Genomic DNA, 70,960 nt, shown 5'->3' on the forward strand with positions numbered 1-70,960 from the left:
AATACAACTGAGGCTCAGATGTTATCTCCAGGGAGGAAAAGCAGGGGAGGAAAGGTTACCCTAGGGGTGAAGTCCTTGTTTCCCCAATTTTGCCCCCGGCCAGGCACAGGGGGCTTTCCTCACTGGTGACCATCTGCAGCTGGCTATAAATTGCTCGACCATTTTTCTCAGTTTTCCTATTCCACTTGCCAAGGAATTTTCCCAGTTTCTCATTATCCCGTCTCACTATCACTAACTAGCTATGTGTCCTTAGGCAAATTACTCAACATCCCTAAAATTCAGGTTCCTAATTTGCAAAATGGAGATTATAGTTCCTGTCTCACATATTCATTGTGAGGATTTATTGATGTTTTAGAGAAAGAGAGGAAGGTGGGAGGAGACACAGAGAGAAACATTGATTTTGTTGTTCCACTTATTGATGCATTCATTGGTTGATCCTTTCATGTGCCCTGACCAGGGATCAAACCTGCAACCCTGGCGTATCTGGACAATGCTCTAACCAACTGATCTATCTGGCCAGGACCTAGTGTGAGGATTAATTCATGTTTGTGACACATTAAATACTGTTGGGGAGGAAAAATTATCCTTGACTCCTCAAGGTTCTTCTGGCTGGATTAAGAATCAAACTAACACAAGACAGATTAGCAGAAGAAAAACTGAGACAGTAGAGGGGTAATATCTGGACTTCATCTTGACGAAAAGATCTCCATCTTAAGAGGCCAGACTATGACTCCTTGCTTTCAGCAAAATTCTGTAGTTGAACTTAACCTAAACACATACTTAAAGGAAAGAATGTATGACGATAACATTTTTCTCAACACCATGTTCTGCAAAATAGTCGTTTTATCAACTAATGGTATCCAGAATGTTTGCACAAGTATTATTTTATAGGCCCTTTGGGTGGTCCACTGACCATGGAAAACATCTTGTGACTATGCCAGGATCAACTGCCAGCAGACCTCAATCGCGGGACAACTGACTTCATCCTCAGCCATCCACAAGAGCCCCTTGGGAGCTTGACTTCTCTCTTCTGGTTGACTCTCTTGTGCATAGACTCTTTTCGACAAACTGTCTGCTTGACTTGTACTGAGTTCTGTTCTTATTTCTATGATGTTGAGTCTCAAGAAACTGACATTTAGGTCTGGTGACACTGCTATGTGATAATTGAAGCCTAGAAGGCAAAAGTGGAGTGTGTTTGTTGGGAGAAACTGCTGAGTAAAGAAAACACTGGGGCTATGGTAGAGTCTCATTGTAAAATCCATTCCTATTTTTGGAATTCCTAACCTAAAATAGGGCTTTTCCCTCCAACTCTTTCATCTAACTTCTTTCCTGTGAAGAGGGACAAATTGGTGGTCAATCCAGTTTTGCCTTAGGGAATTTGTCTGAACAGGGACAAAAAGATCAAGTGGCAATGATAGGACTTTTAGTGCTTACAAGTACCCTTGACCAAAGAGATCTTAATCTGGGGTCCTGGGTAGAAGATTCCAGCCTAGTTTCTTCTACTGACTCCATGGCTGTTTTTTTTAGGAACCAGGGCTACTTGCTGGAAGCCAACCTTGATTAATATGAATTATTTATTCCTGTTCTTTTCCATCCTAAGCTATTTATTTCTATCACATTTATCTAGATATATTTCTATGGCACTAAGCAGATACCCTCTTTCCTGTTAAGACCACCCCAAAATGCATCAGGTAAAGTTATGGGGTCACATACTTTAAAAATCTGATTAAGGGGTGGAAAAAAGAATACCAGACATTTCTTCAATGGATCTCAAAGTGAGACCTGCTTGTGCTCTAGTCTCTAGAAACAGTTAAACCTGAGGTGTTCTGATTATCCTTAGGTTAGATGTTTTTTGGTCTCAAGCTCATTTGTGTCCACAAATTGGTTAAAAAAACAAAACCCATTAAATTTGCCATCTCTCATTCCTCCAGGCCTTGGAAGTGCCCTCAAAAGCTTCAGACAAGATGCTTGAGAAAATAAGCCTTCAAAAGAGAAATGTACACCACCCCAAAATCGGGTTACATTCCATAATAAAGCCCTCACCGTTTAGGTAGCAACTCTCCCATTACCACCGGGACAGGGCTGAACTCCCAGACTTTTACGACACCACTGGCTGCCTGCAAGCGGCCTTACACACTGAGATGCTGCTCTAGGCTCTTCAATCTATCCTCCACACTTAAGCAGATTTTCTTTACAACTACCAGGGAGCTTTCTGAAGGCAGCACCTCCTTCCAGTAGCCCACCCCACTCCAACGCTTCTCCTTTCCAGCTTTGCCTCCAGCTGGCCTACCAAGCTGTTTATTTGCTGGAGGCAGCTTTTCCTCATTCTTTCAGTTCCACTTCTCCCAGATTGAGAAATTCTGGGCTTGCTCTGCATTCGTTGTTTTTTTTCTTCAGTCTCAAGGTTTTCTTGTTTTTTATTTTTTTTCTTTGTCATCAGGCACCTCGTCCTGGGTTTGTGTGGCTTTGTTCTCTGCCTGTGGATCACTGATTGACAGGGCTAATGCCAGCGGGTCCTTAAGATCCCAAGGGATAGACCAGGTGGCCTTTTCACCCACACCCTGAGACTCCTCCTAATTGCATCAGTGCTCACGTACCTATGTGGAAAATACTTGTGGACCGTCAGGCTTGGGGTTAATTGGTTTCAGTTTACGTCGTAGGGGAGCAGAGTCCTGTTGCACATGCAGCCCTGGTACAAGTGCCCGAACCAGCTTTACTCCAAGAGGAGTGGTGTCCTGAAGGAAAGCAATGCCTTTTACTCCACCCTTTCATACGCCGCCTCCAGCTCCTTTCAAATGGAACAGATGAAGTCTTAGATTACAAATTTTCAAACTCAATTAATTGTTCATTAATATCCAGGAGTGGCAGATACACGCTGCTTCCCTTTTCATGGCAGGTCAAAGATGAAATTTGATTATGATTTGAAGGATGTGGTTTGCCTCTTAGTCCCCTGCTGTATCTTTATCAGTGTTCTGTGGCCCAGAGCAGCCTAAAGTGCCCTTATTTAACCAAGGGAGGCGCACTTGCCTGCATATATAGAGACAGGAGCAAGCACTGGGAGAAGTCAAACCCGTTCTGCACAATGAAGAAGCAACGTAAGACCGAGGCAGCACCACACTGTGAGCTAAGTAAGTAACTAGTAAGTATGCAAGAGTCCAGGGAAGGTGCCTGGCTGAGCTGGGTTCCCACGGGAAAGGTTCTGATCTGGAGGGACTTTCTGAAACTTCCCAGATCTGTTATAGAGAGGTTCTCCGAACTAATTTGTGCATTTTCTTTTCTCTCCAGGAGAAAGTCTGTATGCAAGTCAGCCTGTACCATTACAATGCTCAGCCCAGTTTTTTGGTCCCCAAGTTTTTTACTTTGTACTTCAGTTTGGATTTTCCTTTTTGCAATTTACTCTCCTTTTCTAATCTCTTGAACTCTTTTACCAACTAGGAAAATTTTCTCCTAGCAGTTTTTACATGAAGAAAGAAGTTGGAAGGGTTTATGCTTTTCCTCTCTAGGCCTACGACTTGGTTAAACAAGCTTGGTTGTCTTTAATATAAGTGTGGGGGATGTGTCTAGGAATGTTTCTATAGCTCTAAACGACATTGTAGAAAATTAGGGTGGTTGGTCAGACCATTTACTTTCTCTCCTCTACAGCACCGCTAGTCTGGCTGCCATCTTCAGAGAAAGTCTCTAGGCTGTGAGGCTGAGGCTGGGGATGGAGTGGGATTCCTTTGGGGTAGGTGGAGATAAAGCCTGGGGGAGGAAGTGAGGTAGATGGGTAGGATGGAGGAAAATGACTCATTACCAAGGCTTGGGAGTAGGGCATCTGATGAGGTCCAGCTGGCTGCAGTTGCTGATGTTTCGCGGTTCTTCTCAAGTGTGGGGTGCTCTTGGTGGGGCACAGATACTATGATATGGCTCTGGGGGCAAGAGGAAAAAGTCCTGCAGGTGGCTGTACTTTACAGGATGGAGATGTACTTCGGGGAGCCACGTCCCTAAAAGAAACGAGGTGGATTGCCACTAACTAACGTGAGGGCGAGACGAACTATTTCACGAAACTTATCTGTCCGCGGGGTGCGAGCCTCCAAATGCACACTTCGTGGGCTGAACCAGCCTAAGCACCTGCTCTGCGGGTTGTAGCTCTCTGCCCAGGCCGCTGGGGCCTCGCCCCTTGCCCGATCTCGGGGTGGGCGGAGCCTCGGGACAAGCCGTAGAGTTGCCACGCGCGCTGGCAGCTACCGGGAATTCGGAGAATCCGGCCAATAGGAGTGCACGGCTGCTGTCCTTTCGGCCAATGGCGGGGCGTATAGGGGTTGGAAGGCTTGGCGCTGGCTCCAGGACTATGGAGCCGCTGGCGCTGGAACGGCTAGTCTGGTGACTGCGGAGGTGGTAAGGCCAAAAGCGGGCGACGTCAGAGGTGAAGCGGCAACTCCGTCTTCCATAGAGTGGCCGGAACGGCGCGGGGTGGCTTGAGGGTCGGCCCGGGAGTAGGCGCCGGGGCGCGCGGGGCTCCGTGCGGGGCTCCGTGCGGGACTGTGGGGGTGGTACGGGTAGCGAGGGCCAGAGGCGCGGGGTCTAGACGGAGCCGTGTTATTAGACGGGAGAAGAGGGCGCCGGGAGTGGTGTATGGGGGTGGGCGCGGGAGGAACGACAGAGTTCGCGGGGCCTCACCCCTTCTTTCCGCGGCCTAGGGGAAATGGCCAACCCTTGGCTGGACCTGCCACTGCCCAGGCACCCGTGATCGAGGGTTTGGTGGGTGACCCGCTTCACTCCGCAGAATAGGCCGAAAGGCACAGAGCAAGGTCTTGGTGGCCACCTTCTTACCTGCGGAGCTCTGGGGCCCGGTTCGCTCCCTGGGCTCCCCACTTCAACAAAAAGTTCAGTTTTGTGCAGCAAATAGAGCGGCTTCCAGTGAAAGGGCCGGGGCGGTCCTCCGCGTACTTGTGTGTAGGTTGGGTTTAGGCCTGTTTGTGCAGTTATCCCATATGTGAGTGGGGTGGACGTTCCTGAACTGTTCGGTTTCATATGTATCTAATTTTAAAGCCGTCGCTTTTACGCCTATCACCTTTGGATTCCTTTTCACTTTTGTTTTTCCCAAATTCTCTACCTCATTTATCAGACTACTTCAAAGATCATCATTAGGGGAGAAGTTGAGGAACGTGGGCTTGAGTTTCCCGTGTGTGAAATGAAGATATTTTCATATTGTCCACTGCTTTCAAAGAAGTGTTATGAAATTAAAGGAATATGACATCTCTTTAAAGTGGAAAGTAAAAGCAAAAATTATATGGAAGGAGAGTCAGGGGAACATAGGTTTCTAGAAACTTTTGCTGCCCTAATTTTAGTGAGTATTCCTGTAACAAGGCGGGGGACACTCTGTCTGTCCTGACTCCTGTGGAATCTGAAGCCCTACAAGTTGGCACCACGTGTTCCGCTGTGTAAACTTTTGCATAAGTTGATTAGCCTTTTTGTTTTCACGTACTTAAGATAGGGATTGATAGTATTATAAATTTTATAGTGTTTTTGGTAACTATTAAATGAGTTAATACACAGGAAATGTTTCTGGCATGTGGGAGACTTTGTTTTTGTTTTTGTTTTCCCACTATTCCCTGTATGTGCCTTCTTTCTCCTTGAATATTCTAAACTTAACCTTTGATCAGAATCCTGGAAGACTATTGCCAATGAACCCTTGTCATTAACAGTGATCTGAGTATATAATATAAGTTACCCATGACTGGATGCTTTCTGCTGGGTGTTTATTTTTTATCATTAAGTAAGGTTGTTTTGAAACTATCACTATAGGAGGTTTGTCTGTGATATCTGTTTTGGGAACATGAAACCTGAAAACTTCTGCTGTTTAATTTCTCATTGGATAATATTGCATTTACAGCCTTGGGGCCTAGGCACAGTTTATTTTGTACACAGTACCAAAAAGGCCATGATTGCAGCATACTTGATTTCTCATGTTTCCGGAAAGGCCAAGTTGGGATTGGGAGGGGAATTTCTTGGTAGCTTGGCAGCACTTTTTGTTAAAGAATGGGGAAGCGTGGTATGAATCTACTCCTACTCTGCTGTTAGGAAATCAGCTATGTTCCTTGGATCACTCTACGGAGCTACCAAGCAGCTTTGGTTCAGTTTTGACTCAGTAGAAGTGCAGGTCAGAGGTTAGAGGTTAGAGGTTAGAGGATGGTATCCACAAAGTTATAGCTTGTCCATTTGACTTTTAGTGCTAAAAGCTTTGGTGGGTGCTGTGGAATCAAAGACATTTTTATTCCCTGCCTCCTCATCATGTACCTAAATACAAATGTGTGATGAAAGATTCATGCCCTTTTTATGGGCTTCAGAGTCTCTCTCAAGTTCTCTCTGGAAAACTCTGATCGAAGACTGTCATGTCTTCTAGTTCTCCTCCTTCGAGGAAGCTGCTCTTTATTCCTGTATCCTTATTGGGAACTAATCGCAAGATGAGAAACTTTGAATTTACAAAAAAGAACATTGCGCCCTGGTCAGTGTGGCTCAGCTAGTTGGAGTGCCTTCCTGCAACTGAAAGGTTGTGGGTTCGATTCCTGGTCAGGGCACATACCTAGGTTGCAGTTTTCATCCCCATGTGGATCCCTGGTCCGGGTGCGTTTGGGAGGCAACTGATCCATGTTTCCCTCTCACATGATGTTTCTCTCTTTTCCTTACTCTCTTTCTAAAAGCAATGAGAATATGTCCTCTGGAGAGGAAAAAGTTTTTTTAAAAATTAAAAAAAAAAGAACATTGCTTACTTTAGCAGTATGCTGGTCCCATTTGGCTGAAATGCAGATGGTATAAGTTTAGTTACTTAGCTTCGCAATAAGACAATTTAGTACTACTCCTGTAAGGTTGAAAATTGGATGTTGGCATGGTGAGAGTAGAGGACAGTGTCTTTGTGAAACCTCTTTATTCGTACTTGAATAAGGACAAAAAGGAGTGACATCTTTAAAGAGTTGAGTGTTTGCCCTGACCAGTGTGGCTCGCTCAGTTGGGTGGGCATTGTTCTGCAAAGCGAGGGGTCACTGGTTTGAATTCCTGTCAGTGCACATGCCTGGGTTGCAGGTTCAGTCCCTGGTCAGGGTGCATATAAGAGGCAACTGATCGATGTTCCTCTCTCACATTGATGTTTCTCTCCCTCTTTTCCCTTCTCCCTAAAAATAAATAAATAAAATCTTTAAACAAAAATAAAGTGTTTGAGGTACAAAGGGAAACATTTTGCCCTAATATTCTCATCTTTATCATCTGAGTCTCTGTGTTTTGAATAAAATATTTTGGAAAAGAAGGCTGGTAGCATTTGAATGTGTAGAATATCAGGAGTTAGAAGACCTAGACTTTTGTCTCACTCATTGGATGCCATTTGTTTTTTTGATAATTTAACACAAATATATTGAACAATTAACTTTTTTAGAAAAGATTTTATTTTATTTTTAAAGATTTTACTTATTTACTTTTAGAGAGAGGGGAATGGAGGGAGAAAGAGAGGAAGAGAAACATCAGTGTGTCAGAGATACATCACTGGGTTGCCTCTTGCACGCCCCCGCTACCACCCAGGCATGTTCCCTGACTGGGAATCAAACCAGTGACCCCTTGGTTCTCAGGCTGGCACTCAATCCACTGAGCCACACCAGCCAGGGTGAACAATTAATTTTGTTTTGTTCACCCTGGAGACACAAAGAAGAACCCTACAGGTATCATCCAGAATATCATTGATAAAGTAAAACATATATTTCTGGTTAGGAGGAAATCAGAGGAAGCTCACACTGTGCGAGTTGGGAGAGACAAAGACCATATATGTATTATAGGCTATATTTTAATAAAATCAGAATAGACTATAAAAGACTTGGCTAGGAATGGTAAAAATATATTTATTGTCCAATTGCTCTTTTAATTTAAGGTCAGAGTAACTTACATTTTTTAGTGTAAGAGTCATTTTTAATGAAGACTTAAAATGGGAAGTTAGGGTTTTCAGTGTTTGTGCCTAGTGCTAGTAGGTCATCTTATATGGGTTATTTTTGTTTTGGTCCCATTTATTGCTAATAATCACGTGTCTATTAAACCTTCAAGGTAATGAAAGGAGAAGTTAAAGTTCTAACAGGTTCCAAAGATCAGAAGAGAGGCATGAATGAGGTTGCAGAATCTTGTAGTATGTATTGCCTGTCTTTACACATAATTTGTTTCTTGCTTTAAGAAAAGACATTGAGGTAAATATGTACTTAAGCTGTTAAGGCCAGTCTACATTGAGGGGTGGGGGGACAATACTGTCATTAGAATGAATGAGTTGAATATAGCCTAATGATAATCATTTTTTATATTTACCAGAGCAAAAAACTACTTAACCAGGTGTGAGGGCAAGCACATTTTTTTTTTCCTGAGGCCAGAAGTAGGTAATAGATTGATTAATGGACTTTTTTATTTCCCTCTAAAGGGGTCTTTGAAATTGTTTGCAGAGTTGCAGTTGTGTTCCAGGATAGATGTGTCAGGCTGGGAGGCCGGGTTGGTCTCCTAAAGGGAAATGCACTGCTGTAAATTTCTGGTTAGGAGGAAATCAGAGGAAGCTCACGCTGTGCAAGTTGGGAGGAACAAAGACCAAGCTGTGGCCTCTAGAAGTAAGACTTCAATGAGCAGTGAAGGTTTGGAAGCTGGTTAAGCCTCAGCACTGAGCAGAGAAAGTGAAAAATTCTATTTAGGAGGTATGGGGCCCCTCTGATTCCGACGTCTCTGGTTGATGAGTGGCATTTTTGTTTCAAAGACCTGTGCTTCTTGACAGCCTGACCACATTTCTTCCAACTGTTATCAGCGTTCACACCCAAGCAGCCAGTTTCATTATCTGCTGTACTCTTTCTCCCAGTATCTTACTTCGTCTTTCCTTTTGCTAATTAAATTTTCTTTTTTTTTTGTGAGTAGATGTTCTCAATGTCAGGTTTTTCTTTCAACTATAACACGGAGTCTCAAAAGTCCAACTTAGATGAGAAGTGGCAGACTAGATATTGAGTTGAAATCGTGATCCTCTGGTAGACCAAGCAAGACTGCTGCTGTGGCGCACAAAGTCAGTGACGGGAAGAGCAGTCTAAGCTGACATTTCAGTGGCCGTTGTGCCAGAGAGAGAGAGTTACTTACACACATACAGATGCCTAGATACTTATAAAGCACATTGCACAATAGCAGCATTGTTTGTACTTTATGAACTGGGCGTGTTTGTGTGGCTTTCAGTTGAAGACATTCTAATATTACCCACTTAGGCAGAGAGGAATTAGAGTTTCTAGGCCTTTTTCTTAAGCGAACACCAGAAGGACTTTTTACTTTGCTCTTTCTGTCAGGAAGTAGATGTAATCAGTCTTCCACCAGTCTTTAAAATTTTATGTTGAATTGATTTTCATAAGAGAAAAAATAGGATACACTTATCGAAATTAAAAAAATATATATATATAATTCCATTGGCCCTGAATTAAGGCTAGCAGTTTGCTGAAATTGCTGGTTTCAAGCAGGAGCCTAAAGAAATGTCTTTCTACGGTCTGTTGGCCATTTCAGAACTTAGGAAATGTAATGGTCAATTCATTACAAAGAAACATCAGAGTCGTTGGCAGTAGATGTGGGCTAATATTTATTTGTAGACAGTTAATACTGGGATTCCAAAATACAGAGATCCCTGATTTAACCTGTTTATTGGAATTATAACACTGTTAAATTCAATTATTAAAAAAATTACTGTGAGTTTTCTACCAATAACAATAGGACAATTCTGAACTGTGGAAAAAAAAAAATCCAAACTTCACATCCTCAAGAATAATTTAGAAATTCGCATGGCTTTTCTAAGCTTTTTCCCCTCATCCGCAGTGGGGGCACATTTTTTGGGGGGAACTAATTAGGTAGATGGATGTCCTACATGGAAAAGATTTAGAAAATGGTGTATCTTTGCTGACCTGGAAGGGAAAAACAGAGGAAGTAATAATTTTTTTTTATCTCCACTTGAGGATATGTTTGTTTATTTGAGAGAGAGAGAGAGAGAGAGAAAGAGAGAGAGAGAGAGAACATCGATCAGTTGCTTCCTGTACATACCCTAACCGTGGATGGAAACTGCAACCTTTTTTGGTGTATGGGACAACGCTCCAGCCAACTGACCCATCTAGCCAGGGCTAATCTTTCATTTTTTAAAAAGTGACTAGTAATCTTCCTTATTATAAAACACGTAGGGTTCAGAAAACAATGAACTCTGTTTGAACCTTTTGAATACTTCAGTTTTGTTGACTCCCAGTCATCGAGGGGTAGAAGCTCACCTTCCTAAAGAACACCTTGTGCAACATAGGTGTTAGGTTAGCAGTAATGGTTTTGTAAGAATATCAAGTGCCATACCCTAAAGTAGACCTTTATGAAAAAGGAAATTTTAGGATTTGGAAATCTTTTATGTTTTATTTAGGACACAACATGAATGTTAAAAGGTTGTAACTCCTTGTTACTCTCTAAAACACTTGTGTATCACTTTTTAAAACCTTGATCTGTGCCTCTGGCAGTTTCTACTTTGTTACCAGCATGTCACTGGCACTGAAAGATGTCTAAGGGAGGCATCAAGAGAGTGCCAACTTCAGACATTCCTGTTCATATTTATTTAATCAGCTGCTTGCGTGTGAACACCTTTCTGTTTGCTTCTGTGAAAGTTCTTTTCCTGTATCAGCAATTTTCAACCCTTTTTCATCTCATAGCACACATAAACTAATTACTAAAATACTGTGGCACACCAAAAAATATATTTTTTGCCAATCTGACACAAAAAAAATCAAGGCGTAATTTTGATTCGTTCACACCAGCTATTGTTGTGTTGACTGTTGTCATTTTTTTATTTGACAGAGGGGAAAGAGGCCAGTGACTCTGACTAAATAGCCAGGAATTGCGTGTTTTAAAAATTCTTGTGGTGCACCGTTTGAAAATTACTGTCTGATGTAATGCTGTCTTTGTTTACATAAAGGAGGAGAGGAAAAAAGAGGGAAAGAATGAGGGGACTGTTTAAAAACATTCCTCTCTAAACCGTACTATTTTAGGGACACCTTTTCAACACTGAATACAGCTTTAAAATTAGTGAAGTAGTTTTGAGTGCCTTTGCTCTCTACAGGGGAATTTTACAAGAAAAAATATTTCAAATTCAAACTTTTTTTAACTATAGGGGAAAATGTTGAAGTTAATGTTATATTTATTTTAACGTTCATTTCTTGGGGCAATTTTTGAAACAGGTTTGAGTTATTCAAATTGTTCCTCCGTAGTTCTTATAAATGCTAAGAAACACACAGAATTATTAAGTAGATGTTTGGAATTTATTATAGCTCATATGTGCCTTGAGAGTACAACTCTTTATTTTGATATAATTTTAAACTTACAGAAAAGTTTTCAAATAGTATCAGGGAATAAATGATTTTGAGATTACAGGGTAAGAGTAATGATAGTGGTACGCAGCTGGTGCCTTGGGAGAACATGGAGGAAGGCCATTTACCCCACATGAGGAGCCAGGAAGTGCTTTCCTGAGGATTTGGCTTTTAATTCTTTGCATTCAGATGAAGCTCCCAAATCATAATTTCACAGGATGACTACTTGGGCACCAAGACAGAGCAGTAGTAAATTAAGCTGAGGGCAGTATATGCCTGCCAGTGGGAGACTGCAGATATCCGATTATCCGTTATAGAAGCTTTATCAGTGAGAGTCCCTAAAATGTTTGTTAAGAAGCAAATCCAGAGAGCAGTGGGTGGTTGAGAGCATCAGGACTTGACTGAACCTAGATTCAGCACAGGCTCTGCAGACCTGCCCTGGGACATCATGACAGATAAGAATGAAAATAAGGTAGGAGTTTGATCAAAGGAGGAATCCAAGACCCAGAGAAGTTAAGTGACGTAGTTGAAGTCACTTGACTTAGCAAGTGTGATTCCAAAGCCATGATTTTCCTCTTTCCCCGCCTTGGGAACAAGGAGACAATTATTCCCTTCAAGTCTCAGAGTGGAGAGAGTAGGATTTGGGTTGGGTCATCTGGATTACACTGATGGGAGGAAAGTATGTAATGAACTCTTAAAATGTTTCAAGAAAATCATTTGCAATCAGGATACTGGAGAATGCCTTTTTTTTTCTTTAAAGATTTTTTTAATTTTAGAGAGAGGGGAAGGGAGGGAGAAAGAGGGAGAAAAACATCAATGTATGGTTGCTTCTCAAGTGACCCCAATTGGGGACCTGGCCTGCAACCCAGGCACGTGCCCTGACGGGGAATCAAACCAGCGACCATTTGATTCACAGGCTGGCACTCAGTCCACTGAACCATACCAGCCAGGGCTCACTTTTTAAAAGTTTATTCTTTGTTTTCTTAAGATTCTTTAATATATGTTTAGTAATTTTTCTTTAAAATGTGTTTCTCTTAGAACTATATTATTAGAAAAACTTGAAATTATGGTTTTATGTTTATTATTCATTTGTACAAGTTTGAAATGTTTTATACATATTTTTGGCTAATTAAAAATCTGTTACTTCTACTTGTAAAAAATAAAAAGACGCCAATCCAGCCATTTGCAGCCGCATGGATGGACCAAGAAGGTATTTTGCTCAGTGAAACAAGTCAGGGAAAGACAAATACCACATGATTTCACTTATATGTGGAATCTAAAGGATAAACTAAACAAAATTGAAACAGGCTCATAGATTCAGAGAACAGAGATAGCCATCAGAGGGGAGGGGGGTTGGGGGGCTAGAAAAAGGTGAAAGGATCAAGGAATAAAAATTGGTAGTTACAAAATAGTCACAGGGATGTAAAGTACAGCTTAGGGAATGTAGTCAATAATACTGCAATAACTGTGTGCGGTGCCAGGTGGGTATTGGAAATATCAGGGCACTTGGTAAAGTATATGATTACCTCACCATTATGCTGTATACCTGAAACCAATACAAAATAATTAGAAAGTATACTGTAATTGAAAAAAAAGCAGGGAATGCATATCACCCTCATACATTTAAAAAATACACACGGTAAAAGAATTTTTTTAAAGAACAGAATGGTATGTCGTATATGATCAGTGAGAAGTCCTCATTTTACTCACCTCATTTGTGCTCCTCTGCTTCGTTGTTGTCCTTTGGAGATTGTGTGTATGTGTACGTGGATAGTATGTACATGTATGTATGTATATTCTCTCTCTCTTTTTCTCTACATAAATGATAGCATACTGTCTTATCAATTGGGTTTTCTACTTGACAACATATCTTGGATATTTTTCATATTATTTCCTACTAATATCTATAGACCTCCCTTATTTATAGTAGCTGCATGGTATTCCATCATATGAATATTATAGTTTATTTTACCAGTCCACTGCTAATATCTGGGTTGTTTTTTGATGCTACAGTCTTTTGATACTACAAACAATGCTATGGGAAATATCCTTGCACATACCTCCTTATGTGAGTGTTTCTTTAGGATGCATTCTTAGACGTGGAACTGCTGGGTCAAAGGATATGTGGATTTTTGCCATTTTAGATAGAAAATATAATTTTATTAGCATTTTTTTACTGTAAAACAGTCATACAACTTTTGATGAGGAATAGGATAAAGTAGTTATATTACATTTAACCATGAGTGCCATTTTTTCCGTTGATTGCTGTTTGATATTATGAAACTTAGTGGCTGTAAGAGAAGGTGATACTTTATGGTTGAGGGGATCTAGAATATCAAAACAGTATTCATCATGATTATCTGAAGTATTGCTGAGTTGATTCTGGTTGCTTATATCTCAACTTCATTTTTTCATTGATGTAATTAAATGACTGAAATGGCCTGGTGGTACAGCCTTAGAGAGCAAAACTGTCTTAATATTAACTGAGGTACTCTCTCCCCTGGGAGCACACCTGCACCTTTACCCTCCCCGCCCCCCCCCCCAGCATTAACCTTTGCCTTTCTCCTGAGCTCCAAGGGCCCATCTTCTGCCCCTGTAACGTGTTTCCTGAGCCTGCTCAGCCCCGCGGGCTTGCTTCTACTACCTCTGTAACTTTCTAAATAAACTTTCTCTTAAAAATTTTTAACTTACTGCTTCCATATGTGTTTGAAATTTTCATGGAGACATAAATACTGTGCAGCAAGCACACCAGGCATAACAGACCCTCTCTGCTCGCTACCCCAGTTGTGTTCTGTGTACAATGCGGACAATGGAGCACATAGTTTGTTGATGAAAAGTATGAATGAGAAAGTTGGAATCTAGAAACCATATTTTTCTGTTGGAATAATACATTCCTGAGATTTCAGAGAGAAGACCAGGCTTTATATTACTGGCCCTCTATGTAATTAGTATAGGAATAATCAGAATACTAATAATAATTATTAAATATTTAAAAAAATTGATTCTAGAGAGAAGGGAAGGGAGGGAGAAAGAGAGGGAGAAAAACATCAGTGTGAAAGAGAAACAGCGATCTGTTGCTTTTCATATGCGTCCTGACAGGGACCCCGCCCGCAACCCAGGCTTGTGCCAGCTGGGAATCGAACCGGTGACCTTTCGGTTTGTGTGATGATGCCCAACCAATGAAGCCACACCAGCCCGGGCTCATTGTTACAATTTTTATCATGAAATATTTCTGGCCCTGACCGGGTAGCTCAGTTGGCTAGAGCATTGTACCCATAGGCCAAAGTTGCTGGTTCGATTCCCAGTCAGGGCACATACAATGAATGTATAAATAAGTGGGACAACAAATCGATGTCTGTCTTTCTCTTTCTTATTCCCCTTCCTCTCTCTCTAAAAAATTTAAGAAGAAATATTTATGTCTAAAGTTATTATTCGGTTGGCCAAAAAGTCCATTATGTTTTTTCCATAAAAGACACATTTTTCATTTCCACCAGTAACTTTATTGATTTGGATACTTTGAGTATGTCGGCGCTCTCCTGCTATTTGTTTCTAGTGGGTAGAGGCCAGGGGTGCTGCTAAACATCTTCCAATGCATAAGACAGTCCTGCAAGCAAAGAGTTATTTGGCCAAAATGTCCAGAGTACCAAGGAACTTAGCAAACCACTTTTGACATGTTCATTCAGCCACAGTGCCTTCTCCATACACTGCACAAATCTTTTTTTCTTTTCTTATTTTTGACTTTCAGTTGCATTTTTACCTTTGTTGAAGTAATAGAGCATAATACACTGAAAATGTTGTGTATTTTCTTCCATCTTCAATATTAAAATGGCTGCACAAAAATTCACCAATTTTGATACGCTTTTTTTAATGTACACTGATATGACAGCTGTCACAATACAATCTAACAAAATTGTTTCGAATGAAGTTCGAGACAGATAAGCACCACTAAAGCCATTGTATGGAAAAAACTAAATGAATTTTTTGGTCAACCCAATATTTAACTATCACGTTTAAACGCTGCAGGCTTGGGGAAAAACACACTACTATCTCAGTTGTTTGCTTTTTAAATATAGGTTAAGTAGACTATTTTGGATAGGAATCTTCCTCAAATGTGTAAGGCACTTCTGTGTCTTCTTAAATAGGATATTATTCATCACTACAAAAAGTAATCTAACGTAAGCAGTTCTTGGTGAATAGGCCACAATTAAGAAACTTGAGCTATTAATATATCATTATTCTTAAGAATAATGTTTTCAGAGCTGATGGAAATATAAGGAAGGGCTGTTTGCCTCATACCAAATGGCCCAAGACTTTTTCCTTTATGAGCCTTAGTCCCAGAGCTGATCTGCAGTTTCTAATTTATCGTCAGTTTGGATAAGCTGAGTACCTGACTTCTTAGAATTATATGTAAAGTAAAAGTTAGAAGGCTCTCAGTGGTGCCAAGGGGCTGTGCTGCGATTGGAAGCTAAGTGGCTACTGCAGCTCTGGGTCGTCAGACGTGTAAATCCCACTTAGCCTGGGAGCTCTTGTAACTGGCTGAGGGCGGGGTTGGATTCAGTCAGTGTCGCTGTGGTCTGTTGGCTGCTGTTGAGCCATCTGGCTGCTCAAAGCCTGATAGGAGGGACGTGGCTAGTAGTACGTTAGAACAGAATATTTGATATTGGTTACTGTAAAGATGAAAATGTTTTCCAGATTAGCAAGTAGTGGTATGTTTTACAGCCCAGAAAATAGATGAAACCTAAAACCCTCCTTGAGACTGAATTCTCTAATTCTGTAAGATTGGTATAGTACAGAATATGTGGGTAGATAGGTTTATCTAAAACAAAGTGGAGGACCGTTCAGTTAGGAAGAACAAAGGGACAAGAGTGGAAAAAGACAATTTAAGCAGTAAAAGATAGCTAAGGGGAGGCTTTATATCTTTTTCAGTAGGATAGTAATTATTGGGATGAGATATTACCCCATCTTTCTCCTTCTGAATTTGGAATTGACTGAGAAGTAGATTCCTTAATCAGTAGATTGAAATTAAAAAAAATCAGCCGTGGTGGTGGGGTTCTCTGGAGAACACACCATAAATCAGTGGCCAAACGGGCTTTCTAATACCCCTCCCCCACAGTTGACCTTAACCCAACAGGATGCTGGACATTTCAGACACCTCCTCATGCCCACAGGTTGCTTATTGCGGGACTAAGAGAAGTGCCTGTGTCTTGCAGACCTGCCTTGCTCTCCCTGAAAGCCTGGGGGAGGAGGACCTAGCTCAGTTTCTCCTCCCAGTTGTTGAAGGGCGGGGGGAATGAGACCTCACACCCGAAATCCCTCCTCAGGGACATAGGAGGGAGGCTGGGAAAGTGTGCCCCTCCACTACCAGGGTGCGGATATGGTGCTTCCCCCGCCTTTCCAGGAAATTGGAGCATACGACCCTTGCAGAAGTCTTTGTCATTTATTTCTAATCAAAACCTCCCAACTACTTGTTCCCAAGGAGAAAGAAAAGTCTGAGAGTTTTGTAGTAAAAAGTTCATTCTTGAGAAGAATCAGTTCTGCATTCTTAGCCCCGACGTTGGTCCATGATGGTAATCTTCAGATGTCCAGTGGTTTAGACACTAGAACATTTTCTTTTTGAGGTCATTCAGGTGGCTAGATGGAGGCATGAAAGGCACAATGCACTGATATATTTGGGTCGGACAGGAAACTTCAAAAGGTTAAGTTCCCAGAGTCAGTAAAAACAAGAATAATTTTTTTGTTTTGATGCCTTGGTCTACTTGGAGTTAATGATTTAGCAGCTTGAATCTGTGACTCCTTTTTATTTCTTCACTCTATTTCTCACCTTAAATTGTTAGGTCAAAGAGGGTTATAGATCTGTGCCCTTAAATACTCATAGCCCTGGTGGGGTAACTCAGCTGGCTGGAGAGTCCTCCCCATTCCCCAAGGATACAGACGCCAAAGGGTTAAATCCCGGATCAGGGCACGTGCAGGAATCAACCAGTGAGGGCATGAAAGGTGGAACAGCAAATTGACATGTGTCTGTCCGACTGTGTGCGTGTGTGTCTCTTTATTTCTCCCTCTCTCCCTCCATCCCTCCCTCCCCTCCCCCTCTCCCTCCCTCCCTCCTCTCTTCCTCTCTGTCTCTAAAATCATTAAGGACATAAAAATAAAAAGACTCGTAGAAGTGGGGAGAAATCAGTCTGGTTTTAAATTTGGGTTAATCTGGAGGCGCAGCAGAGACTGGGTGATTGCCTAGCAGCTTCGCACATTGGAACCGGGTTGGTGCAGAGTCCTGGTTCTGGGAAACTGGGCATGGCCAGAAAGGGGGCCGCCCTCTACCCCCACGCAGGGCTCGGTGGTGGGGAACCTGGGGCTGAATTATTCATAGACAACCTGCTTCTAAAGACGAATGCATTCGCCTGCTTCCCTGAAATCCTATTTGCTTCAGTTTGGTTTTGAGTCTTGCCAGCAAAAACATGATTAAAACTTACATTTTTTATTAAATATATCTTATTCATACTATGAAAACTAATTATTTTCAAGGTCATCTAATTCAGTAGAAGAATGGTTCTTTTCATATAATAAGGGTTAGGTTGTACAAAGTACAAAATGCTGTTTTTGAACTTGTTAGTTTGTTCTTGTTAATTCCTTTCCCTCCCTTTTCTACTTTCCAGAATCCTATTCTAAGAACACCATGGTGTTGGGTCGGAGACAGAAGATGTCAGATGGTAATATACAGTTTTTTGTGTTATTGTCTATTTTTATTTGGAATTAGGCCAGGCTTAAGTCAGTAACAGAATTCACCGTATTTTTCTTCTTGTGGTCCAGTCCAACAAAAGTTGTCCCCATTTCCTATTCCCTAGCCAACAGTATCTTTATGGAGACCCGCTCTATTCAGGAGTTACCATCTGGTGACTTAGGCTGTAAATGAAAATGGATTTAGAACCACAGAAGCCTGCCTCATCTTGTTTCCAGTTCTGAGCCAAGATTAGCTACGAGTTTAGTTTCTATAGCAGTAATGCTTGCAAAGGCAATATTATTCACAGAACTGTCATAAAAACCTTAGACTGCTTTGGTTGCTGATAGCATTTCAGATATCTGTGTGGAGCAGTAAAATACTGAGCGTGCACCTTATACTGTGTATTCAATTAGAGCTTCTTGACTGCTTTGACCAATCCTTCCTAATTCTAAATTTCTCCTTTAGAATTTCCACTCCTTTTTAATAAATGTATTAAAATATTTTTAAATTTTATTTATTTTTAGAGGGGAAGGGAGGGAGAAAGAGAGGGAAATATCTGGTTGCCTCTTGTGCGCCCCTGGCTGGGGGCCTGGCCTGCAACCCAGGCACGTGCCCTGACTGGGAATCGAACCGGCAACCCTTTGGTTTGCAGGCCAGCACGCAATCTGCTGAGCCACACCAGCCAGGGCATTTTTTATAATTTTTAAAAATCAGTTCAGAGTCACTTAGGTAAAATGAGTTAGCTCCTACTCTTGTTTTTGTAACTGGAGATTGTAAGGATTTCTTGGAAATGCTGTGATTAGAGCTCTGTGGTTTTGAAATAGCCATTTGATGGCTACAGCACATTGGGTTTTGTATCTTTCTGGCAGATTCACCCTTTTCTTCCAGGCCCTACCCCCTTCTCTTCCCTGCATTTAATATTAACTGCAAAATGCCAGGCTCGGAAACACTGACGCACTAGTCTTAGATGAGCCCTCCTCTCACGAGGGTCCCCTGCGACCCGAAGTTCCTTACTGCAGGGCTTAGTCAGGAGGCGAAGGGGTTCCTGCTTGGTGGTTTCCCTGCAGCTTCTGATTTTAGCCTGAACTGTGGCAGATTTTGCAACTTCCACATTTTCTGAGGAACCCAACGGAGGTGTAAGGTCCAAGGATGTCTCTTTGAGTAAGCCCTGCCAGACAGCGGGCGGAGTAGTGATGGAGTGTGTCTCGCTAGGCTGCCTTAGTTTCTTCTAAAAGTTAGGACTTCAGGTGAGCAATGAGGCTAGTCTGGAGATGTTATATTTTGAGCCCTAGACATAAGTGTTTTTAGAAGAAAATGACATGCTTCTAAAAATTGCCAAGTTGGGGTAGAAGTATGAGAGTAGGAAAACCACTGTGAGATTAGTGGTAACACTGAGCTGGAGCCGTGTGACTGGGGAAGGGGGTGAGGGAGCTTTTTTGTATTTCTCAGATTTGCATCCATGTGAATATATTGCTTAGTCAAAAATTAATTTATTAAGAATATAAATAAAAGTAAAGCATTAGAAATAAATTGAAGTATAGTCAGGTTGGTCTTGTTTCTTTAAGGTATTATAAAGATTTAATTTCAGTATTACTAAGGATGACCTGTTGGTGTATTTTTTCATTAAAAAAAAATTCTTTTCAAATCTGGTCATTTAGATGATGCTTCAGATGACCATGGGGACTCTGGCAGTTTTGGTGCCATCAACCCTGCCTACAGTGACTCCTCTCTTCCGCGATCCACCGGGAACTCAGAGGAGCCCTTCACCACCTATTTTGATGAGAAGATTGCCATTCCTGAGGCGGAGGTTAGTGGCAGGTCCTCAGAAGAAAGAGTTATTGTGTAGGGAGAACGTGAGTGGAAAGCTTGCTGCACAGCTCAAGATCAGCAGCCTCAGATCTAATTTTGGCACGCCGTCTCTGAGGACTGAATTTTTGTAATCAGAATAAATAGAAACTGTTAAGGAAAATGAGGACCTTGAAAACAGTTGCCAAGTTGTCTTAGCACTTTTCTTTCTTTTTTTAAAAGATTTTATTTATTTATCTTTAGACGGAAAGGGTGGGAGAAAGAAAGAGAGAAACATCAGTGTGTGGTTGCCTCTCCCATGCCCCCTGCTGGGAACCTGGCCTGCAACCCAAGCACGTGCCCCAACCGGGAACCGAACCAGCAGCCCTTTGGTTCTCAGTGTGGCACTCAGTCCACTGAACCACACCAGCCAGGGGGCGTCTTAGTGAGCACTTTTCGATCGAGGAAGTTGGAGTTCTATGTTCCTTTCTTACAATGGGTTTGTCCAATTGGGATAGTGGTTGGCCACAGAGGTACTGATACTGTTTGTCTGGTTTTAAGATGAGAGGCTGATGGAGAAGAGCAGGTCAGGGAAGGGGCACTTACTTGGACAGAGAAGTGCCAGCTTACTGATTAGAAGTGGATAAGATGGAAGGGAAACCTGGACACACCCACATTCCAACATCCTAAATCCTCTGTTCTTGTGAAGCTGATATTTTTGGTTTTGTATGTGATAAAATAGATCAGAAGTTTGGAGGTGATAATCAGTTCTCTCTCTTCCTCTCCTGCAGTACTCTTGCTTTAGCTTCCGTAAACTCTGGGCTTTCACGGGACCAGGATTTCTTATGAGCATTGCCTACCTGGATCCAGGAAACATCGAATCTGATTTGCAGTCTGGAGCAGTGGCTGGGTTTAAGGTAAACATCTGGTCCTACCCGTGTCTCTTCTAAACACACACAACACACTTCCACGTCCTTTTCCTCTACTCTGCCTGTTGGATATCAGCCTTCTGGATCTGCAGGCAGATCCTTCATTGGCAGTGACACTTAGGTGAAAAGTACTTCCCCATTTGTTTTTTTTATTTTATTTCATCCACATCATTTCCTTGAATAAAGGAAAAACTGCAGATGGGAGAAACTGCGGCTCAGAGAGGTACACGGAGACGCACCAGGTTATGTGCTGAACCCGACACAGAACTCAGGTCATTTGACTCCTGACCTGGGCCCTTTCCTGAATGTGGTGTTTCCCATTCACATTGCCAAACACCCAAGCAAAAAAACCCCTCAGTTGTCTAATGAGCGCGACGGTGGGATTTTGTTCTTCTCTAGTTGCTCTGGGTTCTTCTCTTGGCCACCATCGTGGGACTCCTGCTGCAGCGCCTTGCAGCGAGGCTGGGAGTGGTCACTGGGCTGCATCTTGCCGAAGTGTGTCACCGTCAGTATCCCAAGGTGAGCGATGTCCTGTTCTGTTTGTCACTCGCGTCCTAGGAACCTGTGTGCTGGCCCTGCTGCTGTGCACTGAAACAGTGAAGGACGTGGGGCCCGTGGCCGTGGAGACCGGGAGTCCTATAGGGGAAGTTCTGTAGGTCCTTCTTGCTGCCTAGCCGCTTCTTTATACTCCTTAAAAATCTCACTTGAGATTCACTTTTTTCCAGAAAACTTCCTTAGAAAAATTCTGTTAAGTAAACATGACCATTTCCTCTGCCTTCTGGCACCTAGTAGTGCCCAGTGCGTGGAGGGGCGGGGCGCTCTAAGCACGTTATTCATACATTCATGTTGCTCTATCACTTTGCATTATATATATTTTCTTTTTGTTTGACTTTGCCATCAATTTGGAAAAAAGTAAGTTTCTTCTGTATAACACAAATTATTTGTGGCAGGATCTTTGGATTTATTAATGATTATTTTTCAATTTACCCTGACCCTGGATGTCACTCTGTCCTGTAGAGCTTCCGCCTGGACACTTGGGGCCTTTCTTCCTGCCGCCTCAGGCAAGGGTGGGGCCTGTGTCTGGAAGGCAGCTCTCCCCGGGCTTCACCTTTGAATAAGATACTACTGAGCTACTCTGGCTTTGCCGAAGTGTTTAATCTCCTTTCTTGGCTCTGAGAAAGTATCCTTATTATTTTTTTTCTTATATGTTTCTTAAAAGAAAAACTTGGTAATGTATAATTTCTCTTAGCTTCTTTATCTTAACAGTTGTTTTTTGTGACAAACTTTTGGGTAGTAGATACCTGGAGGTATTCTTTTTCTGGCCTCAGTGAGCCAGCATTAACTAAACTTATCTTTCACCTGCATTGTTTGACCAGATTAGTTTACTCTTTGGTTGTATAGTCCCCAATTCCAACCACTTTGCTCTGAGTCCTTTTGCTTAACTGTCCTTTTTCACTTGCTTTCCTGTTAACATTAAGGATGACCCCAGGCCTGGCCTAGTAGTGCAGTTGGTTAGGGCGTTGCCCTGATATGCCAGATTGAGGGTTCAGTCTTTGGTGCGGGCACATACAAGAATTATCCAGTGAGTACATAAATAAGTAGAACAACAAATCTCTCTCTGCTCCCCTCCCCTCTCTCGCCCTCCCTCCCTTTATCCTCCCCGCCTTCCCCGCTCTCTCTAAAAATCAATTAAAAAAGAAAAGGGATAACCCCAGCCTTTTCACATTTGTTTTGTCTCTTCAGCTGAAGTCAGGATCGATATTTTCTTCTGTAGTCATTTTCTTTTCTCTCCTGAACAATATTTGGACCATATTAACATCCTTTTTTTAAAATTAAGATTTTATTTATGTATTTACTTTTAGAGAGAGGGGAAGGGAGGGAGAAGGAGAGGGAGAGAAACAGCAGTGGGTGAGAGATACTTCCATTGGTTGCCTCTTGCATGCCCCCAGCTGGGGACCTGGCCCGCAACCCAGGCATGGTGACCTTTGGGTTCACAGGGTGGCACTCAGTTCTCTGAGCCACACCAGCCAGGGCGATATCCCCGTAAGACTTTTAGGATTGCTTGGATTGCTTTTAGGCAGGAAATAAAGTGGGAATGAATGAATGGAACTTCTTTTCCTCTCCTGAATGGAAAGAAAAGAGAAGCAATTAGTATCATTGGCTGCCCAGACCTTGACTCACAAGCCCTGGCACAGAAAAGCACCCTTGCCTCCCCTAGCCAGGGCGCGCAGTGCGGTGATGGGGCAAGTGGAGCCCATTCCTGGTACTTTGTCTCTACTGAAGGCTTATAAGGGGCTTTTTATGGGTCAGTTCCAAAATGTGAATTCCGAACTATGGGGGAAGTTCTTAGAAATGATTCATTAGAACCACGTCTTTCTTCTGTTTGATATTTAGGTCCCACGAATTATCCTGTGGCTGATGGTGGAGTTGGCTATCATTGGCTCAGACATGCAAGAAGTTATTGGCTCAGCCATTGCCATCAATCTCCTGTCCGTAGGAAGGTGAGGGGCTCCTCTGTAGAAAGTAATCAGTGTTTTTTGCTAGATTTTAAAGCAAATGTAAAAACAAAAACCCAACTCATTTTCAATTTTCAAGATTCTACTCAAGTTTATTATATTTCCTGTGGAACTGTTCCGGGACCACCTTCCTCTCTCCCGGCTCTGTATCTCCATGTTCTTGTGTTGGGTCATGTATACTGCCGTTGTGCAGTGTGGGTTTTATTTGTGTACTATTGTATATTACACTTACTTATTTTTATGTCTAATATCCCACTGACAGTGAGATACAGGAAAACCCATTCTTTTCAGCTTTATATCTGAAATGTCTGACGTGGTAGACAGTCAAGTTTGAATGAATATTAGTCAGTTGGTCCTGTGATCCCGAGCTACCCAAGGCCTGGCTTCCTGCCACTGTCTCCTCTCCCACAAGTCTTTGCTTCTCCAAATGTTTCATTAATGGAGGGCTGTTGGGATGAAAGTGCTTCTCAATGTTTCCTTTCTTTCTTTAATTTCCATTTCTTACCTCTGACCTAGGGTTCCCCTATGGGGTGGAGTTCTCATCACCATTGCAGATACCTTTGTATTTCTCTTTTTGGACAAATATGGTAAGTACCATACTGGGCATGGACACGTTAGACACATAAGCTACTTTGCCGTCATGTGGCTGATGGGGAAGTCTGTCTCCTCCAAGCTCACTGCTGCATTTTCCCCTTTAGGCTTGCGGAAGCTGGAAGCATTTTTTGGCTTTCTCATCACTGTTATGGCCCTCACATTTGGATACGAGGCAAGTGTTTCAGGCTATTCATTAGCTTTGTAAAACAAAAAAAAATTTTTTTTTTGCCTTTATAATAAAAGAGTAATGCTGGGATGGTTTTAATTGTACTACATGTGCTCAGAAAAAACCAATTGCTGCTCCTCCTTGTTAGTGGCCTGAGGTGACCTCTGAAAATAGTTTGCTATCCACTTGACCCAGAAACCATGCAAAATCATGCAAATCAAGAGGTTCAGATCTTTGAGTTCACTTTAAGAACACTTGTGAGGCTGCCCGGCCGTCAGGGGTATGCGTATCTGAAAAGCCATCGAGTCTCTGAAGGGATGTCACTTTGCAGAAGCAGTATGTGCCATTTCACTGTGACATTGGTGCAGTTGGTACGTGTGTCCAGGCTAAACAGTGGGGTTGGACACAGGGTCGGTGGCCCAGAAAGAGTGCTGACTTTTTGCTTCACACACTTAAAAATGCAGAGTAATGCAGAGCTTAAGGGTTTAGATGTAGATTCCCTGGTCACTGAGCACATCCAGGTGAACAAAGCCCCCAAGATGCAGCACAGAACGGACAGAGCTCGTGGGCAGATTGACCCATATGAACTCTCCCTGCCTTGCTGAGAGGGTCCTCCTGAAAAAGCAGATTGTTTCTAAACCAGAAGAGGAGGTCGCACTGGAGCATCAGATAACCCTGGGAGAAACTGAAGACACAAAACTTACAGCCCGGGAGTAAACTCAGCATAAAATAAAAAATGTTAGTAAAAGTAAAAGCAGGAGGAAAAAAAGAAAAGAAAGAAAAAGCCAATTAAGACTTGGGCCAATTTTGAAGGGATATTATCTATAACAAAGACTATTATCCAGGAAAGTCTGCAGGGACCCTCAGGTCAAAAATGACTAGACTTTCTAGGACCTTCCAGACCAAACCCCCTGGTTCCAAATTGGCCATCTTGGCAACGGAGCAGCTTTGGAGAGGGTTAGAGAGGGTGTTACAGGGTGATTCTTGGCTGTTAACTGAGAGGGTCTGTTTCTGCTCCTTCTGGTTTGTACCAACTGCAGCTTGAACTTTCTCTGTATTTGAACTATAGGGGATATGGTGGGTGCTTCCTGTTTGGGCCCTAACCCAGATACTCCTAGGACTAAGTATCACTATATGCAGTAATACCACCTTTCTGTGGCCATTTTAACTGATGTCTGTTTATTGGCCCAGCTAGACTTCTATAACTATATCTAATCTATGGGTAGATTATACAGCTTGGTCTAAGGCTTTCAGGAGAAGTGCTGAACCAGGGAAAAGTGTTTATGAATGAGTCAGCTTATGCTAGGGGCAAACACAGTGATACTCAGATGAATATAGGTGAACAGAAGTTTAAGTGTGGATAATTAAGAATTGACTATATTCTTGGGTCTGTCTCATAGGAGTTACTGTGAAATTAATATCAATAGGCCCTTAGCAGCCATTTTATGTCTTTAGAATATTAATTACGTTCTCTCTACATCTATTTGGTGTATCTAAAATATGATATAAAATATCCAGGTACCCCAGTGTTGAATTCTCTCATCTCTGGCAGCAAGCTCCTTATGCTGCTTGGTTTTTCTTTATTCTTCATCATTCTAGGTAGTTGCTGAAGAGGAAGGAGGTGTAAGGAAAGCAGTAAAGGATGCTGAGTGTTTCCTAGTACTGTTATTCCCTCAGTCTCATATTCCAGTAAAGGCTAATTAGTTGTTATGTTGGTATGTAGTATATTACAGTGAGACCCAACCAGAGCGAAGTACTCAAGGGCATGTTCGTGCCGTCCTGTTCAGGCTGTGGCACGCCGCAGATCCAGCAGGCTGTGGGCATCGTGGGGGCCGTCATCATGCCGCACAACATGTACCTGCATTCTGCCTTAGTCAAGGTGAGCAAGGCCTCTATCTCAGTGGCCTCCTGGGTAGGTCATGGGGTGTTTTCCTTTAGTTGCAAGGGACACATAACTTAGTTTACAACTGTTAGAGCCCCAAAAGAGCAAGGTATTTTTCCATGGTTGGGCATTTATAAACTCCACATGCTTGGACTCTGGTTTATGACCAGAGATAACTAACCTCCGGAGAAAAACTGGAACTAAAGTTCTGCATAAAAGGTCTGAAAGTGCACCAAGTCTCTTGTGTTTTAATCTTTAAACCCTGACTGGCCTTGAGGAGGTCGGGAGTGAAGAACCCAACCAACCTTTTACCAGTCAAGTCTTACACCGTTGTTTGCTGGGAGACTTCAAAGACCTTTATAATTAAGGTTATACATTTCTTAGGGCACATTTTGTGGCTCTCTGAGCCACAGTAACTGAGAACTCAGTAGTCACTGAATTACTCCTGCCGGTGTGAGGACTGCGTAATGTCATCCAGGGGTCAGGAAGTTCTTCCTTAGTGAATGCGGATGAAAGCGAGTTCTCACACATTGCATCTGGTCCATTGTTTGCCCTCTTAATCTTTCAGTTGTCTCTGAACTCTTGAAATATTACAAGGAAACTTGTTCCAAAAAGTCAGAAAAAAAAAAATGACTACTATTATTATCTTTCCAGTCCAGACAGATAAACCGAGCCAAAAAGGAGGAAGTTCGAGAAGCTAATAAGTACTTTTTCATTGAATCCTGCATTGCTCTCTTTGTTTCCTTCATCATCAATGTCTTTGTCGTCTCAGTCTTTGCCGAAGCATTTTTTTGGAAAACCAACCAGCAGGTGGTGAGTAAGCCAGGGTCATGAATAGCGGTGAACGTAAGCGTCATGTGAAGGCTGGAATGTGGGAGGAAACTGTGACAGTGACTTGGAGCTCAGGGGAAGGAGAGCTGTAGCCTCAGTGCTGTCCCTTCAGTCCCTGCGCTGCGCAGGGTCGGCAGTCTGGGGCCGACCAAGCCCAGGCCGTTTTCCCCTGCTTTTGACTGATGAGGGAGATCGGCTCAGATTAAAGATTGCCTCCTGCTCTTTCATTAGTGGCTTCACATCTGATTGGCCCTTTGTTTCCTGTTTACCAACTTCCAGTTTGCTTGCCATTCCTGCCATTTGATGATGAGGACAGGCAGGGAGGAGTCAACAAACAAAACACACTGTTGCTAAGAGAGGCTGTTTTGTCATTTTTTAATTCTCTGTCTTCCCAGTTCCTGATTGCCTATCTAGTTTCTTTTTTTTAACTTTTAAAAAATTGATTAGAGAGAGAGGAATATTGATTTGTTCCACTATTTGTGCATTCATTGGTTGATTCTTGTACCTGCCCAGACTAGAGATTGAACCCTCAACCCTGGTGTTTCAGGATGATGCTCTGACCAACTAAGCTACCCAGCCAGGGCCTATCTAGTTTTGATCACCACCTGACTTCCTGTTGATAGTACCTCAGGCTCCTGGAGCTGCTTTGACTAAGGACTCCCTATTCTGGCGTCCTCTCACATTTGAAGTTAAGGACTCTCTTCCCGTTATCATTTGAAATGACCCAACAATGTACACTCTAACTCAGTAAATATTTTTGATGACATGGGGGTCCAGAAAGATTATGGAGGAAGAGTGCAAGTGATACTTGCTGCCCATTTATGCCCCATCACTACCTGCGTCCGGTGTCTCACCTCCAGGGTGTGTCTCACAGGTGACTTGTGTGTGATCTGTAGGAGACCTCTTTTCTGGTCCTTGCCTCAAAAATAAAAGTTGCTCCTAAACCGCTTTCTCTTCTAGATTGAAGTCTGTAGAAATAGCAGCAGCCCCCATACTCACCTTTTCCCTGAAGATAACTCAACTCTGACTGTGGACATCTACAAAGGGGTAAGTGAACCTACTCAGATTTGTGTCCGTTGTCCCTGAATCAGATACTGTCCTTGGCATAGTATCTGGTCTTTTCTGTGGGTTCATTTCAGAACTGAGCATATCTTCTTTGGAGTGTCATTTATTTCAGAGGCCAGATGCTAGACAAGTATTTTGGACTAGATAGAAGGAATAGAGGATCAGCTGGAAAAAAAAAAGAATCGTTTCAGCAGTTCCCATACTTGTGTTGATAGCATAGTGTTCTACAGGATATTAATTGGGGTGATCATAGAATGTATGCCTGGTCAAATGTTCTTTATTGGGGCCTCAGTTACATTCTGAACCTCCAAGAGTAGAATATGTATTTATGCAGTATTTCCCAAATTTATTCGACCTTTTTACTCTTGTTATCTTTTGCTTTTAAAGATTTTATTTATTTATTTTTAGAGAGAGGGGAAGGGAGGGAGAAAGAGAGAGAAACATCAATTGCTTGTCATTCGTATGTGCTCCGACCTGGGATGAACCTGCAGCCCAGGCATGTGTCCCGACTGGGAGTCATACGGCAACCTTGCACTCTGGGGGACAACACCCAACCCACTGAGCCACACCCGTCAGGGCTCCTGTTATAAAATAGTGTGTTAGCAGTATCATTTGGGAAATGGAGTGTAGAATTTTTCTTTTACATATATACATATATATATATTTAAGATATAGGTTGAAGATGAAGGCTTTAGAAGCCTGAAGAAGAGAAAAGAATAGGCTGAGGAATGAAGAACCATCCATGAAAAATCAGGTTGAAAGCTTTTAGAATGAGGTTAGGACCTGAGTCGAGCTTCTGGGACAGTGGCTCGACCCAGTGCATGGCAAAGGAGAGAGAGATGCAGTTTGGGTGTTGTCAGAGCAGTTCACTGCCATGTATTTCTCCCTCACCTCTCCAGGGTGTTGTTCTGGGATGTTTCTTCGGGCCTGCTGCCCTCTACATCTGGGCAGTGGGGATCCTGGCTGCAGGACAGAGCTCCACCATGACAGGAACCTATTCTGGCCAGTTCGTCATGGAGGTGGGTGCTGTGTTGGCTGGTAAAGACTAAAGGAAAAGGAAATTGTGTATTTGTTACTTGCTGATCCTGTGCTTCTAAGGTCTGCCTGAGCCTCCCCAAACCTTTCTAGTTTCCTGTTCCAGACATTCATCCTGCCTCTGTGTTTTCTCTCAGGGATTCCTGAACCTAAGATGGTCACGCTTTGCCCGAGTGATTCTGACCCGCTCTATTGCCATCATCCCCACTCTGCTTGTTGCTGTTTTCCAAGATGTAGAACATCTAACGGGGATGAATGACTTCCTCAACGTTCTGCAGAGCTTACAGGTGAGGAGGGAGCTGGGGAAATGCACGCTGCATTTAGTCAGGCCGCGCTGTGTATTGCCTTAGGCTTCAGACCTCATGCCAAGTGCGGAGGAAAATTTAGAAGAAGAAGCATGGCCTTGGTCTGCAGTAAATGTACAAGATGTGAAGTGCGTGGCATTTAAAAGGCTTTTCAAAATGACTTGGGTTGTTTTTTTTTTAAGCCTTTTGAATGGGATTTATAAGCTATAATTATATGTAGAACACAAAATTATTGTTCATTAAGCCAAGCAAATATTTTTTTAAAAAATATTTTAGTTACTTTTAAAGAGGGGAAGGGAAGGAGAAAGAGAGGGAGAGTAACATCAGGGTATGAGAGAAACATCAATCGGTTGCCTCTCTCACACCCGCAACCCAAGCATGTGCCCTGACTGGGAATTGAACCAGTGACCTCTCCGTTCATAGGCCGGTACTCAATCTGCTGAGCTGCAACAGCCAGGGCAAGCCAAGCAAATGTTAAATGATATATAGGACACTCGGTCCTAAGCAGGATAAGACAAGGCAGGTACAAATGTTTGTAAACACTATGGTCATAATCAGTGGTAGGTTAATGATAGCTGCACGGATTTCAGCGTGGTGCCTGAGCATTTGGGGCGACAGGATGATTCCTTACGGAGCAGGTGAGACAGGGTCTGTGTTCCCTTTCCACTGACAGTGCTCCTCTCTGGGGTGATACAGGGCCCTCCAGTAGCCCCATCTGATCTTAGTTATTTTTTTTCCCCAGCTTCCCTTTGCTCTCATACCCATCCTCACGTTTACGAGCTTGCGGCCGGTAATGAGTGACTTTGCCAATGGAATGTGAGTGTGCACCTCTCAGTCCCCAGAGCCAAGGGGGGCACGGGTATCTTTATCAACTAGGCCGGTGAAGAGGGGGTCATAGAGGGGCCTGAGAGGCGGTTGCTTGTGCTGCCCCCTCAATCTGTGGCTTGGAAAAGGGAGACTGTGAAGGTAGTAAAGGAAGGCAAGGACATGTTTATTTTCTGGGGAAGAAAATTTGGCTTTTAGGGGTTTAACTCTTTAGCTTCAGCATCTTAATTCCATGTTAATGGTCTGAATGAGAAGGGTTTAAGCTGATAACCTTTTACATACATCTTTAAAGGATGTGAAGGTAGTTGCAATGACTTGTTGCATCCCTAGAGACTCTCATGACTTGTTCCATTTTTAGGTTGCATTTCTAGGGACTTAAATAATAGGAGTTATTTGATAGTAGTTTTTCCCTTCTTTGTCCCTATCAGTGTCTAATTTTGGCTCATTTAACCAAATATGGGACATACTAAGAACGATTTTTCAGTTCTTTTTATTTTTTATTTTGGAAATACATTTATTAAAGCCGGGGACAGTGAAATAAAGAAGGGCTTAGGCGAGAAGAAGCAACAGGGGAGAGCCCAGGCGGCACTGCTTTGGCTCACTGAAAAGTTAGAGAAGAGGCGGTCTTGGGGACAGGTTCCGGGGGTTGGCCCGGGAGGGTCTGCCGCTGCCTGTTGCTCCCTGGGTGCATCTCGTGGGGTCCCTTAGAGCTTAGCAGATGCGCACCTGAGAGGGAAGAAGAGGGGGAAGGGCAAGGCATGGGCACGCTCCTGGGAGGGGAGCATGGCCCTCTGGAAATGCTACCCCTGTCCTGTCTACCCCACCAGAAGCAGTGTCCTTTGCTGTTTGTGGACGGGCTGGACCGCTCCACCGGTGACTGTGCCAATTCTTTTACAGAGGCTGGAGGATTGCAGGCGGGATCTTGGTCCTTATCATCTGTTCCATCAACATGTACTTTGTCGTGATTTATGTCCAGGATCTAGGGCACATGTTTCTGTACGTGGTGGCTGCTGTGGTCAGTGTGGCTTATCTGAGCTTTGTGTTTTACTTGGTAAGTCCAGTTGGGAGGGGGCGGGGGCAGAGATGTCAGGGGTGGCACGGGGTGGCGGGGGCGACCTACATCCAGGAAGCACCCAAAAGATCACACAGCAGCCTTTCTCTAGGTTATTGAGATAATTTACATGAAATTGTTAAGTCAGCTATGGTTAAACCGTGTGTGTGTGTGTGTGTGTGTGTGTGTGTATTTGGTTAAACAGTATTTTTAACCGTAAAATCTGGTTCCTAAGAGCTATCATCTTTCTATTTCTGTCACTTCTGTCCTTCCCTAGAAGAAAGCGCAGAACTGAGAGGAGGAGCAGTGTGGGAAGTAGGGGGTGGCGCACGGTGGGGCCGAAGCGGGGGCCGTGCAGTGTGACTTCGGGGCTTTGGGGGACCCCATGTAGGTCCACAGCCCTTCTCAGCTCTGCCACTCAATAGCTGTCCAGTGAGAAAATAAATAGTGATAGTCTCACGTTGAATTATTTTAGAATTATTTTAAAAATGATGGTTATACAACCACACAGAAAAGGAATGCTAAATTAGGTATACCCAGATAATCAAAAAATTTTCAAAAATCTGAGTAGTTATAGGGAAATGGTAATAGTCCTTGTAAGGTGGCGGGATTATGGACATATTCTTTTCTTTATTTTCCAAGTTTTCTGTAACATTCCTTATATTAATGAAAAATGGCTGTAGCAACAACAGCAAATCCACCTTTCTGTGGTATACAGGTTTCTCTGAAAAACACAAGGTGTAGGATTAGGGACAGCAGAATTTATACCGTATCTGCTGAAGAGAACGGTGAAGGATGGAGGCTGGAAACCCACTGCTGATCCGTATAACACTTAGTTCCCATGTCAGTGTCTGCTACAGGTTAGGTGTTGGAGAAAATCACTTTAGTGAAAATTGTAAAACAGTGTCCTGGATTGATACATCCCTTCTCTTTTGCTCCCCAGGAAACCTTGGGTGCACTAAGATTATGCTGACCCTATAATCTCGGGACTTACTCCCAGGAAACCCAAGTAACTGAATTATGTCTTTGACAGGAATTGTTTTTAAAATTCGCTGTGCAAGTTAAGGGAATCCTCCCTTCATGCACATTGGTTTCGAAGGTGCCGACCTGTCCTCAGGCAGCCCGAGACTATTGAGATTCTTGAAGACCATTTTTAAGGCCGAGGGCTGATTCTAGAGTGGGTTACTGCTGTTTAGCTCCAAAACATACACTTCACGGAGTAGCTTAGGAGACTGTTCAGTTGTATTAGTCTATCATTCGTTCCCCTCATCATGAGGAATAGGGTAGCGGTAAGAAAGGTGGTCTTCAGGGAACCCCAAGTCCAACAAAAGAAACAAACTACAAACACAAAACAGTAGGAGCAGAAGGAGCTCAGTATAGTAATTAGTATGGAAGACACTTGCGGAAGAAGGCAGATTCCAGGATGTTTTGAAGGGGTTGTGGGGCTGGGAGAATGACTCGGTGACAGACGACAGCAAAGCTGGAGGCTCCAGGGAGCCAGCAGGTTTGCGTCTGAGCAGCACAGTGTGCGCAGTCGCAGTGGGCTGGTGGGTGACGGCTGTATTTTATCTTTCAGATTTGGCAATGCTTGATTGCATTGGGCATGTCCTTCCTGGACTGTGGGCGCACGGTAAGCATCTCTAAAGTCCTGACTGAAGAAGCCACCGGCGACTATACTAAGTAAACACTGGATCAGCCTGTGTGATCCGGGTAGCCATCAGAGCCAGTGTGTTTCTATGGTTTACTGTGTGAACATAGCCAAAAGTATGTGCTGTTGCACAGACTGCATATAGGACTCCACTCAACTGGTGGTTGTGGAAGACTTTATTTCACATGTGTTTGAAAGATGGAATTTTTTTTCTTCCTGACCTCCTAACCTGGGAACTGGATTAGATGGGATCTTTGAAAAGCTGACGATTTGCTGCTATCATTCTAACACTAAATTCTTCAAGAGCTGCTGATGGGCCAGCTTATTTTATCCCTTTGTGAGAGAAATCTCTCTGATTCTTAAGTAGGCTACATGTTAGAAAAGAAAATTTGGAAAATGCAATACATTTCATAATAAAAGTACAAAATGGGTATGCAAATTTGTTTATTAAAAGATAATAGATTTTAAAAAGCTGACAAATACTTATGCATACCCTTTCAACTATTTTAATTATAAAATAAAATCTCAACTAGAGTGTTTTTATCCATATGAAATATAAAATTATGAGACCTATGCCTTTATCAGGATCAGAATTCTTTTAACTTAATTTCTGCTTTAAATTTCTCAGTGGAAGTTAAGAGGGGTAAGAAAGCATAAAGGTGATAAATGGACAAATAGCAAAACTCACCTGCAGATGGTGGTTATTAATCACCTTGAAAATCACTTAGAAGATTTTCCTCAGAGATTGAACTAGTTTATCGGGATTTTCTTGGGAGTCCTGATTTTAAGTAGCTTTATGTTTTACACAGAACTTTCCTGATACTTAGTCTTGAGCATAGGTAGTTGTAAAACCGTCACCTTCCTCCTCCAGGAGGGTGGTGGAAAAAAGATGGTAGCGTTTACAAACTGATGTTCTCATGAGACTTTGGGGTAAGGAGAAAAGACTTGAAAGAAGAAGAGCCATCTGTTCTATTCCTAAAAGCCACCTCCTACCAGAATCGTCCTGTTTTCCTGAAGTCTGCCCGGGACGGCTTGCAAGGCAGCCTCAGGAGCTGTGGACTCTCAGCAAGTCACTAAGTATCACTGTGGTTGCAAAGTTCTCCCTCCGCAAGGTTGCTCTGGGCCCCCTCCCCTCAGCCATTCCCTCAGAGGGAAAAACTGAGACCAGATGGTGGAGCCCTGGAGTCAGAGGACATGGGTCCCTTCGGCATGAAGCTTCTGCTCTTCAGCCACTTGGCGACATTTTTACATGTGGAGCCAGAGACTATGTGATTATCTCAGATCAAATCACATTGGTGTGATGGAAATAAATAATCAAGTCTCGTATAGCTGCCGACTTGATGAGGGCAGTAGCGGGAGCAGTGCTGAAGGACTTCATTCGGAGTGGGCTTTCTTCTGGAGTCCTGGTGGGCTGGTGTTCTCTGTTCACGCAAGCACCTAAAAGCATTATTGCTGACATTTTGCACACAGTCAAAAATGCAGAGTGGACAGACTGTCTTCTCTAAGTCTTCAAGGGTAAATTGCTGTTTCACTGACATACCTTTACGTTAGCCACTCAACTAATGTAGCCCAGAATCACGATGTACAAATTTTCCTAATTGTCCCTCCTTGTGTCCCCCCCCCCCCCGGGGAGATATCGGAGAGTCACATCTTAAGCTGCAGTAGGTCTGGCCACAGTAGGTGAAGGCTGGATTGACCCAGAAATTCTCTGTAAAAACAGTACAAAAACATTTAACCTTTGCCCTAAGCCTGGGTGGGCCCAGTCAGTCTCAAAGTCACAAATATTTAGAAGCCCAGGTAAAAACTGCCAGTTTTCTTTTAAAAATTGTATTTATGACTTGCAATGATGGAAAATTTCTTCCCAATTAAATGTCATTTTATAATACTCTGTATGTAGTATTTGACAGTGTTAAAAACTCCCGTGCTGTATTCTGTTAGATCCTCTCAGACAGTGTATTGCAGCCAGTACTCTGGCTGCAGTGAGCGACACTCAGACCTTTCAGATGTCTCAGCGCCAGCACATGCGGTGTGTTCTGTCAGTGTCTTTGTGTGGAATGTTTAAGAATATACAGTTGTACTTTATGTTAATCGGTCCTTATTCTCCATAAATGTGACATGAGATAATTGTGCTGCTACAGCCTACCAGGAGTTAGCAGGGATGGGGCAGGGATGTAGTTTGGCTCCTGTGAGGTCGTGCTAGTAGTTTTAGGAGTGGTTACAGCTGAGATTTTAGTGACCATTTAACAATATGTAAACTTGGTTTGTAATTAAAAACATTTTTCTTTTTCCGGTTTGGTTTCCTGGGTATTTTTTTTTAACCTTGACAGTATTAATGAGGGTCTCAACAATTCTGAAATACTAAAACATCAACTGCCACCTGGAATGACATAGTAAGCCCGCACCGTTGTAGTCCTTCTTTAGAAAGGATAGAGAAATAAGTAGGTTTAGACCTTAGAAGACTTGATGACTTGCAGACACCAAGCACTCATTTCTTCTTACCCACTGAGTCAAATAGTTTTGCTGTTAGTAATGGTCACATCATTACCATATTTAAACTTGAAAAAAATTGTTATTCTGCCTTCTTTGCTCTGAAGTGAACATTTTTCTCCCTGTAGTCTTGTTTCACCTTTGAAATTGGTGTTTCTATTCTGTATATACAGCCAATGAAAAGTAGGATTATTTGAAAAGAGAAACCAAACTTGTTTAGCTTAAAAATGAATGAACATTTTGGCAGACCCAATATAAATGGGAATACTGTTGGTCCCATTTAGTAAATCAAAGACAAGTTCAGGCACTTTGAACTGGCCCTGTCACCGGATCCATGGTGGAAAAATCTAAGCCAGCACTTCATTTGTCCCAAGTGTCAGTAGAACCTCATTTCCCCTTTTGCTGTTGCAAGCTTTCCGTGTATTACAGGAGCTGAGTACTTACATAACACCATAGAAGTAATCTGGGAATTTTATTCTCTCTGTCATCTTACCTCATTTAGCTCTCTCTTATTTTTTTTTTAAAAAAGATTTTATTTATTTAGAGAGAGGGGAAGATAGGGAGAAAAAGAGAGAAACATCAATGTGAGAGAAACATTGATTGATTGCCTCTTGCACATCCCCAACTGGGGACCTGGCCCACAACCCAAGCATGTGCCCTGACCAAGAATCGAACAGGCAACCTTTTGCTTTGTAAGACGATGCCCAACCAACAGAGCCATGCTGGCCAGGGTTCTCTCTCAATGTGGGTTTAATTTCAGAACTAAAATAGGATGCAAAATAATTTGAAGATCCCGATTTGAGGTACTCCCTTTAGCTCTGCCCTCTGGAACTCTTTCTGCTCCTTCATTGGATAGGACCAGTGAATCAAAATGTGTCAGCTTCTTCTGACAGCTTAGCTTCTCTGTGTTTAAAACGGCTAACACATAACTATGTGCTAGTCCTGGTCAAAGCACTCATGATCTCATTTAATTCTTTTAACAAAAGGATCAACTTTGATATAGATGAGGCAACTGAAAGGCCAAAAAATAACTTTCCAAAATTACATCGCTAATGGGCAATTGACATTTGAACTTGAATAGCTTAACTGCAGGGCCCACATTATTATTACCAAACCATCCTACATAACACATGGCACACGCTTCGCGTGAGTTTAAGATACCAAGCTTTGGTGTTTAACAGCCCCAGAAACATGAACACACAGAAGCATTTGCTTGATACTCTGATTAGTGTTAGAATATGTGGTTTAGCTCAGAAGTTGCTAACTGGTAGGCTAATTTTGTTTGGCCTGCACTACATTAAAAAAAACAAAAAACAGTACTTTTTTCACAGTCATAGAAAATGGGCAGGGCCCTCTATGGTCCCACCCCAGCAATAGCTAAGAACTAGTAGTAAGTTTACTCATTTGCATTACTTCTCTGCCCTGGAAAGTATCTTAGCTTATATCTCTGACATTTAGCACCAGTTCTCAATGTCTCAGAGCAATGTGACAAAGTTCTCCAGTGGAGAAGTTCTGTCTATGAAGTAACCTAAGTAATGTATTTTGGGGACCATGGGACTAACAATGCAATGCTTGCTTGCTACATACTGAGGAAGCCCGCCACCTTAGCTCACTTGAGAAAAGACTGCAATGGATTGTCAGTATGCCTGGCAATTGCTCTTGGTAAGGAAAACCTGAGATGTAAAACCCTAAAGTGAATAAGCCAGCTGGAGTCTGAAGAGCTGTTTTTCTGCCGTAAGGCCGGTGTGACTCCGTGTCTCCTAGCCCAGTAGTTGGGAATAGTTTTATCTTGGGCCCCATTTGGACTCATCTTTACGCAGTCAAAACAAGCCTGTCAGGTATACAGGACAAGCTGTAATATGTTAAAAATTATGTTTATTGAACACTGACATGAGATGGCATATTAATGTACTTGGAATTTGGAAAGGTGGCATTTATTTCCACTTTACAAACAAGTAGGATAAGGCTCTAAAAGGATACGTGACCTGCTCACCGTCATACAAAGCGGCAGAGTTGGAGCTTAAACTCAACTCCAGTGCCCTTTCCACTACACTATGAGAGGAATATTTTCTTCCTATGACTTTATAGTCTGTATTCTGCATTCATTACAGGCTGCTGGTTCCAAGGGGCAATAACATGTCTAAAGCCCTGGGTATAACAGTAGGGCTAAAATGAGACTCAGTGATTGTCCCACTGAGTGTATGCAGAGGAGAGAAAATGAGTAAATACAGCTTCACAGATCCCAACACAAACCATCTGGATTCCGGTTTCCAGAAATAGGGTCTGCCATTTTTTAAAAAAAAATTTTTTTAAAGATTTTATTTATTTATTTTTAGAGATAGGAAGGGAGGGAGAAAGGGGGAGAAACACCAATGTGTGGTTGCGTCTCACGTGCCCCCTGCTGGGGACCTGGCCTGCAACCCAGGCATGTGCCTTGCACTGGGAATCAAACTGGCAACCTTTTGGTTTGCAGGTCAGCACTCAATCCACTGAGCCATATCAGAGTGAGCTGCCATGTGTTTTAAAAGTAGCTGAAGTGATTCTAATTCAGACTGACAAACATTTGGGTCTCATAGGTCATCATCTCCCTTTCTCTTAGCACATGCCATTTTATGTTTTTTTAAAAGATTTTATTTATTTATTTTTAGAAGGGAAGGAAGGGAGAAAAACATTGGTTGCCTATAGCACGCCCCCAACAGGGACCTGACCCACAAGCCAGGCATGTCCCTGACCAGGAATTGAACCAGAGACCTTGCGGTTTGCACGATGACACTCAATTTACTGAAACACACAAGTCAGGGTATTTGTTTGTTTGTTTAAATGGAAGACTTTGCTCAGGTGCCAAAGGGTAATGGGGCTCAGGATTTAGATCATTTGAAATTTGATTTCTAACACACACACAGTACTGAAGTCTAAAACAGTGCTTTTGCCCTTAATATCCTGATCAGATGACCCATTCTGAGGCAAAGTGTGTTAGAAGAATAGTCAAAGTACAAATTGTGCTAAGGGCATTTGGCACTATCTCAATCCTTAACTATTTCAACTCCTAGCTAGTCTTTATATACTGTAAACTGTGTATCTGTGAGCCATTTCTTTTCTGAAAGAAAAATCAATGTAGCAGTACTGAAAAAAGGCCTCCATCGGTTTGCTATTTATAGATACTTAAGTGCCAAGTTAAATATCTAAATACGAGTCAGTCTAACCCTTTTCCATCTTTTTGTCCATAGTACCACCTGGGATTGACAACTCAGCCTGAACTCTACCTTCTGAACACCATGGATGCTGACTCACTTGTGTCTAGATGACCGGCAGCCTGAGAGACTGTATAGGAACCATTTTTCTCTTAGTCCGCTTGTGCCAAGTGTCCTTTTAGCATTATCTCTGTTAGTTCAGAGGTGAGTTTTGTTCAAATGTTTTGAACAAAAGGCAAAGATTTCCTCATGGGAAGGGTGTTAAAAGCTAACAGCTGTTAAGTGTAGGTCAGAGACCCACCCACTTCACGCCAGTCCTACAACATCCAGAGTTAATTGATTGGCCTGTGATGGCCACACACCCCATGGGCTTGTGTCTTAACTGCTGGAATTTTTAAAATACATATGCGTATGTATTTATGTAATCCCGAACATACCAGTTTGGGTAGAGTTTTAAGGTTATAGAAATTTATAGATCTTTTGTATTTTTAAAAAACATACTGTTCAGGCAAATCAGATACTTGTTTTGTCTGGATCACCAAGTGAGAAAAGAAAGGGAGTAAATGCTCTTTTTCAGCATGAACTGGTCAAATTGACTTACCTTTTAAAGTGGTGCTTGACTGTGGCCAGTTAAATTTCATTCAGTTTTAACCAGACCCTCAGTAACAACTGACACTAGCATATCATTCTAAAGAAAACATTTCTTATGTTCAGCAGTCATTTTTACTCTTTGTTTTCAGTGTGCTTTACAATTGTTAGTCTCCGTTGCTTTTCTTGAATTCTTTTTGAGATATGATGGTATTTTCCAAAGAGCTTAATACCTAGTAACAAGATCCAGAAACTATAATTAATGATCAGTTTCCCATGCTTCATTGTGTAATGCAGCCTATTCTAGCATTCGTTTTCAGTATAAAAAGAAGAAACATCTAATACTTAACGTTGTAAGTCCCAACAGAAGATAATGGAGGAATTAGTTCTCTTTCTAATATTTGTATAGTCCTACCATATCTTTTCTTCTCACTTTTCCCATTAACAGTCCAACATCATTTCTAGGTCCAGAGCTTATTTCTAGGAGGGGCTTATATTTCTCATGTTGAATCTCCTAGAGAATGCTAAACATTTTATTTCAAGATATTTATGCCAAGTAGTAGTATGAGATTAGAACTAGACTGGCCCTTGGAAGATTAGCCCACATGTCACAAATGGCCTGCCTCCATGTGGGTTAGAGACTTTTTGACCCCTCTTCCTAACCAGGATTGTTTTTGCTTACTTTTTTTTTACAATAAAAATATAATATTTAAAAATGGAAAGTTTTTGCATGATTATCTGAAAAGTCAGAACATTTCAACTCCGGGTTCATGTTCCTGCGCGGAAGTGCTGCTGGCCGGAGCTGAATGGCGGCTCTCCATTTTTAACGGGACATACTTCAGGGTGGATACACTGCTTCACTCCCTTCCTTCCAGCTCCAAAGGCATTGAGTTTGTGTGACTCGGAGCATCATTTTCTTCTTTCAGTATAAAAATTAAATGCCTGACCTCTCTGCCTTATTTTAAAACTTACTGTATTTTAACAAGACTTTTTAAAAAATCTGGACAGGTGCCTGTCTTCCCTTACAATGACTTGGCCGTCTAAGCGGCAAGGATACCCCTGAGATGGCACTTCAGAGTCTCTTCATTTCTACTTTAGGGACCCTTGAAACTTCTGCTAAGAGCAGCACCTTGCAACTAAGGTTAGAATCCTTCTGATTTAAAAAAAATGAAACTGAATTAACATCAATGAGCAGCTTTTACTTGAAAAAGAGACTTTTAAAATGAGTCTCAGCGTTTTGGTTCCTTTATACCCAGACAGCAACTCTAGATGAACCACTATGTTGCATTTTGCTTCCTCCCTGGACAATTTCATTTCCCAGTAGTTTCATTCCCACAGAATGTTTGGGGAAAGGAAAAAAAGGCAAAAAAAAAAAAAATTGTTTTGCAACTCTTAAAAAGATGTGGTGGTTGGTTAAACAGAGATTATGTATTTGGGATATGTCTGTAACTCTTCTTCATTCCCTTTTTTTTTTTTTTTTTAAGATTTTCTTTATTTTTTAGGAGAGGGAAGGAGGGAGAAAGCGAAGGAGAGAAACATCTATTGGTTACCTCTTGTGCGCCCCCAACTGGGGACCTGGCCCACAACCCAGTGCCCTGACTGGGAGTCAGACCCATGACCTTTCAGTTCACAGGCTGGCGCTCAACCCATTGAGCCACACCAGCCTGGGCTCCATCCTTTAACTGTAAGTTACTAGGAACAGATTAGAGTTTACAAAAATTTACAAGCATATCCTTCAGGTCATACAAACCCTGCAATCAGAAAATTTGTTAATGAAGCAAATCATGCTAAAACCAGTTGAAAAGAATGATGTCTGGAGAGTGAGTTTTGGATAAACTTTTTTTGCTAAGTTACAAACATTGAATCATTCTCTAATGTATGATTTAAAAATCTGGATTTCTGTATTACGTGATTATACAGATATCAACATACTCCATTTTAAGTGTAGCCGAGATGCATACACTCCCTCAGTCCCTGGGGTTTAACACTATGGAGTCCATTTGTAAGTGAATGCTCTGGCGTTGCACACTCAGAATGTCAGAAAAATGCAATTTAATAATTGTTGCTGAAAGCTAACAAAAATAGCCATCTCAGCTTTAAACATTATGATATTAAGGCCCCAAAGCTCTGCCCCAGAAGCATTGCTTACATTCGGGCACTGGGTATAAGCTGTCCACAGGTCTTCCTGCAGTGGCCCTCCGTCTGCGCCACGCTGGCGTGGTGAGTGGTCACCCTGCGTGCTCTTCTCCATATTAATAAATTGTGGCCTCTCGTGCATAGCTGCTCTAATAAGTAAACACTCTGCATTGCTTTTCTCAAGCAATAAATATATTACTTTAATTCTCTCAGTAAGATTAGAAAATTCTGGAACCTGTTGGGTTTTGTGAGAAAAACCTGTTTCTAATTAAACACTGCAGTTAATCTATTTTAATGCTGCGTATTTATTGAGACAGTGAAAATCTTTCCAGTAGCCTGATCATTTCATTGTGTGATCATGGAACACATTAGATGCAGCTCTTGGGATATTTTCTCCAACGGAATAAAGTAGTTGGATTCTTGCCCATTTATCAAGGAGGAGAGTGTTGACCAAAATACATGTTTTTGTTGGTGGCACTAGAGGAGCCTCGCGATAGGTGCAAATGACAGCCTTTAAAAAATTGCTTGTGCCAATGGAGAGAAGTGTATATAAAACACAGTCAGTACCTAGAATGCAGACCTATTTTCAGGTATTCCCACATCTTTCACTTTCTCAAATACTAGACTTCACTTTCCTGTCAAAATAACCCTGCACTACGGAGAACAGCACGGAAAAGGAAATCACCACGACAGATTGTCTTAAAGTGCATTTTTTGTTTGTTCGCTTGTTTTCTTTTCCAGGCCTGTCGTCATAGGGAGTATATCTGAGTCACGACGGTTATGATTTCAACAAAGTCTAGTAAGTTTATTTAGAATGTAGGGCAGGTAAAAAGGAGTCTGAGGCCAGAGCTGTACTTAATACGTAGTGTTTGCTTTGGTTTATTGTGTTTCCTACAGCGTCATACGAGGTTAGCAACAGCATATCTAGACTAAATCCTTTCACCCCCACTGTTTTGCCATCTGGTGGAAAAGGGATTTTTTTCTTTTCTTTTTTTAGCAATTTACCTTCGTACCCCTAGAAATGCTTTAAAGAAATAGGAAAATGAATACACAGCTATTTAAATGTTAATCATTTATGTTTGTGGTAGTATAGTCAAGTTTATATATAAGAGTGAGGTGCACAGGGGTGAACTAAATTTAAATAACATAACCATTCTCCTCTGATGTAATTGTTGCCCATTCTAAAATGAGTCTATGAAAGCTTTAGTTACCTTGTCCTTTGGGGGTGAATAAAGCAACGAATAGACCGTCAAATTTAATATGGATATAGACAAAATTTCTATAGCTACTGTGTAGTCAACTCCTAATTTTAAACTGGTTTGTCATAACATAGATTATTTTTTGTAACTAATGATAAAATAAAAATTTGAAAGTCAGAAAATCATGCCCTATCGCTCTCGGCCTTTTGGCTAAGATCAAGTGTAGAAAATCATGCCCTAGGTTCTGAAAGACATCAACAAGGATATTTTTGAGTTGACTGTGATTGTTGCTGTGGGAATCAGCTTAAACAATTGAGACTTACTATACAAGGCTATGAAAAGTCTATCTAGTACTTGTGCAGTATAATTTGCTATATATTGAAAATTCATTCTTCATAATAGTTTCCAGAAGGCTTCCTGTCTTTTTTGTATGTAGCTTCATTTTTTGGGCACATTGAAGAATCGAGGTCTAATGTAATCCTTGTACATAGAATAGAGAACACCTAGAAACAAAAAGATGTATATCAATAGAGCATCCATGGGAAGCAAACACTGAATTTCTTCCACTTGCATTTTCCAAAAACTAGCCCACAATTTAAAAACAAACAAACAAAAACACCTTCCATCTTACTAATTTTTGGTTTGGATTATACAAGTGGCTCCAGGAAAACAAAACAAAACAAAACAAAACACCAAAAACTAAGAGCCATTTAAGATCAGTGTAAATCTGAATTTATAATTCACCACCCTACGCCACCCTAAAGTTTGAATTTTAAAATATTGGTGAAAAAGGTAGGGAAGTCAAAGTATTTGACTAGATATTAAGATTAAAAATAATACGCACCTCAATTTAGCAAACATCTGTCAGTGTCTACTTGTGCCCAGTGTCCCGAGGAAAACAAAGGTGAATAGGTTTAATCTCTGCTTCTAGGGATTTACAGTCTACGGGCTGAAATAGCTATGAGTTTAGGCAGAGGAGATAGGTATATATCTTCTACAAGATGAGGTCCTAGGGACAAGCAGAAAGGCTGAAGTAGGAGCAGAGGAGCTGAATCCAGGCATGCCAGCAAATGTTTATACCCCAAACAAGTTAAGGAATCACAGATTTAAACTACAACTCATCCCTCCCTGATACCAGTTATGAAGGGATCGGCTGTTCAGTAGATTGTCTAAACTGAATCCTTCAGCTTCCTTCTGCTTTCTTTCTGACACTGATTGTAATATCTTCAAAGAGTACACAGAGGATGAAGTGTCAGTGAGTCAGCTGTTCTCATCTCAGCAGTGATGGAGATGCCTACATAATTTTCTAACGCAATATATGATTACTGTCATAGACGCATAAAATTCAAAACAAAAAAATTTTAATTTGAATCATTGCAGTATCAATGGAAATAACATTCTCAGATTCAGATTCAGAGAGAATTGTAAGACTTGTTTCCCTGTGCTGCTGCTGCTGCTGCTGCTGCTTTTTCTTTTTGCCTTAAAATAACAGGAATTTATTGCCTCACCGTTCTGGAGGCTCAAGGTATCGATAGGGGAACTCGAGTTAAAGATTTTAGCCTTAGCTGTGGTTCTTAGGCTTAAGTGATTAATGTAGGTGGAAAGCTGATCTGCCTGGAACAGGAATGCGTGACCTTTGTGACTCCAGGGGGTCGGCCAGGACGGAGCCGTGTCTGAGCCGTCGTGTTCCGGGAGGGAACGGAGGGAAAGAATTGTTGATCAGCAGATAGAGAAGCACTAGGAAAATTGCTGCAGGACTGCAACTCTTACCCAAGTAACCCCTTTTTTCCAGTCCCTTTACCTACCCTTTCTTCTCATAAAAATGTCAGCTCGAGATGAAATATTAAGATAGTTTTTGAGGGTACATAGCCTGCCATCTTCTCAGATCACCGGCATCTGAATAAAGCACCCATAAAGATTCAATCCTTGGCTCTACGTATTGGTTGGTGACAGCCAGCACCAATGCCAGCTTTTCTGGCTTCAGTATCAGCCGACTTGGTACTTTGAGGAGGACGTGAGGGAGGACCTGCCCCACACCTCCCCGGGAGCTTCTGACGGGTGCGGCAGCCCTTGGCCTTCCTTGGCGCGTCGATGCATCATCACTCCAGTCTCTGCCTCCATCGTCACTTGGCATTCTCTCCCTGTTTGTCCCCTGTACTTTTTAGACAGAGAATTCTTACCTCTTGCCTACCTCTTAAACGGTGGTGGTGTTCCCAGGAGTTCTGATCTCAAAGCTTTTCTTACCACGTCACATCTATGGCTTCACTGGTAAGCAAGTTCGATCTCTAAGTTAGGTCTCTTCTGAGTGCAAGACCCATATGCAACTCGTATATTCAATGTACCTTATGTGTATTTCTACATCCCATAGGAAGGTGGTCTCCAAACTTAAATTGTGAATAAGTAAATACACTGAGCATGCCCCTGAAGATGCGCATTTATTTATAAACAGTATAAATGTCCTATGGTCAGTCTGTATATTAGTAAAGCTTCTGTGTTTTTAAGATAAAAATATTTTCTTCCCATATCCCCATGGATCTCCTTATACATCAGCTAGGGTACGAGTGCTCCAACTTGGAAGCATCTGCCATAGGCATCTCAGTCAGTATAATATAAAATTAAGAGTTCAGGCTCTGGCGCTGGCCAGGTAGCTTAGTTGGTTAGAGCATTGTCCCAATACAGCAAGGTTGTGGGGTTCAGTCCCCAGTAAGGGCACATACAAGAAACAACCAATGAATGTATACACAAGTGGAAAAACAAAGCGATATTTCTGTCTCTCTCAAATCAATTTTTAAAAAAAGGAGTTCAGGCTCTGGAGTAGATTGCCCATGTGATTATGAACAAGTAATTTATCTTCTCTAAGCCTTAGTTTCCTAATCTGTAAAATGGGATAATAACAGTACCTACCCCACAGGATATTGTTTAATAAAGACCTTGGACTTTGTTCAGGGTTCCTGGTATAGATCTAAAATGCCTGGAATTTCCCAAGTAACAGGAGTGTGTTTCTTATTTGTGAGCTCCTTGGATCGTACCTGAATTTATGCTCATGCGGAGACTCACGGTGGGCTCGTAGGTAGCTTCAAGATGTGGCTAGTCAGCCAGGAAGACCAACCGTGTGACTGGAGGGCTCTTGGATCTCCAGGGAAGGGAGCAGGACTGGAGACTGAGGTCCATCATGTGGCCAGTGATTCAATCAACCATGGCTACATAATGAAGCCCCAGGAAAAGCTCTGGACACTGAAGTTCAGTGGAGTTTCTTGACTGGTGAACACATCGCTACTCTGGGAGGGTACATGCCTTGATTCTGTAGGAAGAGGGCATAGAAGCTTTGAGCTTTCGATCTCCCAGACCTTGCCCTTCTTGGCTGGTCCTGATTTGTGTACTTCACAGAAAAAATATAGTTGTAAGTATACTGCTTTCCCGAGTTTTGCAAGTTGTTCTAGTGAAATAATCAAACGTGAGGGGATCTTGGGAACCCTTGAATTTGTAGCCATTTATCAGAAGTGCAGATGGCCTGGGGACCCCCAAAGGCTGGTGTCTGAAGTAAGGGCAGTCTTTTGGGGAACTGTGTCCCTAAACCTGTGGCATATGATGTGAGCTCCAGATGGTTAGCATCAGTATTGAATTGTATTGCAGCATACCAGGTGGTGTCAAAATAGGGATTTGTTAAGATTAAATGAGATAATATATAAAGCAGTTAGAGTGACTTGCACATCATAAGCACTCATTAAGTGTTAGGTATTATTGTTTTGTCTGATACATACTCATCCTCCTACCAAACTTGCCCTTTCTTTGTTCTTTGTATTAGTGAAAGGCAACCCTTACATCTGGTTGCCCAAACCAGAAACCTGAGAATTATCTTTGATTCCTCTTTCCTTACTTTGTCCAATCACTTAGTTGCCGAGTCCTCAATATTTCTAGAATCCATCTCCTCTGTTTCCATTGCCTGCCTTAATTCAGATCCCAGTTATCATCTAACTTCTGTCTTTATTTTCTCCCCTCCTTTGCAAATCATCCCTAATCATTTTCTTTTTCCTCTCAATATTATTTTCTTTTCTTAATTTTTAAATTGATTTTAGAGAGAGAGGAAGGGAGAAAGAGGGAGAGAGAGAGAGACATCGATGTGTTGTTCCACTTATATATATGCATTTATTGGTCGATTCTGGTATGTGTCCTGACTGGGGATCAAACCCACAACCTTGGCATATAGGGATGATGCTCTAACCAACTGAACATCCAGCCAGGGTTTCCATTTTTTTGTTGTTGTTGTTGTTTTTTTGAATTGAGGTATAATTGACATACAACATTATATTAATTTCAGCTGTACAGCAATGATTCGATATTTATACATATGGTGAAATGACCACCACAATAATCTAGATAACATCATCACCCTACATAGTTACAGAGTTTTCCTTTGTGATGAGAACTTTTAAGAGGTACCCTCTTAGCAACTTTCAAAATGTGCAATACAGGATTATTGCATAGTTGCCATGCTGTTGTATTGCATGACTTATTTTATAACTGCAAGTGTGTACTTTCTGCCTACTGTGCTTTTTTTCAGTGCTTAAAACTTTAAGAAATTAAGCCTATTACAAAGCAACAACAGCAACCAAGTGAAGAAACTGTTTTTCTTACCAGTCCTCCATCATTATATCATCATGACCCAATATTCATCTTCTAATATGAATGAATAAAATGAATAAAAATACTGTCAGAGACGGATGTACACAAGATACAAATTAAGCAGGTTACCTAGAGTCACAGCTCCTACAACACATCCTTGGGCAGCAACTCTCATGTGAATAAGATGAATGGACATTTTCTGATCTCTTCTGTACTTTAGCGTGTAAAGACCATAGGACACCACAGTCATGAAGCCTGCTATCCCTGTGAATTAAAAAAGGAGGGATTCTATAACTAGCAGGCTAGAATTCCCATGAGCCTAGAGAGTTAAATAAAGGATTGTGCAAAGGAATAGTACTTGGAAGATGAGCAGGCAAGATACCAAGGGATACTTTAGAAAGAACCATGCGGGATTTGATTAGCCAGATTTTTAAATGGACCCATAACATTCATGGATTCAATATTTGCAGTTTAGCTTTTCCCCAGAAAACCTGAACAATATAGTATAGTAATTTGTTTAGTAATTTCTAAATTTCCTGAGGCATGATTTCAAATTGCACATGCTACAAGGCTTTTATTTGGGCAAGTCACTTAGTGAGTAAACCTATCAAACATCCCAGCAGCCTTAGCTTTTCAGCGTTTGGTTTTACTCCTTTCTACCTGTTATCAAAGAAGGAGTAGATCAAGTAGTGATAAAAACTTGAATCTTCTGTAAAACTGAGACATTAACCTTTAATGAGAGATGCACAGGAAGTATGTGATCCCAGGAAGAACTGTGATTCTAGAAAATCCCGGGAACCCATACAAATATTTCCGTATTCCCTGCAAATGTTAGGAATGAAAATACTGCTGTGACAACCAAGATCCTATATAAGTGGCTCTAAAACAGAAAATTGATCAACTGAATAGTAAAGATCCTGGAGAGAGATTTGAAACACTGTGATAACCCATGACAAATCAAAATAACCAAATAACATAAAGGAATAATCATTCAGTAAATATTATTAGTATGATTTATTGGCCTAGAGAACTAACTTAGACTTCTATCTCACAACGGACCCTACAAAAAAATTCTGGTTGAGTTAGAACTAAATGTAAAAAGAAAAATATCAACAAAAACTAGAAGAAAATAGAATAGCATATTTATAATAGCTAAAAGAGGGTAAGGTAGACTTAAAATGACAAAGACAGATGCTATATTTTGACATAAGAATAAAGAAAACCTGCATAACAAAAGCGTGGGTCTATATTTTGGGTTCTCTCCTTTATCCTATTGATCTATGCATTTATCCCTCCATGTATACCTCACTGTCTCGATTACTGCAGCTGTACAGTAAGCCTTAATATCATTTTAACCATTCTATGACTTGTGCCTTTCCATGTGAATTTCAGAATGTTTGTCTGTGTCTATAAAAAACCTGGCTGGAATTTTGATAGGAATTACACCAAACTTATGGATCAATTTGGGGATAGTTGACATCTTTATGTTCAGCCTTCCAATCCAGAAATACAATTGTCTGTACATTTATTTAAGACTTCTTTAATTTTTTTCACTCACATTTTGTAATTTTCAGGATACAGATACTGTACATGTTTTCTTTATTTTTTTAAAAGATTTTTGTTATTTATTTTTAGAGAGAGCAGAAGGGCGGGAGAAAGAGGGAGGAAAACATCAGTGTATGGTTGCCTTTTGCACGCCCCTTACTGGGGACTTGGCCCACAACCCAGGCATGGGCCCCGACTGGGAATCAAACCAGTGACCCTTTGGTTGGCAGGCTGGCACTCAATCCACTGAACCACACCAGCAAGGGCCAGATATAGTACCTGTTTTCTTAAGCTCATACCTAAACATTTTTCTTTCAAGTGATTGTAAGTAGTAGTATGAGGTGGGGTGGGTTTTTTTTTGACATTGCTCAAATATTCCAGTGTCTCGAATTTCACAAAATTCTTTCCAATACCACTTTTACTATATGATACTATTTAAATTAAAAAATTGGAAATAAAGAAACTGACAGTGACGAGAGGGGATGGGGGAGGGGGCCAATAGGGGAAGGAAGAAGGGTCAAGTCAAAGAACTTGTATAAAGGACCGGTAGACAAAGACAGCAGGGTGGGGGAGGATTGAATGTGGAAGATGGGGGGTGGGTAGGGCAAGGGAGAGTAATGGGGGAAAAATGGGACAACTGTAATTGAACAGTAAAAAATAAAAGATATTGCCTAGGGGGGAAAGAAAAGGAAAATTCACAAATTATGTGCTTTAAAAGTTATTTCCTCTAATTTGAGTAAGGGTATTATGTTTTTAATTTCAGTTTCCACATGTTTGTTCTTAGTACATGGAAATTCAAATGATATTTATGTAGGATAGCAAGTTTTGATTAAATTGGCACATGTGTGTCTCTATATATGAGCAAAGTTATATTTATTAATTTAGGATCCACTTAAGTGGAAATAAGAATCAGTAAATAAAAACGTGTGTATTTTATAGACTTACTAGCAATAAATGATATTGAAATAAAAATAACAAATATATATATATATATATATATATATATATATATATATAAACAGCAAAAAAATAAATAACCCTCCCTGGCCAAGTGGCTCAGTTGGTTGGCGCATTGTCCCGTACACTAAGAGGTTGTGAGTTCAATCCCTGGTCAGGGCACATACCTAGGTTGTAGGTTTGATTCCCTTGTCAGGGTGCATTCGGGAGGCAACGAATTGTTGTTTCTCTCTCACATTGACACTTTTCTCTCTATCTCTTTTTCTCCCTTCCTTTTTCTCTAAAATCAATAAACAGATCCTTGGGTGAGGATTAATAAAAAACAAAAAGAAAATGATGATGGTAGGCTCATTGAGAGACAGGTACAATACTGAAAGCTCTGTAAGTTTAACTAAATCTTTCTAGAAAGAATTCTGGAAATGCACAGTTAGCAATATTAAACTGAACATGCTTCCTGCCCTAGAAATTCTACCTTTGGAAACATACTCCAAGGAAACAAGGAAAAGAAAATTCAAGAAGTTCATACAAAGATGTTTATGACTACACAATGTATGAGGAAAAACTAAATAACCCAAGTGGCCCAAACAGAGGAAAATCTGCCATAGCCATAAAAAAATTGTAAGTATAGGAAGTACTAATACACAGAAATGTACATATGAAATGTTAAGTGAAAGAAGCAAAAACAATCTATCAACACATAGTTTAAATACACATAATGTATGCACAAGTCTTAACAGTGATCGAAGGACAGTTCTAAACAATATAAATAGATGGTAATGATGGAGATTGTTGAAGATGACAAAGAAAAAATGTTTTGTGAACTATCTGCGTAGAAAGCTCCATTCTGTACCAGGGGCTACACAGATATTGTTAAAATAACAGTAGCAAAACAAACTAATCAATAATATATACCCAAATTTTATCATTATTTTCCTAGCAAAAACTTGGTTGTCTTCCCTTATCGAATCAAGGTTCTGTTCTTACGTAAATTGGTTTTGTTTCTTTTAGAGATTAAAGTCAGAACCCTTACTGTTTTTCATACAGTGTCTCTGTAGTTTGTATATAATTGAATTTAGCTGGAAACACTTTTATCTTTCTACTTTAATCACCCTAAATGTCTCTGGAAAAATAATTTAATTTACAACAGGCACAGTGATTAATCTCTGCTCATTATAGTGATTTGTACAAATGGCATCAGGTTCTTGAACTGTTTGTCTAGTTAAAAATGCTAAGGAAGGTGAATAAATCACTATAAAATTATATGTTTCAATTTGTTGTGGGTGTTATTACAAGTGTTAGTTAATTTAAATGGAATCTCTAAACACAGAATATAATTATAAAGTAAAATTTTTATTCTTGTTGACATGTGAATAATGACATGAAGTTGCTAGATTTGCAAGGACATTTAATGGAAACATATGACTTCTACCTATTTAGAAGGTTTTATGGAATTAATCACAAAGTTATATGAGTGTGATTGAAATAGGTTATTTTAACAGTTTCCAGACAAAATGAACATAAGGAAAGAGTCATGGCTGCAGTGTATAATAACAATGCCTAGGGCAGCTGAACCATCCAAAAGAAAAGAAAGGGGAAGCTTAGATTGTAAAAACAATATCGGTGCTTAGATTTTGTTGGGTTTTTTTTAAAGCCCACATACATCTAGTATTTGTGGAAAATATAAACATACTAAATATGTGTTAGGAAAGGATAAGGAGGTGAAGACTCCAGGTATAATTCTAATACCACTTCTTTAATGTAGAGATTACTTAACCATCAACCTCAACACCTGGAGCAGATCCGGAAGCCAGGAAGGAGGGCCACTGAGCACGAACCCCACAAAGTTCATGCTCTCCAGTGTACAGGGAGGCCCGGGCTCTGCTTAGAGCTTGTTCGCTCTGAATTGACACAGTTCTTTTAACCTTGGGTTTCTAGTTTCTAGCTTCTAGGGCCAGAAAACATCAGAAGCAGAAGTTTTTAATAATATCCAATAATATGGAAGAAATGGAAAAATCTGTAAATATCAGACACAAGAACATAAAAGGCTGGAGTTTCTTAGAGGACAGAGAGAGATCCATCTCCTTAGTCCCTAACAGACTTTCCGGGTGCTGCTGCTGCTTATCCCGAGTCACCACAGAGTTAAAGTCCATGCAGTCAATTCCATTTAGATTGGCTGGGAACTAATAGTTTTAGTCAGACTTCTTATGAAGATGGATTAAATAGAATAAAACCTGATGCTTTGTAATAATAGCTTTGCAGTTATTGGGGATTTGCCATATAGTAGAAACTTCTGAAAGTTTAACTCTGCTTAGGGAGTTTGGCTTCAGTTATCTGAAAAAATTCCATTATATAAAACATTTCCATCCTCAAAGATACTGCTAGGTAAAGCATGACTATACTATTACAAACAGTTTTCCAGTATTCAGTCAAGGCTTGTACTTACCTACAGGCACAAAGGGGGAATCTCTAGATTTCCTCATCAGTCGAGATAATTGGCTTTCGTCCTCATCTGCTGACCACTGCTTATCCGAAGACATTTTTCTCTCCAGAAACAGTGGAAGATAAATGTGGTTGCTGTGAATCATTAAAAGGGATCCGTTTACCCCCTCCCAATATATTTTTGATTATGTGTTCTGTCTTAATTCGTTTGACATGCCTGCCTGCTCAACTGAAATAAACGGTCATCTTTCCTTCACCCTTTTCATTATCAGATCCTTTCATTTTGTGTGGGGGTGAGGGAGGCGGTAAAGGAAAAATATATAAAGAGAGGTAAACATAATCAGATTCCATGAGTACAGAATGAAACAGATCGTAATCATGTTTTTCAGTCTCTTTGCTCAGCATTTGAGATCATTTGGAACCTCAGAATTTCTTCCAGAAACAGTAAGAACACAGAGTTTCATTTTACAAAGTAATATTTGAAAGAATGACGGCAGTGCCAACATAGGTAAAAATGCATTCAGATTTACAGGTGATGGGAGAATGAGCACTCCAGTTCCGCAGAATGTGCAGGGCATTATAAAGTCATTGATATTTATCAAACGCCTACCATGTCCAGATGCTATGCTAGACAATGGAAATAATCCTCCTTGTCTACACAGGATGAATGAAGAAACTTGGAAAAGCAACTATAATAACCATCATCGTTTACCAGTACGTTAGTCTGTTATCTGTGCAACTTACTATTTTTACCTCAGAATTCCAATATGATGACTTCATCCTATGAATCACCTTTTATCAAAAACTGTAACCCGTAAGTGGCAAAAGCACAATACCTTTGGCGCACCTCACCGCCTGCCGCCTATCTTCTGGTGTTCCTTGAGCAGAGAGCAGCAGATCAGTACAGGCTTTGCTGGGACACATTTTGCTCAATTTCCAGCTAATTGATAGATAATGAGAAAAGCCATAAACACCCTCCCCCCAGGGGGAGTGGCCGGCTGGTATTGGTCAAGGTTGTCACAGCCCTCACTGGAGACAGCAGCACCTGGACCACAAACATCAGGCCTTTGAAGACAACATTAAGAAAACATTAAGGTTCTGGGCCCTGGCTGGTGTGGCTCAGTGAATTGTCGGCCTGTGAACCGAAGGGACGCCGGTTCGATTCCCAGTCGGCATGTGCCTGGGTTGCAGGCCACATCCCCGGTGAGAGGGATGCGAGAGACAACCACACATTGCTGTTTCTCTCCCTCTCTTTCTCCCTCGCTTCCCCTCTGTATAAAAATAAATAAATAAAATCTTAAAGAAAAAAATATTAAGGTTTTTAAAGAAGATTCCATTACTTAATTCTGTCTTCACAAGGGAGGTGCCCACTTCCCTCTGTGCCTGTGAGTGCTATCACGCAGCTCCAGGGCTCGAAATCAAGAGAAAGGTGAGTATGGGGGTTACAACACTGGGTTTGCCGGTAGGAGTGGGGTTTCAGCAACACGTGCTTGCAGAAGGGCAGGCCCCCCTCCCCGTGGCCGGGCCGCGAGCGCGTCCTGAGTCTTCAGGGCACGGCCCTCACACCTGCAGTCCCTGCAGAGCCTCAAGCTGCACGCTCCCCTCGCGGAGGGTGTGACGCCCCTGCGCCCGCGGCCACTGCGACTGGAGGGCGGGTGGGGCGGCAGGGTGCAGAGTGAGCCCTTGGCCCGCGCCTGTGTGGGGAGTCCGGCTAAGGTGGTTCCCGGGCCCGTGGCTGGGGGACGCTGCTTCGCTTCCGCTGTGACCACGCACCTTTGGGCGCCCTGAGGCCTCAAAGTCCTGGTTCACTGCCTCCTTCCACCTGCAGCTGCAAAGCCCGCAGGGCAGGGCAGAGGACCAGGTAGGGTTCACAGTGTTTTTCTTACACACTTTTAATTTGTAAATGATTTCAGATTAACAGAAAGACTTTGCAGAACAGTACAAAGAACTAACTGCATGTTCGGCCTCCATATTCTCCTTGGTTAACATTTAGGCATATTTGCTTTATAATTTTTCTCTAAATGTGATTTCTTCCTTCAGTCCAGATATTTTGCAGAATGTCTCTCAATTTAGGTTATTCCTTATGGTTTCTCATCATTAGAATGAAGTGTTCATTTTTGGCAGAATGCCGCAAAAGTGATGTTGTGTTGTCCTTGGTGTGCAATATCACAAAGCACGTAAAGTCAGCTTGTTTCGTGGTAGTGACTTTGATCCAGTACTACGCTTATAAGTGACGAACAGTTGGTTTTCCAGGGGCAAAAAGCCTTGATTTGTAACCTTGCTGACCTCGCACCGCGGGTAGTCCCATCATGGTCGTGTTACCGCTGAACACAGGACTGGGAAGAGGTGCGCTGCTTCCGAGTGGGTGTGAGTCAGCCCTGTGTACCGCGCTGCTCTCAGGCCGTTTGGATGAAGGCAGTGTGTGCAAATTTTTAGTTGTTACTATTTTCCCCTTTAGAGTTATTAAGAATTTTTTCAGGAGATGCTTTAATATTATACAAATATCCTGTTGTTTATCCTGTTGTTTTTACCCATTAATTTCAGCATCCATTGATGATCCCTTGCCTGAATCAATTAATGTTATGTTTGCCAAATGATAATTGCCTAAAGCCATAATTTCTTTTATATTTTTCAGTTGATATTTTACGATAAGGAATTGCTTCCCCTTATTTCCTATTTATTTGTATCAGTTTGGACTTACGAACTTCTATTTCATTCAGTAACTTATCCATTACTATAATTATTTAATTAATGTGGTTGTCATTTTATTTTCCAAGTAGTACTGATTAAAAAAATTTACACACCTACTTTTAAGTCCACAGTTATAATTATTTATTTTGATGGTCAAATTGTCCCAGATTTGGCTAATGTGTCTAGTGCAAGTCCCTTCAAGCTGGCTCTTATTAATATGAGGCCACCATTCTTTATTTCCTTTAAGATTTTATTTATTTTTTAGAGAGAGGAGAAGGGAGGGAGAGAGGAAAAGAAACATCAATCCATTGCTTCTTACACACCCCTAATCAGGGACCTGGCCTGCAACCTGGACATGGGCCCTGACCTGGAATTGAACCCGTGACCCTTTGGTTTGCAGGCTGGTGCTCAATCCACTGAGCCACACCAGCCACGGTTGAACACTACTTTATATCCTAGCATAACACATTGTTGCAGACTGAACTTGTACTTTTTCTCTCCCAGCCCTGAAAACAGCTATTTCTTCAAGGAGTCCTGATTCATTTTAGTGTAGAATGGTATTTAGAAACCATGGTCTGGGCACCAGGGGTGCTTGTTGTTACTGGAGTATCATTACCTGTAGGCCCTCTCCGCAGACAGAGTTAGGATTTATATCTGTGTCTGTGTCTATTTCTATTCCTAAATAACTATCTATATGTAAATCATGAGTTCATAGTAGTATCTCTAATTTCATTCCAACTCCACAGTGTTTATTCTAATCTCCTTTTCGTATTTGTGATTCCTTTTTCTGACTATGAGAGACCTGACTTCCACTCTCCTCAGTATATATATTTACAGTCATGAATTGATGAGTGACATTTTTTGGTCAAGGACAGACCACACACATAACAGTGGTCCTATAAGATTAAAATGGAGCTGAAAAACTCCTATCACCTGGTGACATTATAACCATCCTAAGGTCATAGTGCAATGCATTACTCACATGTCTGTGGTGATGCTAGTGTAAAAAAAACCCTTTCTGTCAGTCATATAAAAAAGTATAGTTCATACAATTATGTACAATACATAATACTTGATAATGATAACTATGTTATTGCTTTATGTATTTACTGTACTATACATTTTAATGTTATTTTAGAATATACTCTTTCTACTCACAAAAAAAATGTTTGCTGTAAAACGGTGTGCTGCATTATGCAGGTGACAGCCTCATACATCTCGTGTTTGCCATGTCCTTTGATTGCATAATTTTCTCTTGTGCTTGATTTAACCTCATGTTGTTTTGTACAGTAACATGCTATACGGGCTTGTAGTCTAGGAGCAATAGGCTATACCATCCAGGTTTGTGTGAGTGTGCTCTGTGATGTTCTCACAATGACGAAATCGCCTAAGGATGCATTTCTCAGAATGGATCCGCATCGTTAAGTGATGCATGAGTGCATTTGTTTAGTTATGGAGTACACAGAAAGTAGTTTCAGAATTGCTAAGCCATACCTCTATGAAAAACAAACCTATTAAATATTTTATAGCTTTTTTTTTTGTCAGTGGAAATATAATCAAAATACTTTCTGCAAAAATCACTTGGAACAAAAACATACGTCTACAGAAAGACTCGTACAGAAATGTTTGTAGCATTACTATTCACAATTGCCAATAACTGGAAACAACTCAAACATTCATCATGTGAAAATGGAGAAATAAATGTGATGTATCCATGCAATGGAATGTTATTTGGCCAAAATGAAGTACTGATATATGCTACATCACATATGAGTGTTGAAAAACATGCTAAATGAAAGAAGCTTGTCACAAAAGAATACATATTGCGTGATTCCATTTATATGAAATGTCCCGAATAGGCAAATCTATAGAGACAGAAAGTATTGGGTTAGCTAAAAAGTTCGTGTGTTTTTTTTCTGTAAGATGGCTCTAATAGCGCTTAGTTATCTTTAACTTCATTTGAAACAATTTTGTTAGGTTGTGTTGTGACAGCTGTCATATCAGCGTGCATTAAAAAAACCTTATCAAAATTGGTGAATTTTTGTGTAGCCATTTTAATATTGAAGATGAAAGAAAATATACACTGTTTCAGCATATTAAGCTTTATTATTTCAAGAAAGGTAAAAATGCAACTGAAACACAAAAAAGATTAGTGCAGTTTATGGAGAAAGTGCTGTGGCTGATCAAATGTGTCAAAAGTGGTTTGCGAATGTTCATGTTGGAGATTTCTCTCTGGATGATGATGCTCCACGGTTGGGTGGACCAGTTGTAGTTGACAGCGATCAAATTGAGACATAATTGAGAATAGTCGATTTTATACTATGTAGGAGATAGCCAACATACTCAAAATATCCAAATCAATAAAGTTACTGGTGAAAATGAAAAATATGTCTTTTATTTACAAAAAAAGAATGTGGACTTTTTGACCAACCCAATAGACGAGTGTCTGCCTGGGGATGTGAGGCAGAGGGGGAACAAGGGAGAGACTGCTGATGGGGATGGAGCCGTAAGGGTAGGGGATGAAAAATGTATTAAAAATAGATTTTATTTTGATGATGATTGTAAAACTCTGAATATACTACAAACTGAATTGTATACAATAGGTAAATTTTACAAGATATGAATTAAATCTCAATAAATCTGTTTGGAAAAAAGCTACTTGGGTTGATTGTTTTACCATCTGCATCATGTGGGTAGTATTCATTTAGAATAATTAGGTGGTTTTTTATTTTTCCATTTTAGGGTCCCCCTCTTTTTAAATTTTATTTTATGTAAAACATTCTTTTATGTATTTCATGTAAAACATACACGTTTCCAAAAATCAAAACTATACAAAGGGCGTATTTGAAAATGTGTCACTCCTCTCTCCCCTTTATTTCTATTCTTTTCCTGCCTACTTGTTTCTTACTGGTTTCTGGCTTATTCTTCCTAAATATCTATTTGCAAAAATAAATAGCTACTTATGCGTTTTCTTATTACCCTTCTTTTTTTTTTTTTTTTTTTTTACAGAGAAGGTACCATACTATAGATAGTTTTGCTAACATAGCTTTTGTTTACTTAATATATCCTTGAAATTAGTCCTTAACTCTCTAGAGCACTTCCTCATCTGCCTCACAGCTGCAGGATGCTCCCCTGTGCAGACACGTATGAGCATCTAGCTTGGAAACATTGCAAACGATTGCTCATTACCTGTGTCTGTATTTTCATACTGTTCCAAGTGTATCTTTAGGGTCAATTCCTGGAATTGAGATTGCTGGGTCAAGGTAAATGCAGGCACAGTTTTGTTGGATATTACCAAATTCCACCAGAGCTGTCTGAGTCTGCAGTCCCACCAGCGATACCCAGAAGTGTCTGTTTCTCCGCCTGCCCAACAAGTATGTCGTCAGGACTTTGAAGACCTTGCCTGTCTGATGTGTGAAAATTGGTCTCTCACAGTAGTTTTCATTAGCATTTCCTGTATTATGAGTGAAATCGCACATATCTTCATATGTGTAGGACCATTTTTGCATATTTAAAAAAATTGTGTTAGGTTTTATTATTTTAAAGTTGTGAAGAGTTTGGGGAGGGTTGGAACGTATCCCCAGATTCATCAAAGGATTCTGAGTCAAGGGATCATGTGGAAAGGCTCCAGAAATTGAAATTATAATTTTAGCATGGGGAGCTTTGTTAGGGACAAGTGTGAACCATCCTCTGAAGTGCAGCCTAATTTCCTTTTGGGAACCTAGACTGTGCAGACTGCACCTGTCCCTTTGCGTCTGCTGTGCGATTCTTCCCAGAACTCTTGCACCGCTCCACACTGTTCTCGCCTTGGCTCTCTGCTAGTTTAGACTGGTTTGGTGCCTCACCAAGAGTTCCATTATCATTTACATATTTTCTTTAGCCTTTTCTTTCTTTTCTGGTCCAGCTGATAGAGCAGGTAGAATAATACCTCCTCTCCTCATTCCCAGGTATGTCCACATCCTAACCCCCCAAAACCTGTCGAATGTGTTACGTTACATGGCAAAGGGAAATTAAGGTTGCAGATGGATTTAAGGTTGCTGACCAGCTGACCCCGAGATGGGAGATTTTCCTGGATTATCAGGGTGTGGCCAATGCCATCACAAGGTCCCTTATAAGTGAAAGTGGGAGGCAAGATAGTCAGGTCAGGTTCAGAGAGAGATTTGAAGACGGAGCAAGGGGTCGCGTGCAAAGGCGTCAGGGCGACCTCCGGAGGCTGGGAGAGGCAGGTGAACACTCTCCTCGGGCCTTCAGAGGAAAGACAGCCCTGCTGCCGCCTTGATTTTAGCCCAGTAAGACTCATTTTGGACATTTGTCCTCCAGAACTGTAAGATAATAAATTGACATTGTTTTAAACCATGAGAAATGTTTTATTTATTGAATTTATTGGGGTGAGATTGGTTAATAAAGTTATATTGGTTTCAAGTGTATAACCCTATAGTACATTGTCTGCATGTATATTGTGTGTTCCCCACCCCAAGTCAAGTCTCCTCCCATCACCATTTATCCCCCTTTACCCTCTTCTACCTCCCCTTTAAACCATTACATTTGTTTAATGTAACATAACATGTAACGTAACAGCAGCAACAGGAGGAAAAGGGAAGGTGTGGTGCCTGCCTGCGGGAGTCAGAGAGAAAGCTAGGTAGGTGTCCTGGTTTCCGCTTGAGTGGCAGTGACAAAAAATGGTGTAGGAAAAAATATGGAATAAGAAGCAGATTAGGGATAAAAGAGACCCCATGGTCAAAAATTGGCAGATTTGCCCTGGCTGGTGTGGCTCGGTTGGGAGTTGTCCCATAAACCAAAAGGTCGCCAGTTCAATTCCCAGTCATGGCACACGCCTGGGTTGTGGGCCAGGTCCCTGGTTGGGGTTGTGCGAGGTGTAACTGATTGATGTTTCTCTCCCTCCCTGGCTCCCTCCCTTTTCCTCTCTCTAAAAAATAAAAAAAATATTTTTAAAAAAATCTTAAAAAAAAAAGACATTGGCAGATTTGTATGGCATTAAGAAAAGAAGGCACAAGTAGAAGAAGATGATGAATTTGATTTCCTCTCTAGTCCAACCGGGACTCCCTTCTCTCCAGAAGGGAGTCGGTGTTGGCTGGTAGCCTTCGAGGGACTAAGCCAGGATGGAGCCATTAGAGGCCTGTAAGCTGAAACAATTAGGAGGCCCGAAGGCCGCATTTCAAGAATGGGACTCCAGAGTTTACCGTTTCACATGTGGCACTTCGGAGGTGAGGACAGTACGCTTCGACAGGTGCCTGACAGGCCTATTTTCCTCTCAAATGGTATGTTTGTTTGAATACCTTTTCTAGTGAGAGGCTCTATGCCTTTCATCAGACTCCCAAAGAGTCTCTTATGGCCCCATAAAAACTAAGAATCGGTGTTAGGTAGCACCATTCGTACCTCATTCTCACATTTTCAGACATGTGTCATCCAGGTGCTCTGTGAGCGTAAGATAGATGTTTCTTTATAAAATTTTACTCAGGATCCAAGAAGGGCTCCTACCCACATGTGGGGAAGAAAATAAGAGCACAACAGCAAAATCGTAGGCTGACAGGTTAACAACATTTTCATAGTGTCCATGTTCTCCAATGTTTCCGTTTAGAATTTAGGCAAATGGGGTTGTGTGCATTGGCAAGCATTTGGTATATGGCATCATTTATATTTATAAATACATACATGTTTTAAGGCAGCCGTGCTTTTTTAAAAAGGAGGTTTTTAGATTTCTTTGTTCCTAGGCTTTGGTGGACAATAACATTTGAAGAAACTCTTTCTCTGGCATCAGAGTTAATAATCTGTTCTCATAACCTGAGAAGTGATAGAATTTGAACTGAGTGCTACTTCTTTTAATGTCTGAATACTGCCTGCTTAGCTTGACAGATAAAATGGGAGCCAAGATTAGAGAGATTAGAAAGTCATGTCTATAACCACAGCACTCTGTGTAGAAGTTATTTGCAGCAACTGAAGCAAGTGCATCTCATGTAAGGGCCAGCCTTTTTATTGTTAGGTGCAAAAATGAGAGCATTGCCAAGTTATTTTTGATGGGAGGTTTCCTTGTACTAAATCTTCAGAAAACAGTATAATGTATAATACAGTCAATTGGAATTCCAGGACAACAATTACTGAAGTGAAATATCTTTTCTGATAGAAAAATAACTTCATTCTGTTCTTCTCACAAGTGCTTGAGGAGGTGGGGCCTTGAACAGCGTGAGGTATCGCGAGAAGCGCCAGTACTCATCGCTCCCAATTATATATTTTACAAAGCACCTTTTCCATTTATCTCATTGCATCTTCACGAGAATCCTAGGAGACATAGCTAGTATTATCCTCTTATACTAAGTGAGATAAAATATTGGTAAGATACATGATAAAGTTTGGATTAGAATATTCTGACTCCAAACCCCATGCTTTTTCCACTGGACTGCAAAGCTGGGAAAAACGTTGAAGTGTCAGTTGACAGATGATCCTAAATGCAGAGTTGAGCAACTTACATTCAGTATTATGTTGAGTAGATACATTCATGATTTTCAGTTGTGAGAATGGCCAAATTAAACTGCTCTTGGCCCTGGCTGGCTAGCTCAGTTGGTTAGAATGCCAACGTTGTGAGTTCAATCCCTCATCAGGGCACAGACAACAATCAACCAATGAATGCATAAATAACTGGTACAACAAATTGGTGTTTCTCTCTCTCTCCTCCTCTCTCAAAATCAATTAATAAAAAAATTAAAAAATAATGGGGGTGAGTGGAGCAGGGAAGAGCAACGGGGGGAAAATCAATTTACTTTTAAGGAATAGTAAATTGTGAATGGTGATTTTCCTTGTTCCCATGTAATTCTCCAGAATCCCAAACAGTTTCCTTTAAAAACAAAATGATGCCTTGCATGATTGGCATATGACTATATTTTAAAAACTTATCTAGAAACTGGGAACATTAGCTACTCTATGTCTACTTCTTGTGTCCTCAGTTAACATGATCTCCACCCCTGATTCTCTGGTGGTTCCCTGGCTCAGGGAATTCCGGTTGTTTAATGTAGCCTGAATGCTTTAGGTTTTAAATATTGAGATAAAGTAACACTGAACAGTTTTCTCATTTGCTTTGGTTAACATTAGTCTGCCATGATGCATTATACTCTCAGTTGCCTTAACAGATAAACAAGAATTAAATTTCAGTTATGTTAAGTTCTGTGTTTTCCAAAGAAATGCTAAAGGGAAAGGCTTATGTTAGGATCAAAAGCATAAAAAGAACTATTACGCAATGGTTTAGTTTGTACTCAAGTGTAAAACATGTAGGAATTTAGAAGAAAAAAACCCACTTAGGAACAGAACGTTTTATAATATAAATAAAAGAAATTTTAATGTTTTGTTGTTGTTGTTGTTAGCCTTTAAAATAAGTGTTGGGCTCATGGGTCCAAGTTCTTAAAATTAGGAAGAAGCTGATGGAAACAGTAGCCTCCCCAAATCTGCCCCCCAGGCTTCAGAGCCCAGCTTGTGCCGGCTTTCTCTCAGTCCTTGAATGTGCTGTGTTTCATCCTGTCATTTGTCTGTGGCACAAGCTGTTTCCATAGGCTGAAATACTCTTTATACATCTTCTGGAATTCAGCTCAGAAGCCACTTCTTCAAAGAGGCAGCTGATCCCCTTCCCCTGGGATAGGTCAGGTTCAGCTCTCTGGTGCCCCACCTCCTGCGGCTTAGACAGCATTACCAGGATCGTGCGATGGCATGCTCCGCGAGGGCAGGAGCTGGGTCTGGCTTATGAGTAAGCTAGACTTATGAGTAGGCTTGGCTCTAAGCCAGGCACCAAGGGCGGAGTATACAGAAGGCACTCACATGTTTGTTGACTGAAGTTCAACACTTATTAAGCACCAAGTGCTTTACTTCATTAATGCCTCACGATAACACTTTAGGTAGATAGTATCCCCATTAACAGATGAAGAAAGTGAGACTAGAGAAGTAACTTGCTCAAGGTCACACAGTCAACAAATGACACAGCCAGGACTTGACCTAGAGCACTTTGATGCCAAAGCCAGTGTCATATTGTCATTTCTTTTCCTCACTGCATGCAATTATCCTACTGACAAGCCAGCGTTGTGAGCACAGTACTATATGATCTGCCCCAGGAAGTAGACAGAGGGTCTGGTCAAAAAGCAGCAATGAGCTTATACTGGGCATTTGTGGCGTGCCTTCCCCGTATCCATTCCTGCTTTTGTTTTCATCAATTTTTTTAAAAGATTTTATTTATTTTATTTTTAGAGAGAGGGGAGGAAGGGAGAAAGAGGGGAACATCAACTGATTGCCACCTGCACGGCCCGACCAGGGGGCCTGCCTGCAGCCCAGGCCTGTGCTTAGATCAGGAGTGACCTTTTGGTTCTCAGGCCGGCACTCAGCCAGCTGAGCTCCGCCAGCCAGGGCCGCAGCCGGTTTTCATGTAGATGATGGATCCACAGCTCTTCTTGTCTCAGTGTTCCAGCCCCAGGGGTGGAACACTGTGACTTGTACTTAAGACAATCAGCATAAACCACCCCATCTAAACATTATCGATTCAGGGACGGGCTTGTGACCCAGTATTGTCAATAAAAGCCACTTGAGACTCACTCCTCAGGCTGTTGGAATGATCATAACTGTGTTTTCTGGGCCTGAGGAGGAAAGCAGTGAGAAGGTCATATTAGCAATTAGTCAAAATAGGTTTTGTGATCTTGGGAATCAGGGCTTATAAGACTTGCTCTGTAACTTGCGGAATATCAGAGTCATTTATTTCTTTACACCTCAGTGTTGTCCCTAGAAAGTGGAGATATTTGCCAAACCACTTATGCAAAAAGGAACTTGTAAGAACGTGTCTAGTACTTTGTGCTATTAGTTACCTTCCAGCACGCCAATAAGATTTCATGTCAACCTGTGGCTATTTATAGAGAGGGGAAGGGAAGGAGAAAGGGGGGGAGGAGAACATCAATATGTGAGAGAAAGATCCATCAGTTGCCTCTCGTATGCACCCCAACTGGGGATATACAACCCAGGCATGTGCCCTGACCAGGAATTGAACTGGTGACTTTCCAGTTTGTGGGACAACCCCCAACAAAGTCATGCCATGCAGGGCACAGCCTGTGGCTTTTCGTATTCCTCAATCACTAGCTGACCTAAACCATAGTGAGGTGGGTAGATTAAGGAGGTTCCTACTTTGTGGAGACCGCAGAGGCTGGAGATTCCTGTTCCAGGGCACAGGAGACCTGAGATGAGTGTCCTAACCCTGCTGTAACGGTAACTGTTTTCATGTTCAGAAGAGTATAGTAAGCTTCCTTTCTTTCTGCTCTATAGATTGCACAAATGGGGCCTTTGGACTTGAACTTTTCAAAATGCATTCTGATCCTTCCAAAAATTGGTTTTTCTAAAATCTGCTAGCTGTGTTTATAGCTTACTTGGCTGGAGAAAGAAAAATCTGTATGTTCCAATAGCTTAACTTTCCATGAGGAAAGAAAGCCCTTCCAGAGACATTAAGAAAAATGAAACCAAGCCAGCAAATATATAAACCATTTATTTTATTTGTTCCTAAAATGCATATGAATTTATTGATTTTATATTTAAAATAGTCCTTTTGCAAAAATCATCTCAGAAATATACCAAATTTATTAAAATACATGCAAACTATTGCTGAAAAATCCCACTCTTAAATCCTCTGACTGATCACCCCAATGATTATTTTGAAAGCACTTGTTATGATTTTCAGAGGTTTCCACAGTTGCTGCGAACAAAGACATCGTGTTGGGATGGGGTGGAAGTTTGATCCGAATAATCCAAAAAATACCCATTTCATTACAGACTCATAGGTTGCCTGGTTTTTAGGGGCTCTTACAAAGTGTACCTAATTATACGTTTCCCTAATTACACAAGGTTTTCCTAATTACAGTGGGTCTCTTTCTTGCCTGCAATTTACTACATTCAGCAAAGTATATGCTAGATTATAAGGAAAATGAACCCAAGAACATAGATAGTTTCATGAATATACTCAAGTGTCAGATATATTTTTCATCTTAAGAATTGAAGACAGGAATGCAGAAAAACACACTTGGGTGGACAGTGGAATAAAAGGTGTGCCAGAGGTCGCAGAACTAGGGACAACATCCTGGTACATTAATTTTGAGAGCCAGCCCAGTGACACTAAGACCAACAAATAGATTCAGATTTTTTTTAACAAATCTGTGCTATTTAGATTTGGACTTTCAGCTCATCTGTCTTTGTTCAGTTTGTCAGTCATTAAGATCTTCTTATTTCTCCTTTTACAAAGTCTTCTTTTGCATGATTTAACTGCTTATTTCACCAAGCTCTCAAAAAGGGGGTGAAATTTAAATCTGTTGGGTTGCCACTTGAGACAGGTGAAAACATTTTGGAGGTACTGAATAAGGTTTGGGGATAATGGTAGACTTCAATTACCAAATCTCACTATTTCCTTTTAAAGGAGAGTCCAAAGCTGTTTTGTTTTTGATTTTTTGGGAGACAGTAGAAAATGGCTAAGTAGGATATAATGTAAACTTTTTGGGATGAAATTCAACTTTACCTAAAAAAGGGTTTCTCTTCTCCCAATTAATATTTTAAACTGTGAAACTGAAGCCTGAAATTATTTAGGCCATTCAGTTAGTGCTCTACTTCCTCACTCGCACTATTTCACAGCATATCCATAGATGTGAGGGCGCACCAGCTCCCAGGACACCGGGGCCTGTAAGTGCTGCAGCTTCAGCTTGGAGAAGCTGGCCTTCTCCACGGCCTTCCAGCTCTCTCTGGTCAGGTTGCACCCGTCAAACAGAAGGTACCAGACCGGATCCAGGACCTGCTGCCAGAAGTAATTCCAGGTTGAACGCTCAGCTACTACGTGTTCCATGAAATAAAAAGCCCCTCCCTGAAAAAGAGAAAGGGAAACACATTTCAAGGATTTTAGTTTGGGGAGAACAGATTTACAAGATGACTGAAGCATCAAATTTCAGTGGCCCCAGAGGTCACCTTCACAAGAAGACATAGATAAGTTAAAACTTATTGAGACATCATTTTGGTCAATAGTTTCATCTTCTGTCAAATTGTACACAGAGCGGCCAATCTAAAGCAGTTATTCACACTTCTATTTTCTGATCATTTAGCATGTAAACATAATATATACATAGGTAATAGCTAACACTTAAAGCAGTTACTGTGTACAAGGTGCTATATCCTTAATGCCTATCATCTGTTAACTCAATCCTCAATGCAGTTACTTGGTAAGTATTATTTTAAAAGATTTTATTTATTTATTTTTAGAGAGAGGGGAAGGGAGGGTGAAGAGAGGGAAACATCAATGTGTGGTTGTCTCTCATGCACCCCCTACTGGCCCGCAACCCCGGCATTTGCCCTGACTGGGAACTGAACCAGCGACCTTTTGTTTCACTGGCTGGCACTCAATCCACTGAGCCACAGCAGCCAGGGCTGGTATTATTATTATCATCCCTATTTTTATAGATGAGGGAGCTGAGGAAGTGAGCACACAGAAAATAAGCAAGTTGCCTAAGTTAACCAGCTTGTAAAGGTCAGAATGAGGTTTTGAACTGCAGTGGTTAGGCTCCAGAGCCTGGCAATACTGTCTCACCAATGTTTATTTAAAAAAAAATTTTTTTTTTAATTTAGAAAATACAGAAAAGTGTTTAAAAAATCAACTACCATGCCATCACCTCATGATAACTACTGTTAGGGTTTTGTGTATACTTTTATATATGAAGATGTATTTTCCCCCCAAAACTAGGATTGGAATATATGTTCTATTTTGTAACCTGCTTGATTTTATTTATGTATCTATTATTCTAAAACATAATTTAAAAAATCTTACACAATATTTCACACCACTGAAGGTATCATGTTATTTATTCTCATTGAGATTATCTCCAATTTTTCTCTATTAGAAATATGCTTACCCATAAATCTTTGTGACCATCTCTCATTCTTTCCAAATAACTAACTTGCTAAAAAGTGGACTTGCTGAGGCAAGTCTGTCTTTTAAAAGCTGTTGGTATAGGCTGTCAAATTGCCCTTCGGAAAAGTTGTGGCAAATTTATATTCATATGAGCAATGGCTGTCAGTGCCCAATTCCAGTAAACTCTCATTAGTACTTTTATCCCCCCATATCTTTGTTAATATGATGGGTAAAGTGTTATTTCATTTTCAGTACTATGTATGTCTTTAATATTCTTAATAGATATAACATCTTTTACTAAACCCTATTGATTATTTGGATTTTTTTCTTTTCTAATTTGCCTGTTGATGTTCTTTATCAGTTTTCTAACAAAGTGTTGGGTTTTTTTCTTACTAATGAGTAAGGACTTTCAGTATAAGACTATACTACAAATATTTTCCCCAGTTATTTGCCTTTTAATTACTCTTAAAAAAAAAACAACTCTACTTCTTTTACTTAAAAAAAATCTTAATTCATGTGAAAATTGTTCTCATGCTCTGCTTTGCAAATCTGTGGGAGAGTCTGAATCCACACCAAGCACCACCTGAGACTGAATAACCATGCCTTATACTTTTGTACCATTGTCACAAGAATATAAATATGATTAATTAAAATACTGAATCATCTAAAAGTGTCACTGAATTCATGCTAACATTTTGTCAGTAGGTATTTTATTCAATTAGTGGACGCCCTGTGTAAATCACTGTCTTGTAGGAGTTTGAAAGTGCTGCTTTCATCTAGGACAGTCCTATAGAGAAATAGGTCAAGTCTAGACACAGTAAGGGTTACCCGTTACTAGGCGGTCCTCAGAAGTTTTCTACCTGTCCCTGAGGCGAGTAGGCGGAAAGGAGCCTGACAATCACTTCCAAAACCCGTAGTGACTGCTCCACTCTTCTTTGCCTCCTTTAGGTACCCCAGTCTTGGCTCTCCCAGCCAGAGTGTTGAGAGATGGGGTTCCCCAAATTCTCTGGGTAAGTCTAACATCTGTGTTTATGAGTGGAAAACTTAAAATTTCTTGATTTAAAAAAATACAAAAACAAAAAAACACCACCAGAGAACAGTACAGGAGAGAAAGGAGGAGACCCGGACCTGGGAGGTCGATACTGCCCTCTGCATAACACACATATATAACACATAATATGTATATACATAATATATATACAGTGTTAGCTGGACATGCAGGTTTGGGCTTAGAAGAGAGAGCTGGGCTACATACGTAGTTCGATTTGGAAACCGTCTATGTATGGCTGCTGACTGAAAACTTTTGGAGGTGAGTGAGATTGCCCTCGGGGGTGTATAAGTAAAATGAAAATCAAAAGGGAAACTCCAGTATTTAGGTATGCGTGGAGAAAAAACAACAAACGTGGTAGAAACGTTGAAGTCAGAGAGATAAAAAGCCCACATAACAAGCAACGTGGAGCAGCGGAACCCCTTTCAACATATGGTCCATTTAAGAGTTTGGTTCATTGAAATTCTTCATCACTATTTTTAAATTCTGCTTGAGCTTCCAGTTTCTCTAGGCCTTCATCTTTCTGCCTTCCCATGCCAAAAATGGCAAATAATGCAGGTGAAACATAGAAGGTATGGGCCCTGGGGATGCCTGTGGTGCCATAGCCGAACAAAACTGATAAGCAGGTCATTAAACCCAAGACAAACGGCACCAGCCTACACTGTCAGATGGTTATAGCACATTGCCCAAATGGCTATAAAAAATGTCTCATCACCCAGTCCTGATACAGTGAGTGATCACTGATACGGCGGCGACAAAGGCATGACCAAATCCCGAATTAGTTTCCGTATCTGGATCTTCTTTTTTTGGTATGAACGGGGACAGCTGGCGTGAGCGTTTTCTCAGACGCAATTATGGGTCCAGTTCCACACTACCGCAATAAAGCCGGTCGTGACCTTTCTGCTGGAGGGGTCTTGCCTCGAATTTGGAAAGAACGTAACACCTCGGCCAGGGCCGGCTGGGGCCCTGCTCGGCCACGGGCTGCGCTGTGGCAGCCGAGCAGGCGTGGGCTGTTCCTTATTCAGGTGGCTAAGGTCTCGTGACCCTGGCCGGTCGAAGCAGCAAGGACAGAAGCGGAAGCAGCCGGGCGCAGGAGCCCAGCTGCTCCCGCCCCTCAGGCCTCGCCCCCTCTGCGCCCCGCCCCGCCCCGCCGCCGCCTCCCCCCGCCTCCCCCCCCCCCGCCCAACCAACCCCGCCCCCCACCCCCCGACCCTGGTTTAGTAGGCAGTGGGCGTTGCAAGGGGAGTGACAGTGGGCACGCAGGGTTTGGGCCTCCAGCCCGGCTGGGCTCTCCCCTCTCCCGCGATGGCCACAGGACTCGTCACCTGTGTCTCAAGGGTTTTTCTTACAGATTTAAAAACTCCTATTGACCTTTGCCTTGTAAGGTCTTTTAATACGAAGGAAGTTAAACCCTTTGTCTATCATCCCTGGCAAATACTTTTTCTAGGTTTTTGTACTTTACCTTTCTTTATAGTAGTTTTTTTCCTGCAGGTTTAAAATTTTATATATTTGGATTTACCAATCTTTCCCTTTACAGCTTATTTCCCACTCCAAGATTAAAAAGAAACACAACCCTCAGTAATGTCTTCTCTAGTTTATTTTTTACCTTAGAAATGTTTAATTCACCTGAAATTGATAGGACCGCCTTTGGTGAGTGTTCGCTACTAATCAGCCCTCCTCACGCCGCCTCACTCACCGGCCTCAGCACTCTGCACACCTCCTGGAGGATCCGCTCCTGGTTCTCCACGGAGCACAGGACCAGGGTGCAGACCACCACATCCATGGAGCCGTCGGCCACCTGGTGCATGTTCTCCCCCGCAGCCACCACGAAGCGCTCAAACTGCAGGTGTCGATTCTCAGCAATGCTCTTGATCAAGAACTTCTCAAAGTTGGGGTTGGGGTCAACGCAGGTCACACTGCATCCAGGCGGAAAGAACTTGAAGTTGGCCCCGGTGCCACAGCCCAGCTCCAGCAGGGAGAGCTTCCCGGAAGGGCCTGCAAACTCCTTCAGGTTGCTGAACAGCTCGCGTTTTTTGCTCACCATCTCTTCGTTGTACTTCACACTGAGCCTCACCATCAAGTAGGGGAACATTTTTTTGCATAGCCAGCTCCACAAGCCCAGAAGGTTCAGCAAGTATATGGGAGACGCCAGGATAGAGATGGCCAGCCGGAGGATGAAGATGGTAAGCGCCATTACTCGGAAGAGAAAAAAACCGTCCGTTTCGAGATCTGACTCTGTTTATAGCAGGAAGTGGCGTTTGGCCGACATTCCAGAGCTTATCAGCTTCAGGGTAAGGAACTGGCTGTGCTGCAATAGAAAGCTGCAGCAGACGTCAAATCCGGAGCGAAGGCTGTTTCACCCAATTAGTAGACTTTTGGCAAACGCTGACTCATAGCTTTATTTTCTTGAAGCAAAATGAGAAGGTTCCTAGCTTTTCCTTAGATGGAAAGGTGACTGCAATATCTTCTTCCAAATCCGTTCCTGCTTCCCCTTCTCTGGGCTCGGAAACTACTGCTAGTTTCCAGCCGCAGTTTTCTAAGCGCAGTGCACTTACTCCCTATCCAGGTCTTCCACTGACTTCTGTACTGAAAACAGAGTCCATGGGTGGAGCCTGGCTGAACTGTAGGAAGAAGGCAGCCTAGTGGTCTTCGCTGCCACCTCCCCTCCTCCTGTTCCCGCCCCTCTTCCACTTGTGTTTTGAATAGGAAGTTGAAAGGACAAGCCTACCGGCCACAGTTAACAAGAATGTTTTTCCCTTTTGCATTCTGTGCTGAGGTTCTCAGACCCTAGCTCAACAAAATAATTTTTAAGTCACTGTTCTGGGCTGCTCATCTTTTAAAGGGCAAGTTCGGTCGGTGGTTCCTTCCTTCCTTTCTTATTTTATTTGTTCTTTTTTAGAGAGAGGGAAAGGGAGAAAGAGGGGGAGACAAACATCAATTGGTTGCCTTTCCTGGAGACAGAACCTGCAACACAGGCTTGTGCCCTGACCAGGGATCCAGCCGGTGACCTTTGGCGTTGCGGGAGGACTTCCAACCAACTGAGCCGCACTGGTCAGGGGTAAAGGGCAAGTTTCAACTCCAAATTATACACTACCACATTATTCAGCTACTTTAGATTAAAAATAGTTCTCCAGAATATTCACGTTTGGGAATCACAAGCATTTAAAAAAGTACTTTGCCATCCATCTGTTTTTAACAGGAAAACTTGAGTTTTAGGCTGGTAGGGGAATTACAGAAATTTTCAAAAATAATGGTGACATATACTTTTTTAAACTGGGTGATTGATACAGAGAATGGTACGTTATTTCATTGTTTGTGATACCCTATATATATTTTATAAATATATTGTATCTCTTCAATTTTAACAGCCTTTTTTGAGGTGGAATTGGTGTACAATAAACTGAATATTTAGGCTCAGAGCTGCAGAGGACAGGCCAA

The 70,960-nt window shown here is 41.4% G+C and overlaps 3 protein-coding genes and 1 non-coding gene across 7 annotated transcripts; 2 read left to right on the forward strand and 2 right to left on the reverse strand.

Moving 5' to 3' along the window:
- The first annotated feature begins 3,056 nt into the window (after window positions 1–3,056).
- On the forward strand, window positions 3,057–39,614 carry SLC11A2 (solute carrier family 11 member 2). Of its 4 annotated transcripts, none has more exons than XM_054591103.1 (17): window positions 3,057–3,128; window positions 18,005–18,058; window positions 19,728–19,876; window positions 20,646–20,771; window positions 21,183–21,302; window positions 23,178–23,284; window positions 23,816–23,886; window positions 23,998–24,065; window positions 25,783–25,938; window positions 26,596–26,754; window positions 27,733–27,819; window positions 28,737–28,856; window positions 29,010–29,159; window positions 29,920–29,993; window positions 30,900–31,053; window positions 32,630–32,683; window positions 38,416–39,614. In XM_054591103.1, exons 1-17 carry the CDS (start codon window positions 3,083–3,085, stop codon window positions 38,491–38,493), a joined length of 1,773 nt encoding a protein of 590 aa, XP_054447078.1. In that variant the 5' UTR covers window positions 3,057–3,082; the 3' UTR covers window positions 38,494–39,614. The 4 variants fall into 4 exon arrangements, with proteins under 4 accessions (XP_054447078.1, XP_054447081.1, XP_054447079.1 ...); XM_054591106.1 differs by lacking the exon at window positions 3,057–3,128 and adding an exon at window positions 4,284–4,405; XM_054591104.1 differs by lacking the exon at window positions 3,057–3,128 and adding an exon at window positions 4,299–4,377.
- On the forward strand, window positions 9,435–9,571 carry LOC129085177 (small nucleolar RNA SNORA2/SNORA34 family). Its single transcript, XR_008530676.1, has one exon. It is a non-coding gene; the product is annotated as a small nucleolar RNA SNORA2/SNORA34 family (small nucleolar RNA).
- Window positions 39,615–42,740: 3,126 nt separating the features above from the next.
- HIGD1C (HIG1 hypoxia inducible domain family member 1C) lies at window positions 42,741–51,964 on the reverse strand. Its single transcript, XM_054591109.1, has 3 exons — window positions 51,871–51,964; window positions 47,055–47,189; window positions 42,741–42,805 (listed from the first exon to the last, which is right to left on the reverse strand). The coding sequence occupies exons 1-3, from the start codon at window positions 51,962–51,964 to the stop codon at window positions 42,741–42,743; spliced, it is 294 nt and encodes a 97-aa protein (XP_054447084.1).
- Window positions 51,965–64,064: 12,100 nt separating this feature from the next.
- On the reverse strand, window positions 64,065–70,137 carry TMT1A (thiol methyltransferase 1A). Its single transcript, XM_054591108.1, has 2 exons — window positions 69,219–70,137; window positions 64,065–65,436 (listed from the first exon to the last, which is right to left on the reverse strand). The coding sequence occupies exons 1-2, from the start codon at window positions 69,714–69,716 to the stop codon at window positions 65,200–65,202; spliced, it is 735 nt and encodes a 244-aa protein (XP_054447083.1). The 5' UTR covers window positions 69,717–70,137; the 3' UTR covers window positions 64,065–65,199.
- Window positions 70,138–70,960: the final 823 nt, after the last annotated feature.

Source organism: Pteronotus mesoamericanus, unplaced genomic scaffold, assembly GCF_021234165.1.
Source record: "Pteronotus mesoamericanus isolate MK-2021 breed Mesoamerican mustached bat unplaced genomic scaffold, CSHL_Meso_final scaffold_21, whole genome shotgun sequence".
Classification (NCBI taxonomy): Eukaryota; Metazoa; Chordata; class Mammalia; order Chiroptera; family Mormoopidae; genus Pteronotus; species Pteronotus mesoamericanus.

Coding starts and splice junctions, on each gene's coding strand:
- HIGD1C (XM_054591109.1), bottom strand. CDS start 51,964: ATGTCTTCGGATAAGCAGTGGTCAGCAGATGAGGACGAAAGCCAATTA. Junction 47,190..51,870: donor TTCCCCCTTTGTGCCTGTAG/GTAAGTACAAGC, acceptor TTTAATTCACAG/GGATAGCAGGCTTCATGACT. Junction 42,806..47,054: donor TGTAGGAGCTGTGACTCTAG/GTAACCTGCTTA, acceptor TTTTGTTTCTAG/GTGTTCTCTATTCTATGTAC.
- SLC11A2 (XM_054591103.1), top strand. CDS start 3,083: ATGAAGAAGCAACGTAAGACCGAGGCAGCACCACACTGTGAGCTAA. Junction 18,059..19,727: donor GAGACAGAAGATGTCAGATG/GTAATATACAGT, acceptor CTGGTCATTTAG/ATGATGCTTCAGATGACCAT. Junction 31,054..32,629: donor TGAGCTTTGTGTTTTACTTG/GTAAGTCCAGTT, acceptor TTTATCTTTCAG/ATTTGGCAATGCTTGATTGC.
- TMT1A (XM_054591108.1), bottom strand. CDS start 69,716: ATGGCGCTTACCATCTTCATCCTCCGGCTGGCCATCTCTATCCTGGCG. Junction 65,437..69,218: donor TGTGCAGAGTGCTGAGGCCG/GTGAGTGAGGCG, acceptor TCTCTTTTTCAG/GGAGGGGCTTTTTATTTCAT.